This window comes from Nicotiana tabacum, chromosome 22, assembly GCF_000715075.1.
Source record: "Nicotiana tabacum cultivar K326 chromosome 22, ASM71507v2, whole genome shotgun sequence".
In the NCBI taxonomy this organism is placed as follows: domain Eukaryota; kingdom Viridiplantae; phylum Streptophyta; class Magnoliopsida; order Solanales; family Solanaceae; genus Nicotiana; species Nicotiana tabacum.
Genome location: NC_134101.1, coordinates 63,250,856 through 63,322,944, shown reverse-complemented (window position 1 = coordinate 63,322,944; position 72,089 = coordinate 63,250,856). Strand labels below are relative to the sequence as shown.

The 72,089-nt window shown below is 36.4% G+C and overlaps 2 protein-coding genes, 1 non-coding gene and 2 pseudogenes across 5 annotated transcripts in view; 1 reads left to right on the top strand and 4 right to left on the bottom strand.

Moving 5' to 3' along the window:
• The window catches only part of LOC107828002 (protein ENHANCED DISEASE RESISTANCE 2), a 10,706-nt gene extending 4,932 nt beyond the window's left edge, over nucleotides 1-5,774 (bottom strand). For all 3 annotated transcript variants that reach the window (XR_012705224.1, XR_012705225.1, XM_075244532.1), the window contains exons 1-12: nucleotides 5,457-5,774; nucleotides 2,825-2,899; nucleotides 2,647-2,700; nucleotides 2,502-2,567; nucleotides 2,375-2,424; nucleotides 2,105-2,235; nucleotides 1,764-1,810; nucleotides 1,600-1,697; nucleotides 710-805; nucleotides 570-634; nucleotides 415-486; nucleotides 9-155 (exon numbers count right to left, since the gene is read on the bottom strand). Coding sequence is in view for 1 of the 3 variants with exons in the window: in XM_075244532.1 (XP_075100633.1) it covers nucleotides 9-155; nucleotides 415-486; nucleotides 570-634; nucleotides 710-805; nucleotides 1,600-1,697; nucleotides 1,764-1,810; nucleotides 2,105-2,235; nucleotides 2,375-2,424; nucleotides 2,502-2,567; nucleotides 2,647-2,700; nucleotides 2,825-2,899; nucleotides 5,457-5,612 (1,057 nt within the window). In the remaining 2 variants the exon portion in view is untranslated. The remainder of the gene's footprint in view (nucleotides 1-8; nucleotides 156-414; nucleotides 487-569; nucleotides 635-709; nucleotides 806-1,599; nucleotides 1,698-1,763; nucleotides 1,811-2,104; nucleotides 2,236-2,374; nucleotides 2,425-2,501; nucleotides 2,568-2,646; nucleotides 2,701-2,824; nucleotides 2,900-5,456) is intronic.
• A 12,918-nt stretch (nucleotides 5,775-18,692) lies between these two features.
• LOC107762018 (uncharacterized) lies at nucleotides 18,693-26,278 on the bottom strand (annotated as a pseudogene).
• Nucleotides 26,279-37,227: 10,949 nt separating this feature from the next.
• On the top strand, nucleotides 37,228-37,334 carry LOC142176835 (small nucleolar RNA R71). Its single transcript, XR_012705642.1, has one exon. It is a non-coding gene; the product is annotated as a small nucleolar RNA R71 (small nucleolar RNA).
• Nucleotides 37,335-54,196: 16,862 nt separating this feature from the next.
• Nucleotides 54,197-59,509, bottom strand: LOC107782981 (uncharacterized; annotated as a pseudogene).
• Nucleotides 59,510-67,153: 7,644 nt separating this feature from the next.
• Nucleotides 67,154-71,945, bottom strand: LOC107782982 (uncharacterized). The gene is made up of 4 exons (XM_016603937.2): nucleotides 71,804-71,945; nucleotides 69,549-70,669; nucleotides 68,579-69,249; nucleotides 67,154-68,483 (listed from the first exon to the last, which is right to left on the bottom strand). The coding sequence occupies exons 2-4, from the start codon at nucleotides 70,169-70,171 to the stop codon at nucleotides 67,465-67,467; spliced, it is 2,313 nt and encodes a 770-aa protein (XP_016459423.2). The 5' UTR covers nucleotides 70,172-70,669; nucleotides 71,804-71,945; the 3' UTR covers nucleotides 67,154-67,464.
• Between the last annotated feature and the right edge of the window lie 144 nt (nucleotides 71,946-72,089).

Below are 72,089 nucleotides of genomic sequence, written 5' to 3'. Positions count from 1 at the left end.
AAACACACCAGCGAGTCTCTCTAGCATGTGGATTGTTATATATCTGGCTGAAGATGTTCGTAAGTAAGACTTCCAGAATCTCCAATCAATAGCAAGCATATGCTTGACTACTGACTGCTTCCTTTGATTCACAGGCGATATTACATATCCTCCACCTGCAACGATTAGCAAACTATATCCATCATGTGCAGCTTAACTAAAGGTAGTCTTGTGCAAAAAAAAGAAGGGCGGCAGAAGCATATGACTCATGTGATGTAACTATCAAATTATCAACCATGCACAATCTGCAGAAAATTAGGCATCCATGCACTATGAGAATTTCTCAGTTTTAGATCATCCATGATAAAATTGCATATACACAAGTTGTGAAAAAATCGAACTTTATACTCGGTCTACGTAGTAGGCATATATTACTTTTTAGGCAGGCACGAACATAGCCCTTCTGGCGTGGACACTTCTGATGAAACACTGAATGGTACAGAATAACTGCACGAGTAAACAGATAGGTCATACTCAGACCTAGCAGCTTTAAAAGCAGCCAAAGACCACTTAAACAAAGAAATTGGTACCATATGTTCCGTCATCCTCCCTTCTCCAATAGCGCCGCAAAAGAAGATCTCTTCTCTTCATACTCCTGCAATAACTCATGTCAATTATATACCCTTGACGAACTACAAACAGTTTGGAGAGTGAATATCATGTGCCAGACCAAGGTAGCCAATCCCGACGTAGAAGCTTGTGAACAATATCAGTGTGACCATCAAGGTGTTCAATGACACTGCCCTTGTAGTAACAGAAATCCCATCTGCAAATTAAAATACATAACAGTATAAGGATACACCGAATATATACTTTAAGTTTAAAATAACAAACAGGTGACAAATGTAACCCATTATTTCGTATTTCCAATCTCCCACAGATAAAGGCAATGAAAACTGCATTTAGATTAATTTTACAATATGTCATCTACTTGACATCTAAGCAGCCATATACCATGACAAATGGACTCACCTACGGGTGCGTAAACATTCTTTTTATAAGCATTCACATATAAACATTTTATTTATGCTAATCTTTCCATTTTTGTCCAATCAAAAAGCGTCAAATCTTGAATCAATATGATTCACAAAACTCACAATTCAATTCTCTAGTAAAATTCTGATTTAACTACTGCAGGAAAAAAACACTTTCATAGTGCTGAGAATTATATTTTTTTCTTTTGGATAAGGTAAGATTCATTGATGCGAGTCAGTGCAAAGCTGGGCATGAGTACATCCAAAAGAGACGTGTGGGCATTACATGCTGTGCAATAAACTAAGAAACTCGAGCATATTGTTGGGGTCTAAAACATTTTCCACAGCCATGTCGCACCAAAAAGTAAGCAAAAATATACATTTGAACTTAAGCTGAAGTAAAGTATCTTTTTGGTCTTAAAAAGTTCTATATGTGTTATTTCCTAGAAAGGCATATGTTTTCTGCTATTAACTTATTCAAGTCTTAGTTATACTCTATCCGTATAGAGATACTAATTTTACTAGCAGTGAAGTCTCTGCAACTGAAGCTTGTATAGAGAATTTAGTTAAAGACTTTGCAACTCACTCCGATCTTGAAGGACCAAGTGACATGAGTGTTTGAAAAATGGCCTCTGAAGTTCCATCGACTACACCAACAGCCATTATTGCAGGGTGATCATCCCACTGCACAAGTTCAGTAACATGAGCTTCTAAGTTTACTGCCATAGGAGCTGGAAACTATTAGGTTACCTTCCCTTGAGATTCCCTATCTTTAGCTTCCTTAAATAGGCGAAGACCTGCATGCCCAAGTGATTTAAGAACCATTGGAAAGGGAGTAACAAATGGAGAAGAGGCGACCATTTAGCAAAGAAAGCCAGAGAAATGAGCATCAAAATACCACAAGATAAAGCAAAGCATGTCTCCTTCCTCGCAGGAGAGCCAATTAGGAATTACAAGAATTTTAAAGAAAATGATCAAACACATTGCAACAGAAACTCTTGATGAGACCCTCAAGGACGAACTAAATCATCATAAGAGAAAATCATACATGGAATTCCAGCTTCTCAAACATATTAATCATTAGAACCTACCATTCTGACCACCAAAGATTGTCCAGGACGATGGTGCAACAACATCAGATGTCGTAGCATCTGCCACAGAGGAAGAACAGAGAGTCCAGTTAATGGAATTCAGACAATGAGACTTGCTGGAACTATTTAACCTGAGTGGCAAAAAGGAAAACGAAAAAAAAAAAAAAAATGGAGAAATCAGCAAGAAAAAAGCAACAGATATTAGTACAAAGAATAACTATCTCCAAGATCCTTGGCAAAGTAAGATATTGATACACCCAATCAATATACCTCAAAGACTGCGAGTCGCCCCTTGGACAATCAACTGCAGTTCCTTTATGCTACAATTATTCATTATCATCAGTTGCCAACAAAGGGAGACTTTAACGGCTCATATTTGGTATTTACTAGTTTATACCTGTAAAGCAGCTTCCTGAAGGGCCTGGATCCATCTTGCTGCTTCCTCAGGACTGTTTGCTCCTAACTATTGTCTTAAATTTTCTTTAGACACTCTTGGTCTCAAAAAATAAAAGCTAAAAGAGGGAGAAGTCTAATTTCCGCACCTTCAACTGATCACTATGATTTGAGGCACTGTATAGAGTGAATATGAAGACGACCTGGGAGAATGCAGAAGTAACAAAACCAGAAAGTCTTAATAAAGAAGTCAATGCAATTAATGAGAAAAGCCTAGTCTGAACAAACAATCTCTGCCATGTATCGGGACTGGGATAAAGATCTTACTTTTCTTTGAATGCTCTCTCTCCCATTGTCTGTCACCCTAATGCAGGAATTAATAACAGCACTTCTAACAGGATCCTACAGAAAAATCAACATGACATATTGCATTGAGTCCTGATAATATGGCAAATGAATAATTCCAAAGAAAGCTAGGACAGAAGAAATGGAAAAAATAAAATTTTCATCCACTTGAAGATGAACGTTGATACCTGACCATTCTAGAGAAAATTGAAGAGCAGTAAGCAAGTTATAATCCATAAAAAACCGAGTCCTCCACTTAAATACAACAAAACAATGAGGTAATCAACACTAAAGGATGAAGTATGGGAAGAGAGAACCGACTTACAAGAATATTAGTACGGACCAGCATAGAAACTTCTCCTTAGATCCTCTTTCTTTTATTAAGAAGTAAAATGTAGCTACTTGTGATGTTTAGCATTCTTTAGATGAGAAAAAATAACAAGATATTCGAGAAACAATGATTTTTATGCAAAACTTGAAGAATAAGTATTAAAATATGTAATGATGGGCATGCTACCGAAAACATTAAGTCGTTAGAATTTGTGAGGACTGTGGAGACATTTTAGAATCAGCTGGAGGTTTAAACTTCAAAGTGAAAAGTCATTATCGACATCCTTGCTATAAGTCTTCTCTAATTTCACAGAATTCTTCTGGAATCAAATTAATAATTGTGTGTTTTTAGTTAAACGAACAAAGCGATTAGCATTTAATCTTCCATAGTCGAAGGAAAATGACCGGCTGGAAAAAGTACATATAAAAAGAGCGCAAGAAGATTTTGATCAAGAGAAACCTATGACATGTTACATGTCCATCGTGCAAGGCCTGCCGAGGTCACAAGTAGTTGAAGAGACTCCAAAGGAATTTTCTATGGAACAGAAAGGAGGTGATATGAATTTGCTTCGAATGGACTTGAAGACAGTGACATCTTTGAAAAACTTGGAGGGATCGAGGTGAACGTTTTAGGTGACATAAGAAAGCTTTACAGGGAAAGTGGTTATGGAGATTTGGCAATGAGGATAAAGCCCTATGGAGGACAATGGTAGAACATATATATGTCACCAAAGAAGGGGTTAGAGATTAGAGGTCGCTATGATACCGTATGGTTGCAGATTGTGGAGGAAGATAATGAAAGGATGGGAGGAGTTCAGTGGTACATAAAATTCAAAAACGCACATGGGAACAGAGCTATAAGAAGCATATGTGGTACAAAGATGAAAGTCTGATTAGGTGCTTACATTTTGAGTCAGAAGACAAAACTTGCAGAATTGGGAGATTGATGAACACCAAAACTTGATGGAGCCACTCCATAGGCAAAACATCCACCGATGAAGCAGGATGTCTGGAAATGGTGCAGAGAGGGCAGCCCGGTACACAAAGCATCCCGCGTTCACGTAGGGTCGGGGAAAGGGACACGCCCCATGGGATGCGATGTAGCAACCTACCCTGACATAAGCGACAGTGGCTGATTCCACGGCTCGAACCCGTGACCTATAGGTTACACGGAGACAAGTTTACTGTTGCTCTAAAGCTCCCCTTCGGAAATGGTGCAGGGAGAGGAGTATTTTCTCAGTGAAGTGTTTCTACAATAGGCTATTAAAGAGAGAGGAGCGGAGTTCCGGTATTGACCTTGAGAATGGCCATCACTTCTCCAAGGAGCGGAATGATTACCGGTGTTTCGATGAGTCCATATCCATACCTGAATGTTGCCAGGTTCTGTTTACTTGTCAAACATTCTTGAAATAGTCAACCATAATCCGCACTGGTTTTGACACCCTCCTAAGCGGACGAGAAGAAAGGATTTCTCGGATCAGATGGTGCTAAAAGTGCAAACTATGGGGAGAGGATTGGAATCACTTACTGGTACACTGCCATTTATCGAGTCAGTTATGGTGGACAATGCTGAACTTATTTGGCAAACAATTGTTAATGCCAGTTATAATGAAGGATGTCATGTTCAGCTGGCATTCAGACATAGGAAACGAAGGCGCTAAGTATGGGATATAGCATCCCTGGCACTAATTATGTGGTTCTATGGACAAAGAGAGAAATATGGTAACTTTTGAAAGGTTGGAAACTACCTTCTTATACTAGCACTTTTTTCCTACATATTAATTTTAAGTTACTACTATATCAAAAAGAAAATCACCCTTGTGAACTCGGCGTTACATGCATATAGGGGCGGATGTTGAGTTGAAGGTATCGATTCGGCAGAACCCACTAGCTTTGGACTACTATTTTTCTTTAAAAATTTATTTAATATGTACAAATTATTAACTTAGAAGGTAGTTACTCAAAAGGGCTAAAATACAGAACCGAGGATCCGCCTCGGCATGCATATAAATAAATGTTTGTGGGTGTGTATTAATTAATATTAATTCCGAACACATTGTCACAAAGAATTGGGTGCAGTGTTACTTGCCTCTGATGGTTAATATCAGCACAAAGAAATAACATAACACACAGGCAAATCAGATTAGAAGTTGGCAAGAACTTTATATCAATTAAACTTCAGCCAAAAAATCTAGAACCCAGAAATTTGGCCCATTTTGCCCAAATAGTTTATCAAGAATTAGCACTATGCCAACAACAGAGAGAGAGAGAGAGAGTGATGAACCTCGTTGTTTGAAACAGGGTCTGATTTATAGCTCTTGAGAAGGTTATCGTATAGAACAAAGTAGAGTTTTCTAGAATACTGAAGTCCAAACCGATTGGAGCGAACCAGATATAACCACCCTTCCATTCTACATGCATCCTTCTCCGATACCCCCATTTGAATAACACAGTTCCACTTCAATTTTTCGGCTTATGCAACAAATTCTTCAAACAAGAACCGATGTTACAATTGTGGTTATTAAACTAAAAGAAGATTTTCTGTCTATCTCTGAAACTCAAAGAAAGTTTCAGAGGTTCAATGCGGTAAGTAGTACTCCAGTAGTCTTTATTACTATGTCTTATGTAATGATTGCTTTGGCGGTATGGGCTCTCTCTCTCTCTCAATTTCTGGAAGTATTAACAACTCTTTTTTGCGAAAAGGTTTAAAAGGCAACTGTATTTGCGCAAAGTTTGGCACCGGAAATTATTTGAATTGTGATTTCACTCTTTTACCCTTTAGTTGCTATTGGGTTGGGTTAGTCGTAAGTAAAGAATCCCTTTATAGTATTAATTTAAAGTATTGCATTTGAAGTTTTCAGTTATAACTTTTGAGAGAGAAGGGAACAAAAAAGATTCAGGCAAACAAATCAAATACAGTATATTATTAGTGACGAGGGAACTATAAGTGCTAACTAAGACGTACATTATATGCCTGCCTTTTATAGTTTATTATGACGGTTGAAGTCGAAATACATGCATTAAGAAATACCAGTTTAATTAAACATGTGATGTGATTATGGAAATTGTAATATGTCTTGAGTTCTAATTCCAATGAAATTATCTTGATTATTGTTATGCTGCAATATTTCAAAAACGTATAATGCAATGCTTTAATTACTCCTTAAATTGTCAATCTTGTGTGCTATAGAACATCTTCTTTGTCTAAAGATTCAATATTAACGTTCAGGCTTTTGCTATTTCAAATATATTTTAAAAACACAAGTCAGTATCCATTACTACAAAATACAAATTAGTGCACACAGTACAATCCTAATAATAGTCACAAATTTCTTAATGTGGATGAGTCCCAGTGTCCCCGACTCCTAATGATACTGTTAAATATTCTTTCTTTTGAAGAAAGGTGAATGACCATCATATTGAATGGATCTCTAGCAAAATGTAAAAGGTGAAATAATCTTATTTTATCTCCATGTGCACAAAGAGAGGCCATTTATACACAGCATACGAACCCATGACATTTGATCCCCTAACCAAATTACACATTTTCAAGATAATGCCACGAATACACGTTCAGACTGTCCCCTCCAAAAAATAAAGACAAAAAAGTCAAAGAAAAAGGAAAATACAACTGTGGAACTGGATATGTCTTTGTCCTTCAATTAACTTGTCGTCGTTTCAAGATGTGGACCGCTTGCAAACTTAGCTAGTACGCATGCATGTACGGCGGCGAATCCAAAAATTTCATTTAGATGTGCAAATTTGAAATAAGTAAAAAAAATCTTCGATAAAAAGTGTTCAATATATCTTATATACCATTAAAATCTAATAATTCACCTATATATACAGTGTAATTTTTTGACGAATGGTGGTCAGTTAACCACCCTTAGGGATATGTACTTTTTATCTGAAAAACGGATAGAGTTAAATTTGTACTTAGTTCTAAGGATATGTGGTATAACTCGACACAAATCGTATGGATAAATAAGAATATCTCATATTTGACTGTGAGGATGAAAGATATGAAGCTAGAAAGGATAGTTCTTCAATATGAAATGTGTGATATCTCAGTTACCATGTCTGTCCCAAAAAAACATCCCCGATTACAGAAATATCACCGTCCTTTTTATAGTGGGAGATCTTACTTTTGATATAATAAAAAATACATAATGAAAAACCCATGGTAAATCAGTTTTTCTATAACTCCTGCCAGGATTCTTTCCTCTAATGCGGTTGCAACGGCTCTTGTCTATGAGCTCGATATTGACTCGAGCTTGATATCGACTCGAGCTCTTGATCTTGTCTCGAGTTCGATTAAGATTCGGAACCTTGTATTGATTCGGGATCAGTGTTGGTCGATCTCCGCCTTATAACTTCACTTCGCATCATAGTTTGATTTGGATTCGAGCTCGATATTGATCGGTCCTTAGGGCTCGAAGCTTGATGACCTGACTTCGGACCTCAACCTGATATTATGAAGACTCTCTTCGATCTAATATATTACCATTTCGAGCAGTTCGTACGAAGGTTGAAAACGGTTTTGACCGTATACAGATAGTCCTCACGTTTCTCACGAAGGATGTGGCAAGAAACGATATGATTTACCAACTGCTCGATCAGATATACGCTGACGTTTGCATCGAGCCCGACAATGACGTACGTGGTAGTTATCCCATAGGTTCAGTTTATCAAGGCATTTAATTCGTGTCAGGCGGTGGTCGGCCACTGCTGATATTGAACCGTCGCTGCTAGTAAATAATCCCTCTTTTCACTATTTTTTTCTTTCAGATCTCCAAATCTCCTAAGTTCCTTTTCGCATCTTCTGAGTTTTTCCGTCTGCAAATCTGTGATTTTTACTGCAAATTCCTTCTTAAAACGTCAAATACTGTCGTTCTTAGTTCACTGAATTTTAGATGGCAAAAACGTCTAAAACTGTTCCGCAAAAAGAGACCGATTCTTCATTTCAACCTGTCGGTGGCGAGGATATGGAGGAGCCCCGCCATGAGGAATTCGTTCTTGTAGGGTGTTCGACTGTAGGTGATTTTAAAATTGAAAAGCCTTTTTCGGTACCGGGTCGGTGTGAGCCGATGTCGAGGTACCAGTGTTCAATTACCGAGAAAGTTTTTGAGTAAGTCATACAAGAATGCAACTGGGATAATAAACTCATAGTAATCCCATCGCCTGATGAATCAATTATTACCCACGTCGAAGGGTTCTTAAGTGTTTATACTTATCCTTTCACATTGGGTCCTCTAGACCCCGTTATCGTTGGCTTTTGTAAGAGGTACGATGTGACCCTCGGCCAGATCCACCCTTCCTTTTGGAGGATAGTGATTCTTTTTCGATTTTTTTCGAGTAAGATCGAGGGACGTATCTTCACCCTCGATCATCTTATGCGCCTTTATAGACCCCGACTTTGTTGAGGAGGGTTGATCAAGCTTGCTCGCCGAGCAACCAAAGCGTCGTTCTCGAGCATAGATGAGACTCGGGATGGGTCGTTTTGTTCGAATCAAAACCTCGGACCTTATCTCTGCCGTTGACTTTCCATTTCGCGAGAAATGGAATATGAGCCGTGAGTAAACCTTTCTCTTTGCCCCATTTTGATTTTGTGATTGCCTTTCATTTTGTTGATCCGCTTTTCTTTTCTTATCACAGTAGTAGCTCAGATGCCGGAACCGATTCCGGATCTCAAACAATGGGTCGAAGGTCAGGTGCTGCAGAGACCGTACTCCGAGCGTGCTTGGGTCGAATTATCAAAGGGTCGATGAGAGGCTCATAGTCATGGTAAATCTCTTTATCGATTTGTCTGGTAAATATCCCTTTTTCCCCTTTGTAGGAATCGAGAAAGATGTAGTCATGAGGCCCCCATCTAGTGGTGAAGAAGTTCCTTCCCTGAAGCAGGTAAAAGAAAGGAAGAGAAAAGACGTACCGAGCTCCCCGAGCTCGGAAAAGAAGAAACCGGCTAAGAGATCTCGAAAGCCGAAGGGGGGCTTTAGTGTTATGTCTTCGGAAGTGGTCCGCCATTTAAGGGACAAGCCCGAAGAAGGAGAGGAGAATTTAGCCTGTGTACGAGATAATGTTGTGATTCAACAGTCTTCCAATTTGGCGGAAGCAAATCAGGGAACCCTGGCCATAATCCCAGAACAAGAAGAAGCCGAGATTATCCTATCTCGAGCTAAGATGATTGAAGGGGATACCGAGCGTGGGTCTTCTCGGGCAGTAGAAGATATTTTAAGGGATGAGTTCGGAATAGTTGATATTAGCGGATCCCCTCAGATTTCAGATGCCATGATTCGAGAGGCCAGCATGTTGGAGGATCGATCCTATGAGGGCATTCAGGAGTCGGCCGATATCCATAGTTTTCTGGAGGGGCTTGAGTCAGGTGCCTCGGAGGAGGTTACCAGTTTTGGTGGAATGCCGGTACCCAAAAAAGCATCATGATCGGGTTCTACCGAGCCTTCATCGGTTCACAAACTGGTGGACCGATTCCCAGTCCCGAGTGTCGATCCCGACCGTAGGCGGAAGATAGTGCTCTCCATACCTGAGGATACCCAAATTTTTTCTCCCCCTATGAGGATTGCCAGTTACCTTCGGTCCTTGGTGACCGAAGAAGATCAATCAGTGATGAATGCGGTGGGGCCTGCATGTCTCTTCAACGAGGCCCAACATGCTTTGAATTGGGTAACTCTGATGGCGTTTTTGCCGCTTCTTTTACACTTAGAATTGTAGGTAATTCTAATGTTTCTCCTTCTGTTTGTAGGCTTCGGTGTTGCATCACGAGGCATTTCTTCGAATTCGGGAGGAGCATGATGCCGAGGTTCGGAGCCTCACTGAGAAGAGTGACTCATACAAGCTCCTTAGTGAAATATTTCGAGCAGATTTGACAGCAGCTCGGGAAGAGCACGAGGAGATGGCTGATCAGGTATTCTGAATGTTCCATGATAGTGAAGATGAAAAAGAGATAACCACTAACGATCCGATTCTGCAGGTTTGGCAAAGGATCGAGCATATTGGACGGCTTAACTCACAGGTAGATGTGCTAGTGGTCGAGGCAGAAGAATTTAAAAAGAGTATGGATATCCTTGCCTCGAAAAAGGAAGCCGTTCAAGCTCAGTTGGAGCTGTCTGATGCCCAACTTTGATCTGCGAAAGAAAATGCTTCGGGGTTGATCGAGAAGATGAAAGAGCTTCAATATCGGTTGGATTTGGCCACTTCAGATAAAGCAGGTTTGGCTAATGATCGTGAAGTGGCCATATCTGAGGTAATCGAGGCCAATAAAAGAGCTGATGCTAAAGTGGCTCAGTTCAGGATCGATGTTGAGGTTAACCAAGCCAAAGCTAAGAGCATGGTCGAACATGAAAAATGGCAAGCTCGGAGAGAAGCTCTAGAGGAGGTCAGAGCTCAGGGCTTCAATGTTGGGGCTGAGATTGAAGTCACCAGGGCGGAGGAGAACAAAGCTCGAAGGTTGGCCTTTCCTGAGGAGGACTCCGATGACTCGGGTGAGTCAGAAGATGAGTAAGATGCCGAGAACATGAACTCCAATGAAGATTGAGCCATTTAGGGCCTTAGGTAGTTGTTGTGTTCTTTTGATACCGCTTTCGGTCTTTGTATAAAGAACTTCCTTTTGGCTGAGTTGCCTTTGTACAAAAATTTGTAAATATAAATCTTTCTTCCTTTTGAAGCAAAATAGCCTTTTAAGCTAAATAGATAGTTTGAATTTTAATCATTGTTGACTTCGGGCTTTGTGGGTAGTCCCATTTTGCTTTATCGGGCTCGAACAACCTTCAGCCTTAAATAGTCGAGTGTTCGTTTGAACTCGAAATAATGAGTAACTTACTCGAAGTAATGTAGCAAGTAGGTATTGATTGGCCGAGTGGGTGATTCACCCTAACTCGAAATAAAAGTAGCTCGTAGGCTTAGTAGTCGAGTAAATGATTCGAACTTGAAATAATGTAGCTCGTAGGCATAATGGTCGAGTGAGTGCTTTCTCGAACTCGAAATAAAAGCAGCCCGTAGGCTTAGTAGTCGAGTGAATGATTCGAACTAGAAGTAATGTAGCCCGTAGGCGTAATGGTCGAGTGAGTGCTTGCTCGAACTCGAAATAAAGTAGCCCGTAGGCTTAGTAGTTGAGTGAATGATTCAAACTCGAAGTAATGTAGCCCATAGGCATAATAGTCTAGTGAGTACTTGATCGAACTCGAAATAAAAGTAGCCTATAGGCTTAGTGATCGAGTGAATGTTTCGAACTCGAAGTAATGTAGCTCGTAGGCGTAATAGTCAAGTGAGTGCTTGCTCGAACTCGAAATAAAAGTAGCATGTAGGCTTAGTGGTCGAGTGAATGTTTCGAACTCGGAGTAATGTAGCCCGTAGGCGTAATAGTCGAGTGAGTGCTTGCTCGAACTCGAAAATAAAAATAGCCCGTCGGCTTAGTAGTCGAGTGAATGTTTCGAACTCAAAGTAATGTAGCTCGTAGGCGTAATAGTAGAGTGAGTGCTTGCTCGAACTCGAAAATAAAAATAGCCCGTAGGCTTAGTAGATAGTCCCCGAGTGAGAATGGTTGCTCGAACTCGAGTCGGGGTAGCCCTTAGGCTTTATATAATAGATCTCGAAAATAGAGGATTTTTTCTTGGATATAAGATATCGGTAAAGAAGAATTTTACTTTGTAAGTCATTATACATGTGTTCATGTTTTGTGTCAGGGCTTGGGCTAACTACATGGGCATGGCTCGTTTGACCATTTGGCCCTTACATTTTTTCCTGTCGAGACATTGTTGCCATGAAATAACGAAGTAACTTGCTTTACACCGAACTTGATAATCATCGCAGATATGTTCAATGACAATGCCCCCCAGTATTCGAGGTTGATTGTAAGGAGTCCTCGGATACTGTTGAATTGTTCTAAATTAGCACGATCAATGGTTGCCTCGTTATAAAACCTTTCCGAAAAACCCATTTGGGATAAAAACCATGCTCACTGGCCTAAAGGCTTCGAGTTGAATAATCAGTCCATCTTTGGTCGAACACTTGCAAGGGTTAGTTTCGAAATATGATTGAACAGGGGGGTATAAAAAGGCCTTGGATACTTAGCAGTAGTATCATTTTAGGCATTACACGTTCCAATTGCTTGGTAGTTGATTGTCATTTTATTAGACCGAGCTTGTAGGATTTCCGCTATATGGTCGGTATCGGTCTCTAGTCGACCTTTGGTTGGTAGTTCTTTTAGTAACAGACCTAGAAACCAACTGGTCGTCTTCGACTCTTATTTTGGATTGATTTCGATTGTGCACATCGGCCCAAGTAATAGCTGGGTACTCGATCAGATTATGCTTCAGCTGCCGTGAAGCCATTGAGCTTCGTTCGTTTAGACCTTGATTGAAAGCTTGAACAGCCCAATCGTCTGTGACTGGTGGCAGATCCATTCGTTCCATTTAAAAACGAGATACGAACTCCCTTAGCATCTCGTTATCCTTTTGTATTACCTTGAACAGGTCCGACTTTCTGGTCTCGACCTTTATGGCCCCGGCATGCGCTTTTACGAAGCAATCTACAAGCATAGCAAAAGAATCAATAGAGTTAGATAGCAAATTATGATACCATATCATTGCCCCCTTTGACAGGGTTTCACCAAAAATTTTCAATAATACAGATTCGATCTTATCATCTTCTAGATCGTTTCCTTTAATGACACATGTCTAAGAGGTGACATGTTTGTTGGGGTCGGTCGTCCCATTATACTTAGGAATTTCGGGCATGCGAAACTTCTTTGGGATTGGTTTAGGGGCCGCGCTCGGGGGGAAAGGCTTCTGTACGAATTCTTTTGGAATCTAAGCCTTTCAATATCGGGGGTGCCCCTAGGATTTGATCAACCCTGGAGTTGTATGCTTCCACCTTTTTGTTGTTTTCTTCGATCCGTTTTGTCAGTTCTTCGAACATCTTAACAACTCCGGGATTAGTCCCCGATTCTTGCTCATTTGTCCTTGCTACAACTGGCTCTGTTCTGCGGGTGATCTCTCGGGGTGGAGTGGGCTCCGGTCTTCTTGGTACCTGTGTTTGACTCTGCAACTGAGCTATCGCTACCTGTTGAGCTTGCAATATTTCGAAAATCATACGCAAGCTGTTTTCCTCAATATTATGGGTGTCTCGAGGTGCAGATCGAGTGCCGCCATGAATGCTATTTTCAGGTTCAGAATGTAGGTTCGCCTCAATGGCCACATGTGAATTGATGTCCATCAGTACTTCGATTCGAGCTCCAACGGCGTTGACAAGCGGTCTTTCGGTACTGGGTGTCAAGTTGTTGTTCCCATCTTGAAGACCAGCTTCGTTGTCGCTAGGTAAGGCCATTTGATTGATAGTTAATCGTTGCTAATCCGAAATCCAAGATACTTTCGGAAACAAGCGCAAAACGGTGTGTTTTTGCAGATTCGTATCAAATAACCACTGTTATCGTTAGCCCCACGGTGGGAGCCAAACTGTTTACTCGAAAAACGGATAAAGTTAAATTTGTACGTAGTTCTAAGAATATGTGGTATAACTCGACACAAATCGTATGGATAAATAAGAATATCTCACATTTGACTGTGAGGATGAAAGATATGAAGCTGAAAAGGATAGTTCTTCAATATGAAATGTGTAATATCTCAATTACCATGTCTGTCCCAAAAAAAACATCCCCGATTACAGAAATATCACCGTCTCTTTTATAGTGGAGGATCTTACTTTTGATATAATATAAAATACATAATGGGAAACCCATGATAAATCAGCTTTTCCATAACTCCTGTCAGGATCCTCTCCTCTAGTGCGGTTGCAACGGCTCTTATTTATGAGCTCGATATTGACTCAAGCTTGATATCGACTCGAGCTCTCGATCTTGTCTCGAGTTCTATTCTGATTCGGAGCCTTGTATTGATTCGGGATCAGTGTTGGTCGGTCTCTGCCTCATAAGCTCGATAACTTCACTTCGCATCATAGTTTGATTTGGATTCGAGCTCGATAAGATATCGAGCTCGACATTGATCGGTCCCTAGGGCTCGAAACTTAATGACCCAACTTCGGACCTCAACCTGATATTATGAAGATTCTCTTCGATCTAATGTATTACCATTTCTAGCAGTTCGTGCGAAGGTTGAAAACGATTTTGACCGTATACATGTACCATCTCCCCTGTGTATGTATATAGAACCACCAAAATTATGGTGAAGCAGTAAATACTCTTTTATCCTGAACAAGAAGTCTTGAGTCTGAGCCCTATAAATAAAGTTATCTTTGATAATATATTTTACGTTCTAAAGTGAGATTTCATGAGACGAAGGTGAATTAGTTAAATCCCAAAGTAGGTTTCAACATCGCATAGGAAACCCAGAAAATAATATCACACTCTTATTTTGTACTTATGTCCTTATAGCTAGTTTTGAGACAATTGATGAATATGTAAATCAATTTATGTGTTAGATACAAGTGTGCTATGTGTATGAGTGGAAAGATTGATTAAAGATTGATACAGATGTCTCTAATCCCATAAATGAGGCATTTAGTTTTTATCTTTCTTCACATAGAATCAAATCCACCACATTTTATGAGATTGGAATCGTTACAAAAGTCACCTCCATTCATGATTATAGGACCGTTTGTCCATAAGAAAAAATTTCAAAATATTATTTGATTATACATTAAACTGAATTAAAGATGAATTTCAAGTTTTAAAAAGTGATTAATAAACTCTTTCCTCTCATAAAACTGCAAAAAAAAAAATCAAGTGAAATAAATGTTTAACATTTCTTACATTAGCTGGAATACGAATAAAATGCCAATTAGGATAATAAGTGGAACACTATCAGTAATGGTGACTATGAGTATAGAATGTTTCTCCTGATACCTTTTATTTTTTTGACATCCTAACGTGATCAGAAATGCCATAAGAATATTGCATTTGATATCATATTAATTTATTGCGTTAATGTGGCCATAAAAATCTTACTATAAGTCAATCCATATTATATTTTGTACACAGCCATTTTTTTTTAAAAAAAGTTTTGTTTAAGACCGTAGATACTGTAAAAGGAAAAAATATGTTTTCTTTATGTCCTACCCATATTCGTATTTGCTTTGTGACTCGATTAATCCAAATTAGTGTATAAAAATTTCACTTTGAAGATAAATGGTTTCTTTCCAAAGGCTGGTCTATTCCAAAAATCTCTAATTAAAAATAAAGGATCCTTACCATACCATGTATGACTGTATGAGTACAACGCAAGAGTGGTTGTACAATTTCTCTCAATAAAATTTGTGATTGATCACTTTGTTCCAGCATTTTTCTACTTATTCTTCGCACTTTACCCTTTTGCCAAAAATTAATTAAAACTAGATTAAGCACAAAATAAATAACAGGTGGCAGTCATATTTCTTCTTAATCATTCCTTTTGTTGTCTTGCATATAAGTACTCCTAATCAACTATTTAACGGGCAACCCCCAAAACGCTTCTTTCTTTCTCTTCAAAAAATCGTCCCACACAAAAGAAAAAGCAAAGCATCGTTAAACAGTATTGTAGTTGGAAAATGAAGTTGAAATCTGATGGATAAATTAAGGAAATGTATTTATGTATTTTATACTATTGTAGTTTATAAAAGTGCATGACGAGACGGAAGAGAAGTAAATATATTTCCTTAATTGTCACCGTCATACACTATTTGGTTTAGTTTTGCTATTGTTTTGTTTTTCTGATATTTATTTAGTAAAAATAGAATATTATTTTTATTTTATTCTACCACTTACTAATGAAATAAAAAAAATTCACACGATAAATGATATTTTAAGTGACAACATCAACATATAAATTTGTATGGTACAATAACATACAGATTAAAAATAAATTTCGTACAAATTTGATACATCTACAACAATATATAAACTAAAAATAAATTTTAAATAACTAATTATATAGTATACAACTTATCAACAACTTTTATACATTATTTCTACCTAGTTAAATATAACTACAGTATCATACACTTAAATACAATTTTCATACAAATTGTATACAATATGCCTTTTGTATGTATTTTGTATATGATTTGTATATATTTTGTAAGTGGTGTGTTCTTCTTCCTCGCTGAAATTCCAATCAAAACTTCATCTCTTAATACAATTTTGATACATATTAACAACTTTATGTAAAAAGATAGTATTGATAACTTAAATATTAATTTTATACAACGATTCATACATTATACAACTATTTTTCAACTTTCATATAACATTCAAATAAAAAAATATATAACAACAATATAATACAATTTACATACAATTATAATACAACTTTACTACAATTTCGTAAATATATTGTATGTCATGTGTTCTTCTTCCTCTTCGAGTTTCAATCTGAAATTCAACCAAAATCAAGTCTAATCTTCACCAAACACCCTTAAAATTGAGATATAAACTCCAAACAATATTCCCAATTGTTTGCAACAACACCCAATCCAAACAAATAATGGTTTTTGAAAACCCAAATTCGATTTCAAAGCTTCAAAGCTTTTTAATGGGTGTCAATGGTGGAGAGTCAAACACCTTCAAAATTTATTGATTGACAATTTCAATTTAAACACCAATTGTGCAATATGAAAGGAAATTGCTAAGTTAAAACGATTGAAATCCATTGATAAATTCCATTAAAACTCTATACAACAAGAAAGCATAAAAAAATAGTGAACATCAAATGAAGAAAAATTGGGGGGGAAAATAGAGGAGTAGAGAGACGGAGAGAGAAAGTGGGCAAGTATAAAGGGATAAGGAAATAACTGATATTCCTTATTCAATTCCTAATATAAAGAGATACTCATTAAAACTTATTTGTTTATAATTGTACTTCCTAATATAAAGGGATACTCATTAAAACTTATTTGTTTATAATTGATAAATTATATATGACCGTATAATTAAATTGAAACTTAAGTAGGAGGGGTAATAAAGTTTATAGGAAGGTTAAAATCCCTTTTATAATGGCCGGCCTTCTACAATCTGTTGTTTGTACTTGTATAATTATCCATATTCAGTGGTAGAAACGTGATTATTGAAATATTATTAGCTCGTCTCAACTCTTGTACAGAAAATATAATTTGGCGGAAAACTCGGGCATTTGCATATATACCCATTTTTGGACACCATTGAATTTATATCTGCATTGTACAAAACTTTGGAAAGAATACCTGCTCGGATCTCAATGCAACTTCAGAAATTCGAATCTTAAATAGTTCAATTTTTCAGTACAACTTCAGACTCAACATCTGAAATCTTAAATAGTTCAATATTTCAATACAATTTCATATTTAAAATCTTAAGTTTTGAAACATAAGCTTGTTATTCGAATTTCAACAATCCAACACACGATTCAATACCCAAATCTACTCAAATTTGAAACATAACTTTCAAATATCATAAAGAACAAATCTCAATCATCAAATTGTTAAAACAACAACAAATTTAACAAACCAATTTTGCAACTAAGAAGAAAAAGAAACCCTAAACACGAAGAAGAATAAAGCAACAGTGAAGAAGAAGAGAAAAATACATGCATTTGAAGTTACTAAAAAATTGGGTATCATTCCTTTTCTTTTTTTTAAATAAAAGTGAGTACAGATCCAATCGGTGGCGCAAAACTGGGCGCCACATCAAAATTTTACGGAAAACTCTACATTAACTGTTCAACTTTGCATTAGTCATATAATTTGGTTTCCGGCATAAATAAACCCCACCATAACTTTACGCGAAAATTTAAGATACGAAACAAACTATTAAAAGAGAGTACGCCTACCTATATAAGAGCAGCTAACGTGACTACATTTCCTTTAAATAAAGCGATTTGTTTGGTAAACAAAATTAAATAAATCTTTTAACAAGTGAAAATGATGATGATGATAATAATATTATATGGTAAGAAGTTTTAATAATTTTTAACTTAAAACTTGTACAAGTAGACTAACTAGTAGTAAAAATAAATCCCAACAAGCCCGCCGTTGGAGTTGCCCATGTCTATATTGTATATAATAATCAGCACTTCACTGTTATGTCATATCTTTCCCATCCCCATATTTGTTAGAGGTCACCAATTACTTCTTACGATCATATTTGACATCTTCATATAATTGCCGTGGCTCTTCTCTCAACAGATTTGGTCCTTCGTCTTCTTATCAATGTAATCGCTTAATTAGCATTTAGCACAAAATAAAGCTATATTGTACATTGATCCCCCCCCCCCCCACACTAACTAGGTTAATGTAAGATGGGAGGGATAAGATGGAATTGTGTGTGGGTGGGTGGGGTTTTGGGGGGGGGGGGGAGCTATATTATACATTCTTCTCACTCCAGTTCGAAATCTTCATTGTTTTTTGGATTTGCTGGATTCTGTAAACATTTCCCTTTTTTCTGGCAAAGGTGATGAAACCAGAATTACGTATTCAGTGGTGGTCGCTGGCACTCAAAAAATGAGAACCCAAGAGAAAAGGAAGAAGTGCACAAAGTTCATGGACTATAATAATCTCATGTATCATCTATATGCACAAGAGACCTTCCAATATCCTTCCAATATCTTACTGTTTACTGTCCACTAACTACAGAAATATGGCTGCTCTATAGTTAAAGCAAATATTTATAAAACAAATACTGGCAAAAAGAATTAGGCATACCTAAAACAGTGAAAAAGGTAAAAGAAGCAATGTACAAAACAGCTGTAGGCATACCTAAAACAGTGAAAAAGGTAAAAGAAGCAATGTACAAAACAGCTGTAGGCGGTGTTATACTCGGGGTTTTCCATGCTGTGCATAATACGCCTTATCTGCATTGGCTAACCGATCCTGAAACATAGCCCACTCGCTTCTACACCTCTCTCTTACCTATGAAAAGAAAAATCGAGGAGATTCAAAAGAAGTAATTAAGATCTGACTTAATCGCAACAACGGGAAATGGTATTCATCAAACTAGATTTGAGGTGAATCACGGATTTGCTTACCCCTTCCCAAGGAGCTTTACCATTCTCCGAGCTACCCTGCATATTTCATATAACAAGAATGGTGTGAAGAAAATACTTAAAGAATGATAACAGGTCAATACAAAATTGCATGGGAGCAATGAGCCGTCTCCTCCCTCCCCTCTCCCGCAAGAGCATAAACAGATCAGTGCAATAAGTTTACAAACAAAATAGCAGAAAACAGCTTCAGCCTTAAGGATATATATCCACATATGGAGAAGCAAACACCAGCTTTAGCCCTAAGACTTAAATTACATTGCAAGTTGCCACTCTTGTCTCTTGGTAAGCCAATAATTTCTCTTCTATTCCTACCCAGAACTCCAGAGAGACAAAAAGGAGCACTAAATTGAGTCATCCTATGAATCAGCCTTCAGAGGACCCTTCAAGCCAAAGTGGTAGAAACTTAGATCTATCAAACCTTTAACAGCCAAAAACATAGTTGCAAAGAGTTTTAGGTTGGAAACTGGAGAACAAGATAGTATTCTTAAACCAATATAGGATACCGTAGGACAAAAATTAACATCTTTATCTGTTTCTTATCCCTTCTGCAAGACACTATAGAACTAAAATACTAGGGCACTTGCCAAAACAAAACTCACATGAATTGTACTACTATAATAAAAGAGAGGAATACTGGAGTTCAACCAATTATACACAGTACTAAATTGGTCAGAATGCAGGTTATGGCAGTCAGTCAGTAAATCTCCCTTTCAGAGAGGCATCATGGATTTGAGTTCCCATTGTTGGGTAAGAAAAAGAAGTTGATTATCTATTTAAATGAGAGCAGTAGCTAATAATGAGAACTTAATTTAACAAACTAGTAGAAATTTCAGCTATTTAGTTTCTGTATATGGACTTTTACAAACCTGACTCCCAAGGGAAGGAATAACTTGATGCACAATCCATTGTGAATCCACTACACCAATTTTTTCATGTGCAGGCTGCAGAAAAAATTAAAAGATAACAAGATTTTGCTAAATCGTCCACCATATTTCAAATTAGCAAAAACTCTAGAATCCTGAAAGATGGTGGGTTTCAAGGTCCAAAATGATATCAAAGTCTAAAGGGAAGCCATCATTACCATGAGGCAAGTCCTCTTTCAATTTTATAACAGATATAAAAATGGGAACTACTGACCTCTACACATCTTCTGAGAGCGAAATCCAATCCCCATCCATGCACCAAATCATTCTATAAGAAAACATCAAATGGAAGCACAGCTGTCACTATAATAGCACATGTATATATTAATGCACTCATGACCAGTGTAAGTGCACTCTTGAAAGGATTGTAATGAATCGATATGAGTATTGCCAGTTATGCATGTGATCCCAATTGTAAGAACTACCTGAATCATATGCCAAACACATCGCCATGCTTCCCGAGAAAATACAGGAGCCATTATTTCCACAAACCTGAAAAAACAAATCAGGAAAAGGTAAGTTACAGGCCAGCTAAAAGTATCAGATGCTGCAATTCCACAAAACTGAAAAAACAAATCAGGAAAAAGTAAGTTGCAGGCCAGCTAAAAGCCTAAAAGTATCAAATGGTGCAATTGTGGACAGGCCTTCTGTGAAATCAATTTCCGGAAAGTGCTATGCATAAAAACCCAAAAACAGCACTTAGTTGACTATAAGCTTTCATGCCTGAGGGAGTAATTTACCAGAGTTCAGTTGCTCAATCATAAGATATTAGAAGAAAGCATGTACAGAAGGCATCAATTTACCATCTTGCTAGCTAAACGAGAAAACAACTAGAAGCATGTAGTTCTGCTCATAACGCGTAGATACTTCTCTCATCTTTCTTTGTCTACCAAATTGTTGTTTCGTTGCTTGAGCGGCAAGGAGAATGAGATAATGAAAAGAGAAAGGTAAAGATTTGGAGCAGGAGGCTTGCTTCTGAAAGTTTAAAGAAAGATTTCTACTGTCGTGAAATTATCAATCAACCCCGCCTCAATCCCAATTTCTGCAGTGAATAGTGATGCCCAATAATATAGGCATACATGATATAACATAGACCCTCGGATTCTTCCAGTGTCTCAGAACACCACACCCAAATTGGTAGGGCTCAATCATAAAATCCCTATGCTGAGCCTTACCATATAAGCGGAATCAACCAACAGACGGCCAGATAAGTTAATCAACTTTGTTAGGCCTGGTCTTGATGGATGAAGCCCCAACTAGCATTCAAATGTAAGCAATATATCATAGAATTTTATTAAAACACTAAATAAGTCATAGTGATATTCTTAAGCAAATTATATTGGTTCACTCTAATTTAAGGTGCATTACATATTCCTCTTTGAAGAAATAATTAAACAAGCGGGTAACAAAATGCTCAGTCATTATGGCATAGTTACTCAGATGATGGAGAAAGTTGAATGTTTGAAAGCATAGATTCTCCCAAGTACAATCACTTTAGACGTAACATGATAAATCTTATACAATAAAGACTCTTCGGACTCCGACTAACATGTATTAATCAATCAACTATGCTCAATCCAAACACAGATCACATGCATGCTTGAGTTTACTAATAATAATTAGAAGTTTTGAATCAAAGTCCAATTTTTTTAGAGTATATATCTTTAAAATTTTGATTAGTTCCAAATGTAGGATTCTGCACAGTTTAATGAATTAAAATGATGCGAGAACCAAGCTTATCATGTTGTATCCATTAATATGTACATATATGTGGTGGTATCAAGTACAGATTGCATCTAGTGCGCACATTTCTAAAATGTGTGTGTGAGTGTGTGTGTGCGTGAGAGAGAGAGAGAGAGTACGCTGCACAAGGAGGCAATCGTGGATCACTGCACCAGCCTGGTTTCTCCTCCGTATTTCTGTTTCAGTCGCACAGAATTTTGAATGTGAATGAATATAAGCTAATTTATATAGAGATTCCATCCGAACTATTTGGGATGCGGGAGAGGGGGACGAGACAACTACAAAATGGACTTACTTGTGAACTTCTTTATCACCCCTCCTCTTTGTCATTTGCCATGTTAGGCCATTGTTAGGTTCAAGACCTGGCTGAGAGATCTCTAGACCATGTTTCTTAACTAGCTGAATATACCTGTCGTCATATTCAGGTGGCCTGGATTAGTTGCAAATACAAAGTGACAAGAAAAACTTCTCTTAAGAATGAGAAGATACTGTAAAACCAGAGCAAAACACCTACTTCTCTGCATTGAAGTGTTCAACTCCTAGATCTTCGTCCCAGATAAATATATAATCATAGGCAGCTACAACATCAGGATGCAAAAACCTCTTTGCATACCACCTGTTAAAGGAGATAGAAAGACCAGCAAAATATTATGAAACTACAAAAAGAAAATAGTCTATAATTCCATTTAACACCCTTCCCCTCATCTTATCATCACAATTCAAGAAAAGGATGATATACATGCTACAGGGCTGCCTGAATTGGTAAAAGGTCTCGGGCAAGTTATTTTTGACTCTTGCATCAAATTATGGGATTTCGAATCCCAATGATTGTTCATAAACTAGAAAGTCTTACCATTTTGTCTACTTCCTAATACTGATGTGAACTGCACGCTTGGACCACTCAAATTGATCCCATTCACTCGTTCGGCCATCGTAATGAAAAAGCAAAATTTGAAAATCCTCTGAAAACTAACCAACATATATAGTATGAAATTCAGTGTACATAAAAAAACACTAAGAAATAATGATCGTGCTCCATACTGTCACATTCAATGAATCGGTTTCTTTTTATTACCTTTTTAACTACTGCATCAATGTTGTTCTTTTGATCCAAACCAACTGTAAATGTCACCAAATACTTTGGCTTCTTCCTCAGATCCTGAAAATTCCACCACATTTATAAGACTACACGTAAAGAAGGAACAGTCTTGCCGATAGTCTTGCCGATAGTATTAGTACTATTCTTGTATTTCTTATCTCTAGATATTTGTTAGTACACGTGAGTCTTTGTTTTTTTTCGTTTCTTTTTCTTGTTGTTGTTATGGTTGGTTGATTCTTTGTCACTGTTACTTGAGCCGAGGGTCTATCGGAAACAGCCTCTCTACCTTCACAAGGTAGGAATAAGGTCTGTATACGCACTACCTTCCCCAGAACTCGCTTGTGAGATTATACTGGGATTGTTGTTGTTGTTGTAAGAAGGAACAGATCTCCAAAGTACAAAGGTAAACATCTTAAGCAATGCGAGAATTTCTTTTTGGTCACATTGCTGTCCTATCAATTAATGGTTTTGCAGAGAAGGATACAAGCTATAATGATGTATTATACAATCATTCACATATCTCATTAAAATATATCAGAAATAAAACAGCTCATTGTCCCGTAAATAATACTGAGCTGGAAGCAGATGAAGTGGACATGTAACCATATGATAAATAGCAGCTCAGGAAAGGCAGAATAATTGTCTGTATCATAAACTCTACACTGACCAGACATTCGTTTTTTTGGATAACTCAGAATAATACAATAACCACAAGATATTCTTTGCACCATACCTCACTTGGCTCACCCCACAACCTTCGCAGATAGAAATCTGATTCTGAGACCACAATCCCTGGTGGTAAAGACTCTGCACCACGAGGATTTGTCGGAACATATATCTAATGAACAAAATCAATGCCATCAGTAATTGAATACGAACTTCATGATGCTCTGGGTGCAACATATATCTTAGACCCTTACTAAATGCAAAAGATCATGTAATCATGCAATTATATCTGCAATTTTTTATACTGCAAGTTGCAAGAACCACCAAATTAGAAAAGCTTGTAACAAAACAATAAATATAACAGATTTGGCAACTGAAAATCAATAAATATAACAGATTTGGCAACTTCAAAATATGAGCAGTGCATACAATTGTAACAATGTGCCACTGTTCAGTAGCGCACACGAAATTCTATGATATTATTCTTTAGCTACAATTAACGTGACAAAAAATTCACTTTGACCGTCAAAATAAATAAATGACAAACTTTTCTTAAATATTTTGGTAAAATTTGACGATCCAAGAGGTAGCATCCAAACTGTACCTTTGCATAGTTTCTTTTTCTGGTTAGTAATTTCGACACAATTTCTTATCCTCCGATTTTTTTCTACTTATTGAATTCACTAGCTCATTTTCAGTCCAAAGTTTGCCAAATTGATTCACGAAAAGCAATTTGTGTCACATATAGTTGCACGCAGTAAGCATTTTTCAGCTTGACCATCAACCAATTACTGATAAAAAAAATGAAATACCTAATGTTTCTCTGAGCATGCAGAAAATTTAGCATGTGCGTGTTCCATTTAAAAATGTATCAGAAAAAAAACAGCATGAAATGGACAAGGTGAAAAAGAAAAGGTTTTAAGTAGACACTTACTCTACCTAATGCTAATAATATACTTAAAGTAAATAGAAAATGAGCCATTTTTTTATTGGTGTTCTAAGTTTGTTTGTTTCACTAAATATTTTATTTGGCAACTGCTTAACTCAACAAAAATGTAGATGAATCCCTCCATAAGGAAAGATTTTTTTGCTGGCCAAACTGACATCATTAGTTAGTAAAATTATTTAAAAAGCTTGTTCAGCAAACAATCTTTCATAAGCATACAAGTGAATCAAAAAAGTGAAGCTGCAGGTAGGAAGACAGAATTTATAGGACTTGTAGTGATATAAATACCTTAGGTGTTAAAGGAATATTGCCTGAACCAAGATTTTCAGGAAAACTACGCCCACTATATCTCTGATGATCATCATTGAAGGCTACATCAAGAGATGATATAATGCTCGAAGGTAAAGTAATCTGCAATGAACCCCCAAGATTATACTGAATGAAAAAAGGCATATTACTTTCCATCACAAAGACCAACCAAAATTGGGCTAATATACCTTTGTTAGAGAAACAGAAGGAAACGAAATGCCAATGAAATATCCAAATACCATTCCCATGACCGTTGTTATAATAAGCCTGGCACTGTCGTTTGATCTTTTGAAAACCCCAGTGAACCTTAAAGAGCAAAGAGGGTATTTCGTAAGCTAACTGATAGAAATAAAACCAGGAGTTACGGACAACTAAAACCTGGAGAGATTTATTACAAAAAACACGTTCCTTTGTCTACAAACCTGCGGTGAGAGGTTCCCATTGTGATAAAAGTTGCTCAACTCAAGGGTCGTGCATTAGGCAGAAACCAATTCCTTGAGCAACCTCAGCAACGCATATAGCATCATCCAATTTCAAAAGAACAAACTTGGCATGCCTGAAAAGGTAAATCATATTACTTTGGGAGCAACAAGTTCACGATACCCATACCCATCCCTGCATAAATACACAAAATCTTTTATCCTCATGGTATGATGAACTGTTCCACAAATCTTACTATCAAACTTTTTTACTATTCAACTTTAGAATTGCAGTAAGTCAGGGAATTTACTGAAAACCTCTAAGAGAGACCAATTTAACAGCTCTTAAACTTCAATTTCAGTTAAAAACTGTAAGTTGGTGTCTCTTAAATGCTGTAACTTCAGGTTATGAGGTTTTTTTTTTTTTTTTTTTTGAACTTCCTAGTAAATGGGTAAACAAATCTTACTTGGATTACTGATCTGGACCATAAACTCCAGCAAAAAAATTAAGGTAAAAAGAAACTCAAAAATGCTATCTAAAGAAAAACCCTAGACCCTCCAATTAACCAATAAATAAAATGGTTAAAATTGCGAGCAGAACATCATGAATGCTGCTTGGATTCAATGTGAAAATTCATGACTCAAATAAAAGCCCAGAATTTGGAAAAAACACGAACTAAACAAGAGATTAAATTAGAAATATAAGACCCTAAATATCAATTACAGTTTCTAAGATCAGTACTTTACAATAACAAATAGCTGCAAAATTAACAGTGTTCCATTGCAAAACGCAGCATGAAAATAAGAGCAGATGAAGAAAAGCTAGGGTTTGAGAGACGTACAGGTAATCCCCGATGGTTTCACAGAGAGAAGAGATGAGAGATCGGGGTATCAAATTTCAATGTTTGGTATGTTGTGAGACGAAATGTCAAATATTGATAAATCTGAAAAATTATGTCATCCGTTGGAAAGAAAATTTGTATCAGTACTTTCTTACCATAATGTCCCTTGCCAAATGAATATAATTTTGGTTAAAGAAGATAATAATAATGATTTAATTATTGAAGATCATTTACTAATCAAAGTCCAGTTACATTCATAACTAATGTTTTAAAATGATAAAAATTCATTTTGAGGAGCCCTTTGCGTGGATGGGGAAAAAATTACTAGGTGTTTCAATTTAATCATACTTATCATCGTTAAATCATAAATTAGGATAAAAGTATGTATTATAATTAATACTAATAATTATTGAGTGATTAGGACAAAAGTATGTATTATAAAGGCTTTAGTTATGTATTTATTATAGTGATTATACACACCTTATGATAAGTAGTTGTATTATTTTTGGTAAATAACAATAGTTGCATTTATGTTGTTATAAAAGATTTTATATAGATACTTAAAATTCAAACAATATAATAAACGGTTCCAAATAATGCAAGAATTGCGAGGAAATATAATTAAAAAGCAATAGCAATCAACAAAAAAATCCTTTCAAGCTTCAATTTAAGTTAGATCCTCTCTTTCCATTGTTGAATTTGAATTTTGCCTCTTTTATCTTTTGATTAGATCAAAACTTTAATAAAGTGAATATAGCTTTAAATTTCGAATTCAAACATAACGTTATTTTAATTATTAATGTGGGTCCTATTTTGATATGTACTCTGTAACACCAACATGTGTATAATTTGATAATGCCCCCACATAGTGGCCCCAAAAATTTGCTTCTCTACTTTCCTAGGACAACCGGAATGATAACTTTATAGTCAATTGATCCTAAGATTTGAATTTTTTTAAAAAAAGTATAAAAATGAGAAAACAAATTATGGACAAATTAAGTGCTTAACATGGATGAATTAAAAATTTCTCATAAACTTTTAACTTGGATTCTAAGTATGTTATTGTAGTAATTTCATTTTCAGCATTTGACAAACCCAATTAAAAGTCGTATAATCATGAGTGTGAAGTCACCGACTTTCTAATCTAACAATGACAACAATCCTACAAAGTGTCGCAAATTAAAAATTATTTTCGATAAAAAAGATTTACTCCATAGCAACTCACGTCGCAATTTAAAGATTGCTTATACATCTTATTTTTAATTCAATGTGTTGGGATATATATTATTAATCATGAGTTTGATGTGGATAGAGTATTTATAATAAAATAATTATTTATTCAATTTTAATAAAGTTTTTAAATAGATCATATTCTAGTCAGTGTTCTTTGCTTATATAGTAGATACTTTAGTATATAGAGTTTAGCTTATACACGAAAGATTAAATCATTGGTTAATAAGTATAAAGTTTCATTCCACAATCTAATGATAGAATTGGACAACTCATCATAAACGATTACAACACAAGATTAAATCTAATTTATCTTGATTACGAGAATAGTTTAATTCTGACTTTTTGTGATAGTATATTTCGTATGTATTTGACAGACCAAGTAGAGATAAGTATTTTATACTAACTTAATAAAATAGATTATCTAGCCATTAAATGTTCTTATACCCTTAATCTTGATATATTTTTTATTAGTTGTGTATATTATTATTATTTTGATTTATTAAAAAGCAAGATTCGTTCGTGGGTCAATATATCCAGTAAATTGAATTATTATAATGGACACTAGTGAAGTAATAATTAGTTGATGGGATCCATTCTCGGTTTAGAGGTTGATGATACACAGTTATGAAAGCTTATAAGTTTTTATGTGTAAACCTGGCCGGTGAATTTTATATCCACTCATGTAATAAGATAAGATAATCAATTAATTTAATTTAATTTATTAGTATCTGAATCTTAACATGGTGAGTTAAATAAAATTTAATATGTGAATTTTAAAATTGAATAAGGAGTGCACTTACTATTGTTTAGTAGAATACTTCCTAATTTATTATGATAGGAAGCCTTGGTGTGCCCATAGTAGGTGATCACGCCCAATTATGCCTTGTAAAAAGGACTTAGCGGTCGTTGCAAATATATTTCGGTTAATAAGTCAGGAGTCGAATCCCACGGAGAATTAACCTATTAAACACAGCTGCTAGACTCGCACAAATTCACGTAATCAATCTTCAGAAATATTTAAGTAACAAATTTGATGTTTACTAACTAAATATCACATAATGAAAATGCAATAATTAATAACTAACTATGAACGGGTTGTAGACAAGAATTGGAATGATCTAAGGTTATGATTTTCCCTATTGTCGGAATTCTTTCCGCTATATTTTCTATAAATTTGCCTAAGTCTTCTCTACCGATCATGAATGCTCTGAGTGCTGTAATTCTCTCCCGAGTAACTGCAACAATTTACTAGACATATTCTCCTGAATTACTCTAGCTGGCATTAAGTACGGCTCACTCGGATCGCACCAAGGTTTTGTTATCCCTAATCCCACTTTTAAACCTTTCATATTGATCCCTCATATACGTTAGGAGTGATATTGTTCAACAATTACCTAAATATGCACTCTCTCCCGAATAATACACACTAAATATGCACAGTTGATTGAGAGGCCTTCAATCAACAACAATAATAATATAGTTGAAAAAATAGAGAAAATACTACGGCAAATCTATATTAACGTAACAGGAAAATCATCCTCCAATAGGTTCCATCAAAACCCTAGATTAGGAGTTTAGCTACTCATACTCATAGTAACAATATCCCAGATATTTTGCATAATTAAATTACAAAGTAAAGATGAAAGGATGTAGAAATCAATGATACTAACTCCCAACGGTTGTTTCACGAGCTATCCTTGCCTCCGGTTGCAAAACTGCTTCAAAAGTGGCGTTTTATGTATTTATATGTGTAGGAAAAGACCTAAACGACATAGGCCAAGTCATAGTCAAACCAGGAGACGAAATAAGCCTTCAAAGTTCGGAGTGTGCGTGCTTCAGACCTCGCTTCGCGAGGATTCACATGAGCAGGACCTCGCCCCAGTCCTGGTGTCGCCAGCCTTAATGTGATGTGGACCTCGCCCAACCAGCTCTCACGCGAGCTATTAAGCTTGCTTTGCCAGCTTTCTCATTTATCCGATGCTCACTTATTTCTTTCTTCTTTTCAATTATTTTCGAGCACGTTTTAGACTTTAATTATTCCTTTTGCTCTACTTTCATCTCCAATTCACCTACACATGAAATAGACTCCATTACGCGCAAATAAAGTGTAGTTTATCATTAAAACATACAAAATACAAGGCAAATAATATACTAAAATATGGAATTATAGCCACACATCAATACCCCACACTTAAACATTACTCGTCCTCGAACAATCAAATTACCCTTATAGACACAACCTTTTTAAGCAATTTCCTTAACTCATCACACCAAAAATCTTTAAAATAGTCTAAGCACAAAGGTGTAATATCCTCACCTCAAGATTTGACTCATAAATACCATGCCTTATTCACAAATCACTTACTTACTCTAACATGGAGGCCAATGACATTTTCTTTCCTTTATGAATCACGTGCTCTCACCCAACAAAGAGCTTAATTCCACACACAATGAATTTTAAGAACGTAGGAACTCAATATAGGAAAAATTCACCGCTCTCATAAATAACATTCATATGCCACAAATGATGCACCATAGGCTTGTCTGTAGTGTAATACTCTACTAATCGAGCTCATTAAGTCTAGGATCAAGTAGGACTTCAATTGGTTGTATTGTAGGTTGCGGGTCGGGTATGATACATTTGGATATGAGTGACTACACCTCCCTTAAACACTTTAATACATATACTTTAATACTACATCTCATACTTATGTTAAACCAGAATTCCACCTTCAATTCAATTTATATTACCCTATACTTCTTTAAGCACAAGTATATCACTAGCCACCACCATCAAGAATTATTTTTCATACAATACATCTATTTTTTTTCTCCTTCTTCTTTTTTCTCTCTTTTTTTTTCTTTCAATCCAAGTGGCTTTTATTGACATTTTCTTTTTCTTTCTTTCAAACGGTGCACCTTTCTCCTTATTTCATTTGTTCCACTCAAAAGCCAAACCACCACCCCACACTTTAACTCTTACATAATTCATTATAATTCAAGTGCTCATGAGTGGTGACAAGGTTCAAATATATGGTCGATTTAAACAAATGGGTACGGCTTGTAATGTGGTTACCAAAAAAACAGGATTATAGGCTCGAAGGGGTTAACTACGTTATATGACATTCAGGCGGGTAAACTCTATATATCTGGCTCAATAAAGAAATGCCTATATCACTTCCCAGACTGAACAAGACTACCATTTCGCTTTGCACAAACACGGGGCAAGTTCTAAACATCAAATGCAATGCACTAAATACATACAAACCTCACACAGATATGGCACATAACTCACTCGGGATTGGTTTTATCACGACACTCCAGTCAAAGCAGTCAAGCAAATTAAGAATCTACGATTTAAGGTACTTATACTAGAGTCAAAAACTGAGCCTAAGTGTCACAACCAGAGTACTAACTATTCTCAAAGCATAACAAAGTTAAGAGATATCACTACAATTCAACTCATAGCCTAGTGATTTCTACTCCTAAAAATTAAAACTAACTACACCCGATTCAAATAAAACCCTTGGAAAAGAACCGCGGCCCAAAGAAAAACCAAGGGGGAATTACTACACTACCTACAAGAAAATCTTTTTGGTTTATTTTCTTTAGACTTAATTCTCTCAAGAAAACTGGCTAGGAGATCCATCGTCGGGAAGAGTCTAATTTTTTTCTACTTTAAAAGGCTAAGACGTCATTAACTAAAAACAAATATCTAAAATAAGACTAATATTTTTGTTTTACAAGCCCCACCCCTCACTTATTTCATGCAATGTCCTCAGTGCATATACAACTGACAAAACATGAAAAAAATAAGTAGGGTGTAGGAAAAACTCCCTGATCACGTTTGTTAGCATGAGAATCAAGCAATGTCACATGGGTGCTTCTTCCACATTCGAAGCATCGGGCTACCAGTGAGCCACCCCACACTTAAGATTTTAAAGTGGTGCACAACTACGTAGCACTAGTCTTATAATCCCGGAGACTCGGGCTCCAATGGGGACAAAGAATGCCTTTGAGGCATTATAACAAACACTTAGCATACACTAGTGCCATGGGAGTGCTTGTAGGGGTGAGGGATTGCCTCACCCTCCCAAATCGGCTTGGGAGTTCTGTACTACCACTTGTTCACACAATAGCAACACCATTATTATGGGATTAATGGGGTTGGGACACACAAACACATGGTTACAATGAAGAACAATCCCAATTTTTTGTGTCCAATGTCATGCATTCACTTAACTCAAAATTGTCAAAGAATGGAGATAGAAACCATACAATAGATGTTTAAGAGAAGGGATTTGCCTTTGAATTTCTGTTGCAAGTGAAGGAAATAGAAGAATATTGTTTGTCTTCAATGGAGTTGTAAGAGGGAGGGTTTGGCAGGGTTTTGCGTGAGTGTGTGAGGGTGTGTTTTGTGCGCAGTGGGGTTTGTGTGGGAGGAGAGGAGGAAAATTGGGGCGTCCAGTGTGTTTTCTTTTAGGCATGTGTGTTTTAAGATGGGGAATTAAAGGAAAACAAAACAAAAAGAAAATAAAAGCACAAAACTAACCTGGCGACGCGAGCGACATACATGGCGACGCGAGCTTAGAGGCAGGCGACGCGAACTCAGAGGCAGGAGACGCGAACTCAGAGGAAGGCGACGCGAGGGATTCCGCGAGATGTGTCTCGCTATAACCCATGCAAGGCGAGCTCATTAGCGAGCTCAATACCTGGTGCCGCATGGCTTAAAGCCTGACCCAACTCGCTGGAGACCAGGAAGCGCGAGATACTGCGTACGACTTGCTGAAATCACCTGCAAACATGTTAGTTCCTAAAAACGAAAAGAAAAATTCTAACTGCACTAAAAATCAACTACGAATTGGGTTTCCTCCCAACGAGCGCCTTAGTTAACATCACGGCATGCCGAATACAACGTTACAATGGGTTACCTCCCATGAAGCACCTGATTTAATGTCGCAGCACGACGCATGTAATCATACTTAAGGCTCGCTCAACATTGGTGGCTCGAGCAAATGAGTCACCGACACTACTTTCGCGTCATCCATGCCCAAATAATGTTTTAACCTGTGCCCATTGACTCTGAATATGCGAGAGTCATTTTCTGCAACAATCTCTACTGCTACGGTAGGGTAAATCTCTACCACACAAAATGGTCATGACCATCTTGACTTCAATTTGCCCCGAAACAACCTCAATCTCGAATTGAATAATAATACCCTGTCTCTCGGCTTAAAATTTCACTCAAGAATATTTTTTTCGTGCACCAGTTTCATTCTTTCCTTGTATAACCTTGTACTCTCAAAAGCATGGTACCGAAACTCGTTAAGTTCATGCAACCCTGTGACTCTACTAGTTCCAGCGGCCTCCACGTCCAGATTTAATTATCGCAACTCCCAGAAGGCTTTATGTTCTAACTTCACCGCAAGTGACATGCCTTTCCAAACACCAATTTATATGGTGACATTCCAATCGGAGTTTTGAATGCAGTGCGGTAAGACCATAACGCAACATCCAATTTTCTTGCCCAATAAGTCAGAGTAGTATTTAAAGTTTTGGTCAAAACACTTTTGATTTCTCTGTTTGACACCTCGACTTGCCCACTCGTTTGTGGGTGATACGGAGTGGCAACTTTGTGGCGAACGCCATATTTCTCCAACAACTTTTCAAAGGCTCAGTTGCTGAAGTGGGTACCCCCATCACTGATGATAGCTATTGGAATGCCAAATCGGGTGAAGATGTTCTTTCTCAGGAAACCAATAATTGCCCTCGCATCATTTGTCGTAAGTGTGCCGATTTCTACCCATTTCGAGACATAGTCCACCGCTACAAGTATGTACTTGTTATTGTATGAGCTAACAAATGGTCCTATATAGTCGATTCCCCACACATCAAACACTTCTACCTCTTGGATCGGGTTCATGGGTATCTCACGTCGACGGGAAATATTCCCCATCTGTTGGCACTCATCACAATTTTTCACCCAGAAGTGTGCATCTTTAAATAGCGTCGGCCAATAAAAACTTGACTCGAACACTTTAGCCGTTGTCCTAACGCCCTCAAAATGTCCTCCATACAGTGAAGCATGAGATGCATGCAAAACAGAAAATTGATCTATCTCAGGAATGCATCTCCGAATCATGTTATCAAGACAAATCCTAAACAGATATGGTTCATCCTAGAAATATATGCGACAATCAGGAAAAAACTTTTCTTTTGCACAGAAGATAAGTCAATAGGATCAATACCGCTTGCCAGGTAATTTACAATATCTGCATACCATGGTGTAGCATCGAGGCTCGTCGCTAAGTATTGTTCATCCGGGAAAGTTTCCACAATCTCTTCCACCTCAACCTTCTTCTCGGCTCCTTCCAGCCTAGACAAGTGATCAACCACTTGGTTCTCTGTTCCCTTTCGATCACGGATTTCCAATTCAAATTCTTGTAGCAGTAGCACCCATCGAATCAGGCACGGCTTTGACTCCTTCTTCTCAATTAGGTACCTGAGAGCAGCATGGTCAGTATAAACAATTACCTTCGGGCCTATCAGGTATGACCTAAATTTGTCAAATGCGAACACCACTGCTAGCATCTCATTCTTGGTCACTGTGTAATTTAGTTGGGCACCACTCAAAGTTCTACTTGCGTAGTATATTGGATGCATGACTTTATCTTTTCGCTGCCCAAGAACTGCTCCAACAGCATAGTCGCTCGCATCACACATCAGATCAAATAGTTGCCCATAGTATGGTACAACTATGATAGGTGTTGTCACCAGCCTCTTCTTCAATTCCTCAAAATCTACCTTGCAGTCATTAGAAAACACAAAAGGGTGATCTTTTTCAAGCAATTTACCCAAGGGGTTAGCAATTTTGGAGAAGTCTTTTATAAACCGTCTATAGAAACCGGCGTGGCCAAGGAAACTTCTTATTGCTTTGACGGAAGTTGGTGGTGGAAGCTTTTCTATCACAGCAACCTTTGCACGATCTACCTCAATTCTCTTACTTGACATTAGGTGCCTCAAGACTATACCTTCATGTACCATGAAATGGCACTTTTCCCAGTTGAGCACCAGATTAGTCTCCACATATCTTTTCAGTACTCTTTTCAAATTCTGTAGGCAATCATAGAATGAGTCTCCCACCACTGAGAAATCATCCATAAAGACCTCCATTATGTACTCTACCATATCTGTGAAGATGGCCATTATGCACATTTGAAATGTGGTGGGTGCATTGCATAGGCCGAACGACATTCTCCAAAAAGCGTAGACGCCATATAGACAGGTGAATGACATTTTCTCTCTATCTTCCGGAGCAATGGAGATCTGATTATACCCCGAGTATCCATCCAGAAAGAAAAAATGAGACCTCCTGGCCAGTCTATCTAGCATTTGATCAATGAATGGCAAGGGAAAGTGGTCTTTTCGGGTGGCCTTGTTCAATGTCTGTAGTCCATACAAATTCGCCATCCCGTGACTGTTCTTGTTGATATCAACTCATTGTTATTATTTTGCACTACAGTCATCCCACCTTTCTTTGGCACACATTGGACTGGGCTGATCCTGTTTCTATTGGAGATGGGGAAAATGATCCCCGCATCTAACCACTTTATCACCTTCTTTTTCAGAACTTCCTTCATGTTGGGCTTCAGCCTTCTTTTATGTTCTCTGGAAGGTTTGTGGCCATCTTCCAGTAGAATCTTATGCATACAGAAGGTCGTGCTGATACCCTTAATGTCTGCAATGGTCCAACTAATTGCAATTTTGCACTCAATCAATACCTGCAAAAGTTGTTCTTTCTGCACATCTAACAAACCAGATGAGATAATAACATGTAAAGTTGAGTTAGGTCCTAAGAAATCATACCTGAGATGAGGTGGTAGTGGCTTTAGTTCCAACTTTGGTGGCTCTTCTATCGATGGCTTAGCTGGAGGAGTTTTTCTTTCTTCCAAGTGCAAAGGCTCAAATTCGAGCTCTCTTTTCCAAAACCCTTGGCCTTCAAGAGACAGTACCCACTCCGCCAAGTCCTCTCCATTTGCTTCATCTAAGTTCATAAGACATGCTGCTAGAGGGTCTTTAGCATTCAAGGTCTCATCTTCCTCCTCCAAAATTACATCCACAGCTTCTATTAGAGAGCAGTTAGCAAATTCACTTGGTCGCCGTATAGATTTCTACACATTGAATGTTATCTCTTCATCATTTAGTCTCATTTTTTGCTCTCTAGTTTCACAATCAATTAAAGCTCTCCTAGTGGCCAAAAATGGTCTTCCCAAAATTATAGGAATCTCCTCGTCAATCCGGCAGTCCAGAATGACAAAATCTATTGGGAACACAAACTTCTCAACCTGTACCATTATCAAGGATACCTGATGTGGGTCTTGCTCTTCCAATGCCTAACCTTTTGTAGATATCCAAGGGCATCAAGTTTATGCTTGCCCCCAAATCACACAATGCTTTAGCAAAAGCATAGATGCCTATCGTGCATGGGATTGTGAAACTCCCTGGGTCTGATAACTTCTCAGCTATGGGTCTCGCCATGACTGCACTACAAGTTTGGGTCAATATAATAGTGGACAGGTCTTGGAAGTCGAATTTGCGAGACATTAAATCTTTCATCATTTTGGCATACCCATGCATCTTTCGCAAAGCGTCAATTAGTGGAATGTTCACCTGGATTTGTTTCAACATCTCCATGAATTTCTTATACTGCTCATCCTTCTGATATTTGGCCTATCTCTGTGGGAATAGTGTTGGAGGTCGCTTCGGTCCTGTGATTTGAGTTTTATCTTGCTCAAGCACTGCTTCTACTGTCTTTTCTTGTGCTACCTTAGTCTCCTTTACAACCTCTTTTTCTTTGCTTGTGCTCTTTTATGCATGTTGTACCCTCACCTCAGTTAACCCTGTTGAATCATCTATCTCAATGGGTACTGGCACAAGGGTTTCCGTAGGTTGACTTTCGCGAGCAATTTCTTGCTTTAGATATAGGTCTCTACCATTTCTTAGACTCACTGCCATAAGATGTTTCGGGCCCTGCTATTTTGGATTGACTTGTGTGTCTGCAGGTAACGTCCCTTGGGGACGATTATTTAGAGCCTTCGAAATCTGTCCTAATTGAATCTCAATGCCCTTTATCGCTGATTCATGTGAGTCCACCCTCTCTTGCATTTTTCCATTGGACCCAATCAGTTGTTGCAACATTCCTTTAAGTTCAGCAAACCCATCATCTTGTCTCACTATCTGTTATTGTTGAGGCTGTTAATAAGCTAGCTACTGATTTTGTTGGTTGCAACCCTGTTGCCTTTGGTAAGGCACAACTTTACCATGTGATAGCATAACTCCAGGATTGTTGATGTTATTGTACTGCTACCGTGCTGGCCTATATTGTTGATTCTGTTGCCCCCAATTCTGACCAACTTGCTTGTGTCCTCCATAGTTGGACACATAGTTCATATCTTCCTGATAGTGCTGGTTGTCACCTTCCGCACTCCATGGGCATACATATGGTTGGTTAATTCATGGTGTACATATGCCCCCATTAGTTACGTCAACTATGTGTACTTGCTGCTTCTAGCCTGATTCATCGATCTTTTTGGTGAGGATACTCATTTGCGTCATTAGAGTGGCCATATTTTCAGTTATGGAGTTGTTTTGGTCCAAAGCCACTGAATGAACTACACGAGTGATCGTAGAGTATCTTGCCATCCATCCTGAGTTTTGGGCCATTTTGTCAAGTAGGATCGTGCATTCTCTGAATGTTTTGCTAAAAAATGCTCCATTTGTTGAAGCACCAACATTGGCCTTTAAGACGTCTGCCAGTCCCATGTAAAACCTCTGCCCCAACATCTGATCTGGAATGCCATGATGTGGATATTTAACCAGCATACCCTTGAACCTCTCCCACGTTTCTTGTAGTGTTTCTGTTAGTCTCTGCCTGAAGCTCAATATATCATCAATTTGTTTGACATTCTTATTGGGTGGGTAGAACTTGTTCAAAAATTGATTGACTAATTCCTCCCAAGTAGTGATGGAGTTTATAGGGAGTGAATTAAGCAAGTTTGAGCTTCTCCTATCACCGAGAATGGAAACAATAACAACTTTATTGCTTTTGGTGTCACATTAAGTTGCCTTTGCGTGACACATATTGACAGGAAATTCTTCAGATGCTGCTGAGGATCTTGAATGTATGAACTTGAGAACAGTCCCTTGTTCTGCAACATATGTAGCATGTTGTTTGTGATTTGAAATGACTCCGCTTGTATCTGAGGGACTGCAATTGCGGTTGCCAGATTTTCAGCGGTAGGTTGTGCCCAGTCATACAATGTTTCTTCTGGCACAAGAGGCACCACACCCTGATTGTTCGGGTCATTCTCATTATTTCTGTTGTTTGGATTTTCTACTCCGTCATCTATGTCTGGTTCGATTTGTTCTATTGAGTTCTGTTGCTGTTTGCCCTTCTTATTTGCACGATTCAGTGCCTTGAAAACTTTCTTAGGATTTGATAATGCTTCGAACAATTCACTAGTTCTTGAGAAGTTTCTAGGCATGCACCTGTAGCACCCAAGACTACAAACGTTAGAATTTCAATATATTTGGTTTAAAATGAAGAAAATTGGCTACACTAAGAATTCTAAAACTTCTTTTAGCTGGAGCTGCATAACACCGTTAAATCTCCGGCAATGACGTAAAAATTTGATCACACCCAACTATGCCTTGTAAAAAGGAATTAGCTGTCGTTGCAAATATATTCTGGTTAATAAGTCCAGAGTCAAATCCCGCAGGGATTTAACCTATTAAACATAACTGCTAGACTCGCACAAATTCACGCCATCAATCTTTAGAAATATTTAAGTAACAAATTTGATGTTTACTAACTAAATATCACGTAATGAAAATGCAATAATTAATAATTAACTACTAACGGGTTGTTGACAAGAATTGGAATGATCTAAGATTATGATTTCCCCTATTGTCGGAATCCTTTCCGCTACGTTTTCTATAAATTTGCCTAAGTCTTCTCTACCGATCATGAATGCTCTGAGTGTTGTAATTATCTCCTGAGTAACTACCACAATTTACTAGACATATTCTCCTGAATTACTCTAGCTGGCATTAAGTACGGCTCACTCGGATCGCACCAAGGTTTTGTTATCCCTAATCCCACTTTTAAACCTTTCGTATTGATCCCTCATATACGTTAGGAGTGATATTGTTCAACAATTACCTAAATATGCACTCTCTCCCGAGTAATACACACTAAATATGCACAGTTGATTGAGAGGCCTTCAATCAACAACAATAATAATATAGTTGAAAAAATAGAGAAAATACTACGGCAAATATATATTAACGTAACAGGAAAATCATCCTCCAATAGGTTCCATCAAAACCCTAGATTAGGAGTTTAGCTACTCATACTCATAGTAAGAATATCACAGATGTTTTGCATAATTAAATTACAAAGTAAAGATGAAAGACTGTAGAAATCAATTATTCTAACTCCCAACAGTTGTTTCACGAGCTATCTTTGCCTTCGGTTGCAAAACTGCTTCAAAAGTGGCATTTTATGTCTATTTATATGTGTAGGAAAAGACCTAAACGACATAGGCCAAGTCCTAGTCAAACCAGGAGACGAAGTAAGCCTTCAAAGTTCGGAGTGTGCGCGCCTCAGACCTCGTCTCGCGAGGCTTCACGCGAGCAGGACCTCGCCCCAGACCTGGCGTCGCCAGCCTTAACACGAGGTGGACCTTGCCTCCTGCCTCACCTAGCCTGCTCCCACACAAGCTAAAAGGCTCGCCCAACCAGCTCCCACGCGAGCTATTAAGCTTGCTTCGCCAGCTTTCTCATTTATCCGCTGCTCACTTCTTTCTTTCTTTTTTTCAACTGTTATCGAGCACGCTTTAGACTTCAATTATTCCTTTTGCTCTACTTTCATCTCAAATTCACCTATACATAAAATAGATTCGATTACGTGTAAATAAAGTATAGTTTATCATTAAAGCATACAAAATACTACTAAAAATCTGCTAAAAACCGAGCAAATATTTCCAACCAACGTTGGTCGGTCAAAAAAAGCGACCAAAAACCGTCCAGCTTGGACGAAAACTGGATTATTTTTTTTTACTTTTTTTTAAACTAAATGCCGACCAACGTTGGTCGGTAAATTGGTCAACAAATTGACCCAACTGGTCAGACAAGAAAATTTTGGATTACCGAGCAACGTTGGTTGGTAATCTGGATCCAATTTTTTAAATTTTAATAATTATTTTATTATTTAAAATGTTTTATAATATTTAAGAATTTATATTTAAAATTACCGACCAACGTTGGTCGGTTAATGTAGGGGAAGCATTTACCGACCAACTTTGGTCGGTAATTGTTATTTTCTGCAAAATAACCGACCAAAGTTGGTCGGTTATTACGTCAACATTGGTCAAACTTTCGAATTACTTTTATATTTACTATCTAAATAATATAAATGTAATTCGTTAACACTTTTGTAATACAAATAATGAATACACTAACATATACTATATATAACATGCTATTTGTAAATTGATTCATCGACTTATAACTTACTTAGATGCATCGATGAATATTAAAAACAAAACGTTTGACCTATATCGACTAATAGTAAAAACAAAACGTCTCGACTTATATCGATTAATCTAGCTATGAAGTGTGTGTGTGTGTGTGTGTGTGTGTGTATATATATATATATATATATATATATATATATATATATATATATATATATATATAGGTATAGCCGTATATATATAAGAACATGAAGCGCTAGGACCCACGAGGTCAGGTTCTTTAATTTTAGGGATAGACTTGTGTAGATCCTAATTAGTATATATAATTTATCATCAAATATATCTATTTGTAAATTGATTCATCGACTTATAACTTAGATGCATCGATGAATATTAAAAATAAAATGTTTGACCTATATCGACTAATAGTAAAAACAAAAAGTCTCGACCTATATCGATTAATCTATGTCATGCATTATTAGTGATGAATGAATGAAAAATAGAAGAATTAATACTAAACATCTTTGACACACACACACACACACACACACACACACACACACACACACTTTGACATATATATATATATATATGGATCACAAATTAAATAAACGAAAGAAGTTATTAGTATTAAGTAAACGAGTTAAATTAATAGGTCAAACATGGTCAAACTTTAACAAGCTATATATATATACACACTAACATATACTATAACAAGCTATATATATAGTTAAAGTATTACAGTGAAGTGTGTTTGTGTGTGTGTGTGTGTATATATATATACACACACATAGGTATAGCCGTATATATATAAGAACACGAAGCGCTAGGACCACAGGGTCGGGTTCTTTTAGGGATAGACTTGATTCATCGACTTATAACTTACTTGGATGTATCGATGAATATTAATCGATGATTCATCAAAACGTCTCGACCTATATATCGATTAATCTATGTCATGCATTATTAGTGATGAACGAATGAAAAAAGAAGTTATTAGCATCAATTACAATATAATGTATGTGTGAGAGAGAGAAATTACTCACATACTTAATTATAACTTAGAAAAATTAATTAGATAGATGCTATTATAATTTATTAAAATTAAATAGTAATATAATTATTTATAAAAATTATACTTATAGTTTATAATTATTTATAATAATTGCATAGTTAAATAAAATAAATGCTTGTAGTTTATAATATATTTTTTATAGTTTATAATATTTTAAGAAAAAAACACAAAAAACGGTCAACACTTAATGTACCGACCAAAATTACCGACCAACTTTGGTCGGTAATTCTGAAATCAGAATTGAAAAGCGGGGGAACCCCCATTTCTCTTTTATCTTCCCCTCTCCTTCTCTATTTCCCTCACTTAAAACCTTCCCCTCTCCTTCTCTATTTCCCTCACATAAATCCCATTCCCCACCCCGCGTCGCCACCGCCCAACCGACGCCGTCGCCGCTGCCATTACCACTGCCACCCCTCTCCTTCTCCATCTCCTAAAAATTCTAGGTTTGAATTACAACCCATTTATTTATTATTTTTAGGTTTTGTTAATTAGTTATGAATTAGTTTCAATTGATTAGTATTTCAATTATTTTAACATTGCATTTTATTGAGGATTAGGGTTTAGGTCTTGTGTTAATTAGTTTTGTTAATTAGTTTTATTAACTAATTAGTTTTGTTAATTAGTCAATTAGTTATGAATTAGTTTTAATTGATGAGTGTTTCAATTTTGAGTTTGTATTGTCTTGAATAGTTTAGTTAGAATTGAATTATTAACTTTGTATTCTCTTGAATAGTTTAGTTAGAATCTAGGGTTTACGATTTATTCTTGTGAATCGAATTTTTAGGGTATGGGTTGAATTTCTTTAGTTTAGTTAGTTTATGTCTAAACCCGTAGGATATGAATTGAAATTTTAGTTTTTTGGATTTGTTCTTGTGAATTGAACTTTTAGGATATGAATTGAACTTTTAAGATATGAATGGACCTTTTGGATATGAATTGAACTTTTAGGATATAAATTGGTGTAATTAAAAAAAAAATTATTATCTTGAATTAACTAAAAAAGATATAATTAATTTATAATTGTAGAATTAATTAATTTGTTATTGTGAATTAAACTTTTAGGGTATGGGTTGAATTTCTTTAGTTAAGTTCGTTTATGTTTAAAATCGTAGGATATAAATTGAAATTTTAGTTTTTAGAATTTGTTCTTGTGAATTGAACTTTTAGGATATGAATTGAACTTTTAAGATATGAATTGGACCTTTTGGATATGAATTGAACTTTTAGGATATAAATTGGTGTAATTAGGAAAAAATAATTATCTTGAATTAACTAAAAAAGATATAATTAATTTATAATTATAGAATAAATAAATTTATTCTTGTGAATCGAACTTTTAGGGTATGGGTTGAATTTCTTTAGTTTAGTTATTTTATGTTTAAACTCATAGGATATGAATTGAAATTTTAGTTTTTAGGATTTGTTCTTGTGAATTGAAATTTTAGGATATGAATTGAACTTTTAAGATATGAATTGGACCTTTTGGATATGAATTGAACTTTTAGGATATAAATTGGTATAATTAGGAAAAAATTATTATCTTGAATTAACTAAAAAAGATATAATTAATTTATAATTGTAGAATAAATTAATTTGTTCTTGTTTTATTTATATAGATGGAACATCGTACTTGGATGTACAATAGGAATTATCCTAATCGGCGGGGATTGCGGGAGGATTTTGTAGAAAGGGTTGATGACTTTATTAGATATGCAATGTCACTTCCACCATACCAAAGTGAAGGAGTAATTAGGTGCCCTTGTGTCAGGTGCGATTGTATGAAGTTTAAAAAACCGGAGGAAGTTAAGCTTCATCTTTATAGGAAGGGTTTTATAGAAAATTACTCTGTGTGGACTAATCATGGAGAGATCGATGGTAGCCGTGGGATATTTCATAACATGGTTGTTGGTGAAAGTAGTAGGTCGGTGGAGAATACAAATCTTGATTCTAGAATTCAGGATATGGTTACGGATGCTTTTGGGATGTACTTCGGGGGTGAGCCCAATGAAAATGTTGAACAAACTCCTAATGATGACGCAAAACATTTTTATGAACAGTTAGAGGAAGCTAGTCGTCCACTACGCGAAGGAAGTCCGCACTCTGAGTTGTCTGTTACAGTTAGATTACTAAGTATCAAATTTAATTGAAATATTCCTCAACCAGCCATGGACTCTTTCATTGACCTTATGAGTGAACTAGTTGACCCTAATATCAACTTACCTGGTGATTTCTATAAGGCAAAGAGATTGGTTTAAAAGTTAGAACTTTCGTCAATGAGAATTGATTGTTGTGAAGATGGTTGCATGTTATATTATAAAGATGATGCAACTTTAGACAATTGTAAATTTTGTGAAAAGCCTCGTTTCAAGAGGCTTTCCAGCGGGAATATGGCCGATGTCAAGGCGATGCATTATTTACCTCTTATACCTAGGTTAAAGAGGTTATATGCGTCGATGATTTCTGCTCCTCATATGAGATGGCACTTTGAAAATAGAAGACCACCTGGTGTTATATGTCATCCTTCAGATGGAGAAGCTTGGAAGCACTTTGATAGGACATATCCAGATTTTTTTAGTGAACCAAGGAACATTTGGTTAGGTCTGTGTGCGGATGGCTTCATGCCTTTTTCTATATCTGCGACACCATATTCATGTTGGCCTGTCTTTTTTACACCTTATAATCTACCACCTGAGTTATGTATGACTAGTCCATATATATTCTTAAATTGTATTATCCCCGGTCCACGTAATCCGAAAAGTTTGATTGATGTATATTTGCAACCTTTGATTGATGAGCTAAAATAATTGTGGTATGATGGTGTTGAAACATATGACATATCAACCAAGCAGAATATCAATTTGCGTGCTAATTTAATGTGGACTTTAACGATTTTCCTGCGTATGGAATATTGTCTGGGTGGATGACTGCTGGGAAGCTAGCTTGTCCTTACTGCATGGAAAATAGTAAAACGTTCACTTTGAAACATGGCCGAAAAGCAATCATCGTTTGATTGTCACCGTCAATTCTTGCATGATGATCATGAGTTTAGAAGGATAAAAAATGCATTCAAAAAGAATAAAGTGGAATATGATTCTCCACCTCCGATACTTTCAGGTGAGGAAATTTGGGAGAGGGTCCAGAACTTCAGTAAAGTTACTGAGGCTCCACCTTATAGATTCCCTGGATATGGTGTTAATCATAATTGGACGAAACAGAGTATATTTTGGGAGTTGCCTTATTGGAAGGATAATCTTCTCCGACACAACCTTGATGTCATGCATATTGAGAAGAATTATTTTGACAATTTGTTCAACACAGTGATGGATGTTAAAGGTAAGACAAAAGATAACCCGAAGGCTAGAATGGACTTACAAGAATATTGCAGGCGGCCTGAATTATACTTGCAGACAACAAACAATGGTAAGGTGTTCAAGCCCAAAGCAAGTTACACATTCACTTTGGAGGAAAGACGACAAATTTATGATTGGGTTACGAAATTGAAGATGCCTGAGGGTTATGGGTCGAATCATGGAAAAAAAGTAGATATGGAGGTAGGGAAGTTGAGCCATTTGAAAAGTCATGACTACCATGTTTTCATGGAGATCTTAGTACCTATTGCATTTTGTGGTTTGCCTGAAAGAATCTGGAAACCCATCACAGAGATTAGTTTGTTTTTCAAAGACTTGTGTTCTACTACATTAAGGGAAGAAAACCTACTTCGGATGGACCAGATCATCCATGTAATTTCTAGTAAGATGGAAAAAATATTCCCATGTGGTTTCTTTGATGTGATGGAACACCTTCCAATACACCTTGTACATGAGGCACGACTTGGAGTGCATGTTCAATGCAGATGGATGTATCCTTTTGAGAGGTAATATTATAAGTTTGATGTAATATTCTATTTTATTTAAATGTTCTTGGCTAACATGACATTATGTAGGACAATTGGCAAATGCAAACAATTTGTTAAGCAGAGGAATGGGATTGAAGGATTTATATGCGAAGCCTATTTTGCAAAGGAAACTACACATTTTTGTTCTTATTATTTTGAGAGTAACGTGTCATGTTCTAGGAATAGGACCAATAGGCACACGGTCGAATGTGTGAATGATCCATTATATCCACCAATGTCTATATTCAATCAACCAGGCCGATGTTCTAAGGATGTTAGAAAGAGAAGTTTGAGTGATATGGAGTACAAGTCAGCTACACTTCATGTGTTGCTAAATTGTCCCGAAGTTGTACCATTTCTCAAGTAAGTATTGACTTATTAGTTATCAAAATATAAAATTTACCGTGACTACATATTGATGCAACTACTAAAAATATTTGATATGTCACAGTCACTTCGTGGGTCAATTTGGCCATGATGTTGTATATACGAGATTTGATACGTGGTTCAAACAGTTTGTAAGTGTGTGTGTATATATTTCTTCTGATGTTCCCACTATAAAAATTGATTCATAAGTTGTGCTAACTTATGAATTTTTTTAACACTATATAGGTAAATAATCCAAATAATGGTGTAAATCAATTTTTGAAAGATATATCTTGGGGACCTGGGCTTCAGGTCACAACAATGTCTAAGTACGTAGTGAATGGTTATAAGTTTCATACAGAGGATTGCTCTAAAAATAAAAATAGCAACAACAGCGGGGTGTGGGTTCAAGGTGGTGATGGCAACCGAGTTGGAGATATTAATTATTATGGTGTGGTCAAAGAAATATTACAACTAGAATATACAGGTTGGCCATATAAGAAATTGATATTCTTTAGATGCAAGTGGTTTGACCCAAATCCAACAAGAGGTACAAGAGTACACAACTAATACAACATAATTGAGGTTAATCATACGAGGGAGTATGATCGCTATGAGCCTTTCATAATTGCACATAACGTTAGGCAAGTGTATTATGCTCCTTATCCATTGCGGTGGAATAAGTCCGATTGGTGGGTTGTAATAAAAACTAAGCCTGTTGGTAGGGTGGAAGTCGAGAATGTGTTAGATGTTGCATATCAAAACGATATCTCCAATGTTCACCAAATAGTGGACGATCAGTTAGAAAATGATTTGGAACATCCTGAACGCATATTGGAAGAAGTTGATATAAATAAAGTAACAATTATAGAAAATGAGGACGAAGAATTCTCGGACGAGGAACAATACGTCGATGAGGATTAAAAAGTTAGTTTTTTAAAGCACTCTCGTTTTATAGCTAGTTTCTTATATGTTTCAATCTAAATGTGTATTATATTATGCAGATGGCAGGCAAGGGTCATGGTAACAATGACCCTACTAGTTCTCGGGGTCGAGAAAAGGGTACGAAGGGAAAGATGAGGGTAGAAAATAATACTCCATCTTGTCCACCATTTTTAGAGATGCCTATGTATTATCCTCCACCACACGACTATACTGAGCTGCCACATCATCACGAGCCGTACACCTTCATTTAGACACTAGGTCTTCCATCACAGGGCCATAGGACTATACGTCCGACATACAGTCCGGCTGCCTCACAACCATCTACATCACATCCACATGGATCATATCCCTACATGTCACAGCCACATGGATCGCATCCATCCATGTCACATCCACTCGGGTCACAACCATCGGTATCATATCCACTTGGGTCGCATCCAGCTATGTCGCAGTCATAGGGATCACAACCATCTTCATCATCGACTCCATCTATTACAGGCCTTCACCTGCGAGGAAGTAGCTCTGACCCGCCTACACCGTCTTCACATGCCTATGATACACATGCTTCGGATGGTGATGACGGGGTAGTGCATTATGATCGATAAGGCAGGATCATCATAGTCCTTGAGGGTGATGGGTACGTGTTATTCATTATTTTTGCGTCTATTGATTTGTAACATTTTTACTAAGATATTAATGTATTTTTATTATTAAATTGCAGGTTCAGGCAGGGTAATAAGACTACAAAGATAATCACCAATGCCATCAGAAAGCTTTATGATGGCCCTTATGCGACTTGGACTGATTTTCCATTCTCACTAAAGGAGCAAATTTTCAATCAATTTAAGGTATAAATGTTCTTTTAAACAGTTTAATAATTTATATTTATGATGTTTCCATCTAATATTTAAATTTTGAAATACAGAGCAAGTGTGTATGGGAAGACCGCTATAGCACGGAAGTGGCTGCAAATTTTCATCATAAAGCTCGCAAGAGATTGGCGGATGCTTTCTCGGATGCTAGAAAGAAGAATAAGAGGCCTGTCTGGTTACTTGAGAATTTGTGGAATGATTTGCAAAGGCAATGGCTTACCGCAAAGTTCTTAGAGAGGAGCGAAAAAGGAAAGAAAGCTCGCGCATCCGAGAAGAGAGGCTCCTTGCACACTGGAGGTGCAATCAGCCTAGGGACAATAAAAAGAAGATTGGTACGTAATTGCTTAAATTATTTTACTTTTCTACGTATATCTATTCTATTTATTAACTAAATTAATTTGTTTTCAGGAAAAGAAGTATGGGAGTCCAATGAGTCATGATGAGCTATTCAAGGGGACGCATATTGTGAAGAAGAAGAAAGAGGGGGATCAAGATAGGTGGGTCGAGAACCGGGCCTCGACTGCATATGTAAGCTTTTAATTTTCTTTAAGTATTATAATTTACTTTTATAAAAATTTTGAAATACTGATTTAATTTAAAATAATATAGGGTCGCTACCAAAGTAACGTGGATGAATTCATCCGTAGTCATCCAGCTGGTGAATCGGGTGAGCCAACCCAACCTTCGGACGAGGATGCTGAAAGAATATGGTTGGAGTCTGTTGGCGGTCCAAAATGGGGGAAGGTATACGAGCTTCCTACTAAAAACTTCCATCGCTATAAGTGTGGAATGCGAGGAATAGGGACTTCCTCGCAAGGCGAGCAACTTAATAGGGAGAGCCTCTCCGCTATGCAGGAGACAGTGACAAAGCTCACATCTGAGCTAGAAGCGACCAAGGAAAGAGAAAGGCTTAGAGATGCTCAATTCCTTGGCATGCAAGCTCAGATCAGAACTCTCCTATCTAGTGGAGATTTTCCGTTGCCCCGATCTCATGAGTCATCTCCAGAGAGTCGACCTCCACGTGATCGTTCTTCCCGTCCTGATCGTTCCTCCCGTCCTCCCCGTGATCGTTCTTCCCGTCCTCCACAAGACTGTTCTCTATATCGTCTTGTAAATGAAAGTTCATTAGACGGTGATGATGATATTGTAGAAAACACCCCTTGACTTTTATATACTTTGAACTAGACAAATAGAACCATTTTGAACTAGTTGTAATTAGTTTTAACTTGATTTTGGATTTTTATGTTCAATTGAACTTTAATTTATTAGTTTTAAAGTATTTATTGAATGTTTTGGTTGTTGTAGTATTGTTGTTGTTGTTGTTATTGTTGTGTTATTGTTATTAGGTGTATTGATATGCTGGCAGGTGGTGTAGCTGTCAAAACAAGCATTTTATGCCAAAATTAAACCCAGAACCGACCAAAGTTGGTCGATTTTTAATAAAATAAAACATGAGTAGGAAATAAAACCTTTAAAACTTGTGTTATAAATACCTAAGTCTTTCCACCTAGAGAGGGGTAGATGGTGGGGGAATTTTAGGGCCCCTTTTTTTAGAATTTCTAACATAGTACAAGACCGTGGAACGTTCCGTGATTGTGATAGTACGGGTGGCGGAAATTCCATTAAAACGATGTGGTGACTGATGAGCTGTTCATGCTTTAAGAAATAACTCATAAAACTCCGTATATACTAGTTGTCTAATTTACTTGTTATTTTGATACTTGCATTACTTTATATAATTCACAACCAAAGTAAATACGTTGTTGACAAAGCAAAATGAACTACAACTTTGCATTAAATTGGCACTAGTCTGTTCTCACTCTATAATCTTATGGGTCACCGGGAAACATGTGGGAGTTGGCAGTCAATGATGGTCACCGTCGACGACATCCTCATCAAGATCCTGCTATGACTCCCGACAAAGTAACTGGTACAACTGAAAACCGTTTGCCAACGCTGGCGTTTTGCAGCCACCACTTCTCTCTGCTCCACACTCACTTATTGGAACAATGTCATTCATTGGAATTATGGGTTGATGGGTGCTTTAATGTACTTTGAAATTGATAAGGGTATGATTGGTGAAGGTTCAGAAGTTCTCGTCATGAAGTTTAGCCTTTCACGCATTTGCTTGTGGAATCTGGTGGCTGTTTGCATTTCATTATCAGTCGTTCGTGGTATTTCATGTTCAAAGAAATTTTATGGCTTATAGGGTGTGTCTAGTACGAAGGAAAATATTTTTAAAAAAATAAATGATTTTATCATTTATTTTTACTTGTTTAGTTGGTGGGTGAAAAATATTTTTTAGTGTTTGGTTAGGCCCCCCCGATCCCTCGTCCCCCTCCGGAACTCTATTTTCTTCAAGAATTTAATTATTTTTTTCAAAATTCACACAAACTCAAAGGAACTAATGTACTAATTTACTTTTTTACACAAGAACAACGTTACAATTTGAGCTCGATAACTAAAAAGAAAATATTTTTTTGCTAAAAAAGAAAATATCTTTTCTAGAACATGAAAAGAAATTACTCATTTTGTTGAATGAAAGAAAATACTTTTTCTACATCATGAAAAGAAAATACTCCATTTGTTGAAATGAAAGAAAATACTTTTTCTTCATCATGAAAAGGAAAAGAAAATACTTTTTCTACATCATAAAAATAAAGTACTCATTTTGTTAAAATGAAAAAAAATATTTTTTCTACATCATGAAAAAAAAATGCTTAGTTTGTTGAAATGAAAGAAAATACTTTTTTTACATCATGAAAAGAAAATACTTATTTTGTTGAAATGAAAGAAAATATTTTCTACATCATGAAAAGAAAGTACTCGTTTTGTTGGAAAAAAAATATTTTTTCTATTTCAGGAAAAAAAAAACTTAGTTTGTTGAAATGAAAGAAAATACTTTTTCTACGTCATGAAAAAAAATACTCGTTTTGTTGAAATAAAAGAAAATATTTTTTCTACATCATGAAAAGTTTATACTCATTTTGTTGAAAAAAAAATACTATATTTACAATATGAAAAGAATGTACTCTTAATAATATTTCTATTTATTATGGGTGGTATGCACGGCTGGGGTGGGAGTGGTGTAGATGGGTATGGATTGGGGTGGGTGGAGTAGGTGGTGGTTTGGGGGCGGGATGGATGGGTTGTGTTAGAGGAGATGGGGATGGGAATGGGAAATAGGGTGGAGAATGTTGAAAAAGAGTTTTGAAAAATATTTTCTTTTCTTTTGACAGGGAAAATATTTTCCTCTAATTGGAGGATAATATTTTTCAAAATATTTAAGCCAATAAAACATGAAAAAATTGAAAAATATTTTCCTTCAATACGAAACACACCCATAATCTTGTAGATAAAAGTTTTTTTTGATTTTTAGAAGAGAATAACTTTATAGGGAAAATGTAACGACCCGACCGGTCGTTTTGATCTCTAGTGCGTCGTTCGGCGGTTTGAGGCTGTGAGTAGTTTCACTTCATATTTTACGACTTGTACGTGTGGTCGGAATTGAATTTCGGTAAGTTCGGAGTTGATTCAGATAGAAAATTCTCATTTTAGAAGCTTAAAAGTTGGAAGAGTTGACTAAGATTTGACTTTTGAGTAAATAACCTCAGAATTGGGATTTGAAGGTTCCAATAGGTTCGTATGATTATTTCAGACTTGGGCGTATGTTCGGGTTGAGAATCGGACCGCTCAGGAGTATTTCAGCGCTTGTGGTAGAAAGTTGGCATTTGAAGGTTTTTGAATTTCATAAGTTTGGTTTGAAGTGGATTATGATGTTATCGATGTCTGTTTGGGGTTTCAAGCCTTGGAATAGATTCGTATCGTGATTTGTGACTTGCACGTAAAGTTTGGCGTCGTTCCGGAATGTTTAAGTATAATTCGGATGCGTTCGACGAAGTTTAAAAGTTTAACGAAGGGTTTTGATCGCCGATTCATAGTTTTGATGTTGTTTGATGTGATTTGAGGCCTCAAGCAACGTTGTGTCATGTTTTGGGACTGGTTGGTATGATTGGACAGCGTCCCGTGGGCCTCGGGTGTGTTTCAGACCAAATTTGGCTGAGTTGTTGCTGGTTTTGTTCATCGCAAACGCAAAAGGTCTCACGCGTTCGCGAAGAAGGAATTTAGGTCTGGGTCTTTTTGTTCTACGCGTTCGCAATGGGGAAGCCGCGTTCGCGATGTGTTGGTCAGTGTTACTCCGCGTTCGCGATAGGCATGTCGCATTCGCGTAAGAGAAGTTGGCCTGATCATGGAATTTTGAATTTGCTTTCGCGATTGGGCAACCGCGTTCGTGAAGGGCAGGATGGTATAGCTTCGCGTTCGCGGGCCCTGTCTCGCGTTCGCGTAGAGGAGCTGCCGCGTGTGCGTAGAGGAGTTGCCGCGTCCGCAAAGAAGGAAGTGCTGGACAATGTCATTTTAAACGATGAAGTAAGTGATTTCTTCTCATTGTGAGTTAAATACATGAATTATATATGGATTGGAACATGAAAATTGGTGGAAATTGTGAGATTTTGAAAAAAAACTAGAATTTAGTATTTTTGGAGTTTTACCACGAAATTGGATAGGGAATTAGGAATAAATCGTATATTTGAGTTTGTATTATTATGGGTAATGATTATCTTCAAGAACTTTCGAAATTCGGGCATGTGGGTCCGAGGGTTGACTTTTCAAATAGAGTTGAGAATTATTATAAATTGTTAAATTGTACGCATTGGAGGTTATTTTGATTGATTTGCACATTGTTTGACTAGTTTTGGATCGTTTGGATTTGAATTGAAGAGTTGGAAAGGCATTGGAGTCGGTATGGACCTTCAGAGCGACGTAAGTCTTCTGTCTAACCTTGTGAAGGGGAAACTGCCCATAGGTGATGTAATTGTTATGTGCTACTAGTTGTGGGTGCTACGTACGCATGAGGTGATGAGAGTTCGTATATAGCTAAAACATGTTTATGTCCGTGTAGGCTTAGGACTTTATCATATAATATTTGAGTTATTTGAACTAATTTTGCTGGCTTAATTAATTGAATTTTATATATATATATATATATATTAGTCCAAGCCTTAACACCTTGAGTTGTTGGTAAGTTACTTAAGGAACGGTAAATGTAATATTCACTTTGTGTTCATGTACTGCATTGTAAGCACGTGTCTCGTAATTTGATAATTTTTTGCCTTTCTTGTGGTTGTGGAGCGGGCCGAACGCCTCGAGAGTATAAAAGATGCATCTATAGTTCGTGCCGCTCGACCCTCGGTAGTGTACACATTATTCGGGATCGGGCCGTATGACCTCGGCATAATCGTGTGTTATATCGCTGATGTCTGGCATTTTATCTGGTATTCCTAATTCCTTTGATATTGGCACTTGATATTTTCCGAGCTGTTGAGATAGGATACGAGATTGAGAAGTTTATATCGTTAAAAAGAATTTTGAAAGAATATGTTGGTTACCGTTTTATCCCATTATTATGTGGGGCATCATATCTGTTTACGATTTATCATATTGCTTTATTGGACTACTAGTAAGTGTCGATGTCGACCTCTCGTCACTACTTCTCCAGAGTTGGGCTAGATACTTACTAGGTATGCGTTGATTTATGTACTTATGCTGTATTTCTGCACTAAATAATGTGCAGGATCTGACATGTTCATTTGATAGTTATCTGGGCATGTAGGCACAACTGGTGAGGAGACTTTATGGTGAGCTGCATTCCAGGCTACGTATCGCAGCCCACAGAGTCTCCGTCGTACTATTTACTTGGTCCTGTCTTATTTACATTCTAGACAAATATTGTATTATTATTGTACTCCTTAGTAAATGCTCATGTACTTGTGACACCGAGTTTTGGGGATACTCTAGTTGATGCTTACGGATTCGCATATTATTATCATCTTTTATTTTTATGCAATACTAATTATATATGTACCCGTGATTTTAAGGGCGTAAATTTTTTTTACTTAATAATTTTTTTGATTTCGTAAGTAATAAAATGAACAATTAACGTGATAGTTCTTGGCTTGCTTAACGGCGACGTTGGACGCCATCACGGCCTGTAGTGAGTTTTGGGTCGTGACAGAAAACTCATTGCAATTTGGATCTTATGATTTTTACCAGTTTGTTGAGAATCTGGCTCCGGTTTGATCAAGTCTGTCTCATATCTATCTGCACAGTTAACTGATTGGTTTGTCCTAGTTATTTCTACTTGTTTGATGTAATGTTTCTCTATTGTAAGAACTTGAAATTTTAGTACGCATTTAACTTGAAGTAGTACACCCTCCTCTGATTACATTTTTTTCATTCTGATTCTGGAAATGCATAAATCCTGTGCTAATGTTAAGTAGAATTTCACTAATGCCGAACATATGTCTTATATATCAGTTTAAGGAATAGAAGGCTGCATCAGGCTGTGATTCCAAGTCTAGTTGCTATATAGTTTATTGGAATAATGCTATAAACGACTATCAGGTCAAAATGCGCTTCTTTCTTCTTTGATTGACATCAGAACTTTTATTCACTTTGTTAGGATCGGGAACTCGGGTAGTGCGGAATTTAGTCAAACAACGGTATAATGATAATAACAAAGACAATGGAAGTTGATAATAACGGCAATTAAAGAATATAAAGAAGATACAAATTTAACGTGGTTCGATCAAGGTGACCTACGTCCACAAGCGGAGAGGAGCAATTTCACTATATCAACAAGAGTACAAAAGAGAATATAAAATTAGAGTAAATACTCTAATTAATTCCAAATACCCCAAGAGAATAACCTCACAAGATCACTCCAAAGAAAGGGTTCACACAAGTGTTTCCCAACACTCACTCTCTTACAAAATACTCAATAATAAAATAAAGGAGGAGAAAGAAAGACAAGAGTGAAAAACTGATGAATTGATGTGTTTTTAAACGAGGAGAAACTCCTCCATTTATAGCAAGAAATATTTGGCCTAATAATGGATATTATGTCATGGCAAATGTCATGATCCACAAATTTGTAATAATGGATATTATGTCATGGCAAATGTCATGATCCATAAATTTGTTATAATGGATATTATGTCATGGCAAATGTCATGAACCACAAATTTATTATAATGGATATTATGTCATGGCAAATATCATAAAAATTTGGCCATATTACATACTTCCCAGAACCAAATGAGTGGTATGCATAATATATAAAAGTACAAATAAAGAGGTCCCTATTTATCTCTGTTACCAAAATGACAAAAGATATATATAGGCAGATAGAAAAGAGGAGGATACAAAGGGTAACTATACAAGTCTCAGTTCTGTCATCAAGAAATCCTTATTCCCCTTCCTTAAATGCGGAAAACAAGGATTAGTATTTATCGGTGCATTCAACTTGCTCTCACCCCAATTTCTTACTATCACTTTACATCAAGTGCGAATAAAACTTTTGTGAGTTGAAGTTAAAAAAGGAATTGGATAAAGTGAGGAATTCTCAGAATCTTGCACAATTTGAAGGTAGACCTGTCTCATGGTTAACTACTACTACCTCTGTTGGATTGTATCTAAGAATATCTTGCCCCAGTTTTGCTCCAGCCGCCTTTAAGCCCTTGAGAGAAATAGGCTGATTGAAGAGGTTTAATGAAGGCAATTTTGAAGCTGCAGGCATTTTTCCATTTGGCCAAAAGTTTCTGAAGTCTTCCTTCAGCAATGGCACCAAAAAATCAACCTTGTTATGCTTAATCACATTTTCCTTAGCAGCGATATGAGCTCCTGGTTTCATATGATTGGTTGAAAAGCTTGTTTGATTTGGAAAGTTCGGATAAAGGGTAACATACCCTCTTAAGTACATCATGTCTATTAAAAACTTCTTCCAAGAAGCTTGCCAACCATTTGTTCTTGATCTTGAGATTTGAACAGGATTTTGCTTGGCGTCTTCTGTGAATCTCATGTTCATGTAAACGTAGAATTCCCGCCATTGTTTGGGAAAGAAAACTGCACCCCAACTGCAAGGCAACTGGTGGAGATAAGGTGTGTTAGGATGAATGTGTTTGAAGAAATCTATTGCATTCCATTTAGGCCTTTCTTTTACCACTTCCACCAATCTAGGAATATAAAGAGAGATGGCCGAGAGCTCAGGAAGTGATATTTCAGGGTCATAGTGATAGGTCAAGAGAGCATATTTAATCCAAAGGTAAAAGTAAGGGAATACTTCAATATCATCTTCAAGTAAGAGTCCAAAATCATCATCGGAGGAGGGGTACCAACTATCGCTCACAGCTCGAATGAGGCCTCATTGAATGATTCTTCTTCGAATAATTTTGGGTCCATGAGGCCAATTAAATGAGTTGACAAGCTTTAGCGTTGCTTCATCCACCTTGCTGTCCATGTTGAAAGTAATAGAAACTTCATCACCAATATAGTGTGCATCACTGAGAGATTTGAGAAGCCTTGCTAGTGAATTAGCTCTGTTCTGTGTGATGATATTTACAGAAATCCTCATCCTATTCCAATCTGAAGTAACAAATGCATTGGTCAAAAATCTCAAATCAACTTTAGACAAAAGGGAAGGGAAACATTAGGCGTAAAATCACAGTATAATTTCTTACTTGGCAATGTTGTGGAACGAAGATCAGTCATCCACAAAACCTTTGGCACCGATGATCTAGGTAGAAAAACGAACGTTGAACTGTTAGTATTAGCCTCTGTAGCCATATTTAGAGCTTTCTTCACATTAGAGTCTGCATCAGCTACTGTAATCACCAGGCTAGGATTATGAATTTTGATAAGTCCTTTCATGCTATCATACACTGCTTGAACAACAGGCACCTCCAAATTTGAAGTTCCTAATAAAGCACCAACTCCTATATCCATAATCTTGAATACTCTTTCTTTGCATACTGCCTTAGGCCATTTCAAAGCTGTAGCAACATCTTCACAAGGGCAAAAATTGCCTCCTAAGAAAATGATATAGGCCTTCTTTCCGACAGTTGATCTGAACTTTTCAAGAAGAGGCGCAAGAGCCTTAACTTCATCGACAGAATGGGCATAGAAGAGTGCATCGATTTTTTCAGGATACATTGCTGCCCATTGTGTCACATAACCAGTAGAGAGTGCTCCCCACCATTGATCATCTCGGACTTGAACGACATCCTTGAAAATTACAGTTGTTTCGGATACGTAGGCAAGTCTATGCTCACTGTCACCCCAAGTGTCTTTATCATTTGGATCAACTGGTAGCACAAATGAACCAACATTTCTGTACTTCTGAAGCTGATAGCTGCATTGTTTTTTCCAGGATATTGAAGTCATTAGAAATTTTAAGAAAAATGACAGTGGTTATAAAGAAAATTTTCCCTGCTTATAAACTAGTCTCTGTATGATTTTTAAGGCCTAGCATAACCATGCATCATCTGATACATTTGTTCACTGTATATTCTTCTCATGCACAAATCTTTAATTTGGATTTCAAAATGACTAGTTATAGTACCTTGTCAATATTAGAAATTCTTTTAAATTTCCAATACTTTCATGAAGCAAATTAAAAGATAAAAAGATGATTACTTAATGATCAAAATGAGTTAATGAATATGGGAAAAGATCTATTATACAAGTGAGAAATATGCAGGATTCCAATAGTATAATACTTTAGGCCAGAAAGTTGACCAGTTATCGCTAAGTGAAGAAGATTCTTTTTTGAAGTACGTCGAAAAGAACAGAGAAATTCAAATCATCAATTTGCAAAAATGTTAATCTGAATCAGATAACAGACTCATCTTCAATTAAAATTTGATCTTCATGCTATTATATTTAATACACCTCATTAACTCAAAAAACTAAAGGTACACTCTGTATTATCAAGTGGAGCAGTCCTAGAATGTTTCACATCTTTTATATTTATATAGAAACAAGGTTGTATAACTTTGGGTAATATACTACACCTATTTTTTAAAAAAAGAATATTGGGGGTAAGGGGAAGGGGAAATGGAGTAGGGGATTATTAGGTAGAGAATCGAACCCTCAAAAACAAGGTGAATGTTCAAGCCAACCAAAGGTGAAAGTTCAGTAAGTCAGCCAACCGATATGACTAACTCGAAAATTTTATTATCCTCCCTTAGATGAACCGATCAATGAACTTGCTGAAAGCATAATGGAGTATGATTTACTAGTAATTCTTACTTAAATAGAAAATACTTGTTTATGTGAAACTTTTTGGGCACAAAAAACAAGAATCTGTTAAAGTACATACCTTAAGTGCAAGTCTTCCCAGTCATGAAAGTGAATGGTGTCTCAATGAAAAGTGTCTTGACAAGTTCAGCAGACATAAACCAAGAACTTGAGAGGAAATCCACCTGAACAATTTTGTCCACAGTAATATTATAAGCATGATTAGGCAAATAAAGCCCTGCTTCCTTCGATCGAAACTTCTTGTAGCTTGAAAAACTAGAATCCTTCTGTCTAAAAGGCAAAATCCTACTAATGCTCCCCAAAACAGAATTCTTATACTTGTCTGTCCCTGCCACATGTGCTAGAATTTGCAGCATCTTCTTCCCTGGAATCATGTCATCATCTAGGATATATACAAGGTTAGCTTCTGTTTGTAAAGCGAGTTGGAATCTTCCATAGTACTTGAAATCATATCTTGAACTGATAAAGCTTATTCTTGAACCATTATATCTGTCCATAATTTTCTTTAATGATTGCTAATTTGGACTTCCAAATGAAAGTACCCAAACATGATGAAATGGGAGAGTCTGGTCTAGTAAAGAGTCAAGTTGCGCACAAAGCATTTTCCTCTTGAAATGATTCAAGAATACTGTAATTTTTGGCTTGTTTGGACCGCGTAAATCCCACTTGGACTTCATTGACATTAGCTCAAAAAGAGTCTCAGCACCAAGGTACTTGCTTTGAAAATCTAGCACTTCTTGATAAAGCTCAGTCTTCAACTTGATCGTGACAACATTGTTCGACTTCTTCTGTACAAAATCAATCTTCTCATGTTCACAAACTTCAGAGGGATTAACTATTGTTTGAGTTTCAGCTCTAACAACTGAATTAGCTTCCTGATTATAACGAGTAACGACGTGGGGAGGGATAATGAATTACTTCCATTGCTGAGCAATTCTTGTTGTCCAACTGAAGTCTGGTGTAGTCCTTAAATCTAGAGAGGTGCTCATGTAATATAGAAGAAATGCTGCATAAACAACAAATGAGAATTGTAAACAAGTTAAAACAGTAACAAGCCTTGTGCAACTGCTCTTTTGTTGTCTCATTTTAGCCTTTCCTCCCATAGATTCACTCCCCATTCCATCTAAAGAATCCACACTTCTCATATCAGCATTTCTAGCTAATCCCATTCAGAGTGCAACCTGATGGAATGTAAAATGCAGTAAAGAATAAATCTTGAAAAGAAAATACACAGTTTGTAGGCTTATTTGAAGAGGGGAGAGAGGGAGGTTATTGAAAAAATAGTATATGTAGCATACACAATAAGTGTATGTGTAAAGCAATAAAGTGGAGATGAAGGATGCCATAAGAAATGCAGCTAAAGGTTACGTTAACTAATAATATAAGAACGTGTTACGTTAACTAAGTACACGTACAATTTCCTACTAAGGACACTAATTAAAGGCCGGTTTAGCTGCCTGAAAAGAAGGCTTTCCCTTAGTTTTTGACACTCTAATCCTTGTATTTTGAGTCTAGCGAAAACAATATTTATTTGGCTATTTTTAGACCAAATCAAAGATATTTTTAGACCAAATCAAAGATATTTTTAGACCAAATGCATACATCAGGTGCGGGTAAGGTTTTTCATCTGACCACCCCCAAGCCGGCCTCCAACAAAAAAAAAAAAGAAAAAGGAAAAAGAAGCAGCAAGAATAATTGGAAGGGGGTTAAGGTTGCATTAGAACTCAGAGGTTTATATTGTCATAAAAAAAACTACAGAAAAGTGAAAATCCATTAAACTTATTAGAAAAAAATAAAAAACTAGCATTAATAGAATGAACAAGAAAACAAAAAACAAGTATTTTCAGGAAAAATGTGGAACCGTTTAAAATACTGAAAATATAAGATACCCACTTGAAAACATTAATCTTAGAAACACCATGATGAGATAAATTCTCTTCCATTAAACTCAAAGATCCATATATATTCCCTCATTTGCAAATATTAAAACTAATCTGAATCTCACATTATCAAACCCAAAAATAGGAGAAACCAGAATAACAAAGATTCCACATTTCATTTTCATAACTTAATAAAAGTAATATTAAGTTACAGAATATGCAAAAGAGTACTTACTGGGTAGAGTACTAGTATACATTACCTTGAAAATAAAGAAAGCAAGAATGTCTGAAAAAAATATGACAAAGATGTCACTTTTCTTCTTAAGCAAATTAAGTTAAAGCAAAGCCTCAAGATTACACCAAATGCACCAGAAAAGATAGTATGAAGAGATTTATGCAGGGAATAATGGGTTGGTTAAGGGTTGACTTTATCATAATTTGTGTTGAGTACATGAAAATTGCAATATATAATATATGTGCTATTGCTTTATTGCCAAACTTGGTCTAAGTTGAACGCTAGAAACTTTTGGCTATGGACTGATTTTGCTTGCATGAGGGACAATTTTAGTAACGTCTATTTTTTTTTCTTTGTTGAGAAATTACAGTGAAAAAGGGTTGAATTATTTTTTTAAGTTAGGTGGGAATAGACAGTGGAGCCTTGAAGAATTTGATTTGAAGTACATAATTAACAACATTCCTTGATTAGAGAAAATTAGGACCCTTAATCCAATTCTAAGTATGCTAAAGAAAATTCTCTTTAACTGCCCAATTAGTTCTCTAGTACAGATAATAATTATATTAGCGCAAGAAATATTAACTGAAAAAAGACAAAAAGGGGACATTTCATGTAGAAAATAATTCATTTAGCATATCCATCAGAAATTAGCTAGGTTTAATTTCAATTCCAAGATTTCTTAATTCGAAAAATGGTACTGTATAATATTTTTTTAATTCATCTTACTGCAAATGAGGCTTCTTGTTTCTTATATTTCAGAGATTATGAGCACCTGAAACAAACATTGAAGAATGGTCGAAGAAATCAAAGTATAAAAAAGGAGGAGATCGAAGAGCTGTCTTTTATTGCATAGTTGAAAGTCGACGTAAATATCTAAGATAACACTAATTAAATAAGAATAGAGTCTCATCTCATACCTTCAGAGGTATATACGGGAAAGCTCATTTTCCTCTACATCAAGATCAAGGGGCAAATAAAGTAATCAACGAATTATTCTAATATTTTAACTTCCATGTAATTTTGTTTACTTTAACAGAACTTCACTTTCACTCACTTTGACTTTGTCCTTTACCTTATAAATATTGAGCATAATCCGTGGTTCAATATGAATATTGTGATTTTTTTAATTTCCTCGTAAATAGAATCTATGAAAAGTCATAATTATTTAGTATATTATGGTAAGAATTTATCCACGCTAAGTGTTTATATCACATCATATCATTTTATCACGATTAAGTGAAAATATTTTATATACTGAAATATATTATGCTTTTAGTGGCTTGGTATAAATATCGGATCCAAATATATTATAAGCAGTTGTTCTTTGAAAATTGAAAAGGAAGAAGAGAGCAACAATGTAATTAGTTCGATATAATGACTTCCCTTAGAGTCTGTGCTTTAATGGGGCATTGGGGTGTTAGATTGAGTATTAGTGGAAAATTTGATCACGCCCAACTATACCTTATAAAAAGGACTAAGCGGTCGTTGCAAATATAAATCGGTTTACAAGTCCGGAGTCGAATTCCATAGAGAACTAAGGCTTAGCTACAACTGTTCAATATTGCAAAGAAACACAAGTTCGAATAATTTTTTAGTTATAAAGATTTGGTTTTTATTTCTACTAATTAACTAGCAAATATTATAAAGCAGTAAAATTATCAACTAACATGGATGAAATTCTAGACAAGACTAAGGAGATCTAGAGTTATGATTTCCCCAATTGTCGGAATCCTTTCCGTTACGTTTCCTATAAATTTGCCCAAGTCGTCTCTATCGACCATGAGCACTCTATCTGTCGTAACTCTCTCCCGAGTAATTACCACAATTTACTAGACATATTCTCCCAAATTACGCTAGCTGGCATTAAGTACAACTCACTCAGATCGCACCAAGGTTTCGTTATCCCTAATCCCACCTTTAAACTTCCGTATTGATCCCTCATATACGTTTAGGAGTGATGTTGTTCAACAACTACCTAAATATGCACTCTCTCCCGGGTAATACATACTAAATAGGCACAGCTAATTGAGGGCCCTTCAATCAACCACAAGAATAATATAGTTGAACAAATAGAGAAAATACTACGGCAAATCTATATTAACATAACAAGAAAATCATCCTTCAATAGGTTCCATCAAAACCCTAGATTAGAAAGTTAGCTACTCATACTCATAGTAGCAATATCCCAAATATTTTGCATAATTAAAATATAGAGTAAAGATGAAAAGATGTAAAAATAGATGATTCTAACTCCCAAGAGGTGATTCCACCAACTCTCCTTGCCTCTAGCTGCCCAAAAACGTGGCTGCTGATAGAACCCCCCTCCAAGTGGTATTTTAGGTCTATTTATATGTGTAGAAGAAATCCTAAACGTGTGGGCCGGGTCCTAGTCAAACCCGGAACGAATTAAGTCTTCAAAACTCGGATTGGACCTGGCGTTAGGCCTGGCGTCGCCAGCCTAACGCCTGGAATTTAGCTGGCCTCGCCAGGCTAAAGCCTGGTCCAGCCTGGCTTTAGGCTGGCCTCGCCAGGCTAAAGCCTAGTCTCTCCTTTTCACTGTTCTCGAGCATACTTTCAACGTTTGAGTATCCCTTTTGCTCTACTTTCATCTCCAATTCACCTACACATAAAATAGACTACATTATGCACAAATAAAGTGTAATTTATTATTAAAGCATGTAAAATGCAAGGCACATAATGTACGAAACTATGGAATTATAGCCACACATCAATACCCCACACTTAAACATTGCTCGTTCTCGAGCAATCAAACTACACTTATAGATACAGCCTTTTTAAGCAATTCTCCTAACTCATTACACCAAGAATTTTTAAAATAGTTTAAGCACACAAGTGTGACATCCTCGCCTCAAGATTCGACTCACAAATACCATGCCTTATTCACAATTCACTTACTTACTCTAACATGGATGTCAACAACATTACCTTTTCTTTATGAATCATGTGCCCTCACCCAATCAAAGAGATTAGTTCCACACACAATGAATTTTAAGACCGTAGGAACTCAATATAGGAAGAATTCACTCGCTCTCAGAAATAACATTCATATGCTACAAAAGATGCACCATAGGCTTGCCCGTAGTGTAATACTCTACTAATCGAGTTCATTCAGTCTAAGATCAAGTAGGACTTTCATTGGTTGTAATGTAGGCTGCGGGTCGGGTAGCATACATTTGGATATGAGTGACTACACCTCCCTTAAGCACTTTAATACATATACTTTAACACACATCCTATACTTATGTCAAACCATAACTCCACCTTCACCTCAATATATATTAACTCCATATTTCTTTAAGCAAAATTACATCGAGAGTCACCACTATCAAGGGATATTTTTCACAGCAAAACAACTAATTTTTATTTTCTTTCTTTTTTTCAATTCAAGTGGCTCTTACTTTTTCAAAACAATGCACCTTTCTCCTTATTTCATTAGTTTCACGCCAAAGCCGAACCAACCACCTCACACTTTAACTTTTACAAAGTTCATAACAATTCAAGTGCTCATGAGAGGTGAAAAGGTTCAAATATATGGTTGATTAAAATAAAGGGGTACGACTTGTAATGTGGTTATCAAAGAAATAAGATTATAGGCTCAACGGGGTTAACTACGGTACATAACATTTAGGTGGGTAAACTTTATATATCTGGCTTAACAAAGAAACGCCTATATCACTTCCTAGATTGAACAATACTACTATTTCGCTTTGCAAACACACGGGAAAAGTTCTAGACATCAAATGCAATGCATAGAATACATACAAAACCTCACACAGACATGGCACATAACTCACTCAAAATTGGTTTCATCGTGACGCTTTAGTCAAAACCCGAGCCTAAGCATCACAACCATAGTACTAACTATTCTCAAGGCATAACAAAGCTTAGAGATATTGCTTCAATTCAATTCATGGCACAATAGTTCCTATTCCTAAAAACAAATAAAACTAACTACACCCGGTTCAAACAAAACCCTTGAAAAAGAACCGCGGTACAAAGAAAAATCAAGGGGGAATTGCTACACTACCTAACTAAAGAAAATCTTTTTGTCTTTTTCCTTTTGACTTAAATCCGTCAAGAAAATTGTCTAATAGATCCATCATCAGGAAAAGTCCAATCTTTTCTATTTCTGTTCTCTAAAAAAAAAAAATATCAATTAAACTAACATAATTAAAATAGCATAGAAAGTCACCTAGACAATCTCCTCACCCCACACTTAAAATTGTGCATTGTCCCCAATGCACACCATAACTAATAAGAGGGTAAAAGAGACTCCCTGGTAGGCTAAAGGCCGAAGCACTAGCAACTCATGGGGTACTCAGACTTCTCCCAGGCTTGGTCCTTCGTGCGGGTACCTCACACTTACCATCTGGTTTGTTGTTGCATCCTTCCAATAGCTTTGCTTTCCATGCTCCTAGAAAAGCAAAAAATCGACACTACAAAAATAATAAATAAAAATAAAAAATAAAATAAAGAAGTAAAGCTGGGTTTCCTCCCAACAAACGCTTGATTTAACGTCACGGCACGACACGAATCACTTTCTTCCTCCACTTTGAACATATGAATTGAACCCCAAGTTTTGATTCTGCTCTATGATCATGCTCCTGGGGTGGTGGAATGAATCTGACTGGCCCAATAAAATAATGTAGTATTCTGTACTTCTTGGCCTTTAGATGAGATGTGTATTCCCGACATTCTGGAAAGAAGTATTTCAGAATGTAGGCGCCTTGTTCCTCATTCCTTGACTCCTCAAGTGGCTCGGATGACTCTATTTCTATATCATCATCTAAACACAATGTGAAAAAATGCTTGGAGTGTGGTACAATATGTTCAACTACATGAGCATTGGGACTGTCTACATCCTCAACACTAATGACACTAGAGTCAACTAAATATGTATCTTCAATATCCTTGCTTGACTCTAGTATCTCTTCTACAACATCGGCATCATCAAATTCTAGTTGGTTGGTTTGGTCAAATTCTACTCTCAACTCCTCCATTATAATTGCAATTTCTACAGCCCATTCATGCTCTTCTTGGCTATTATCCACAATATAAGCTTGTTGCACTTTACAAGGTTCAATTAGTTTATTAGCTTGAACCTCCAAGTTGTGAATAGTTGCCTCTTGCTTTTGTATCTGTAGTAATTTCTTATCATATTGTTCCATGAGGCCCTTTAACATATCTTTGATCTCCTTCAGGCCAGCTTCCCAAGATTCTTTGTTCTTATTCACTTCACATAAAAATGTAGAACCATCAAAGAAAGGGGTTGGGGGAGGATAAGACATATAAGCACAACCATGAAAGTGACCATCTTGACCACCACATATATCACACACATTTCACACATAAGATTGAGTTGGTGCACATAACTCGCTCTCTGGAATATTTTGATAATTTTGCCATGGGTAGTTTTCTCCACAATATGCATAAGGAGGATCAAAAGTAGAATTACAAACATCAAAACTGTTATAATTCTAAGATGCCATGTTTCTAAAATCAACAAGTAAAACAAAAATAAAAAAAAAATCAAATACAAGAAAACAAAATAAAAGTTCAAACTTGCAACCTAGCAATATGTACACCTACATCTATACTGTTAGTTCCCCGGCAACGGCGCCAAAATTTGATCACGCCCAACTATGCCTTATAAAAAGGACTAAGCGGTCATTATAAATATAATCCGGTTTACAAGTCTGGAGTCGAATCCCACAGGGAATTAACCTACTAATCACAACTGCTAGTTTCGCAAGAAACACAAGTTCGAATAATTTTCTACTTATAAAGATTTGATTTTTATTTCTACTAATTAACTAGCAAATATTATAAAGCAGTAAAATTATAAACTAACATGGATGAAATTCTAGACAAGACTAAGGAGGTCTAGAGTTATGATTTTCCCAATTGTCGGAATTCTTTCCGCTACGTTTCCTACAAATTTGCCTAAGTCTTCTCTATCGACCATGAGCACTCTAACTGTCGTAACTCTCTCCCGAGTAATTACCACAATTTACTAGACATATTATCCCGAATTACGCTAGCTGGCATTAAGTACAGCTCACACAGATCGCACCAAGGTTTCGTTATCCCTAATCCCACTTTTAAACCTCCGTATTGATCCCTCATATACGTTTAGGAGTGATGTTGTTCAACAACTACCTAAATATACACTCTCTCCTGAGTAATACATACTAAATAGGCACAACTAATTAAGGGCCCTTCAATCAACCACAAGAATAATATAGTTGAACAAATAGAGAAAATACTACGGCAAATCTATATTAACATAACAAGAAAATCATCCTTCAATAGGTTCCATCAAAACCCTAGATTAGAAAGTTAGCTACTCATACTCATAGTAACAATATCCCAAATATTTTGCATAATTAAAATACAGAGTAAAGATGAAAAGATGTAGAAATAGATGATTCTAACTCACCAAGAGGTCATTCTACCAGCTCTCCTTGCCTCTAGCTGCCCAAAAACGTGGCTGCTAATAGAACCCCCCCTCCAAGTGGTGTTTTAGGTCTATTTATATGTGTATAAGAAATCCTAAATGTGTGGGCCGGGTCCTAGTCAAACTCGGAATGAATTAAGTCTTCAAAACTCGGATTGGACCTGGCGTTAGGCCTGACGTCGCCAGCCTAACGCCTGGAATTTGGCTGGCCTTGCCAGGCTAAAGTCTGGTCTCTCCTTTTCACTGTTCTCGAGCATACTTTCAACGTTTAAGTATCCCTTTTGCTCTACTTTCATCTCCAATTCACCTACACATAAAATAGACTCTATTATGCACAAATAAAGTATAATTTAGCATTAAAGCATGTAAAATGCAAGGCATATAATGTACGAAACAATGAAATTATAGCCACACCTCACGGAGCAATACCTAAATTAAGGGATTGCCTCGAGGCATTCCACTTGGTTTACGTACTTCTCTGCTCTCTAAATTTTTGCATTGCTCAACTTCCTAATCTAAGATTGATGAAAATTAATCAAGAGTCTCGTAAACCTTTTTAACGTACTTTATCCCCTTTTTCCTTTTTTTCTTTTTAATTTTGAGGTTAGGTAATTAATTGCTTGTATACCCACCTTTTATATTACTCCATCTTTTAGTTTATATCTCTTACTTTTCTTTTTAAATTATTTTAATAGGAATTCCGTTTTAATTTTGTATATTTAGCAAATTTAATTTCAAATATTTTTATTTTACTATTAATGACATTCTCTTAAAAGGAATAAGTAATAAGATGTTATATGAAGACACACAAGATTCAAAAGTTTTTTTCATATTCTTAATTGGTGTGCAATCAAACTAAGATACATAAAATAAAACGAGAAGATAAGTAGTTAATAGTGAGATTAAAACAAATATAAATCATCATAATTATTAATAGTGAGAGTCTGGCTCCGGTTTGATCAAGTCTGTCTCATATCTATCTGCACAGTTAACTGATTAGTTTGTCCTAGTTATTTCTACTTGTTTGATGTAATGTTTCTCAACTGTAAGAACTTGAAATTTTAGTACGCATTTAACTTGAAGTAGTGCACCCTCCTCTGATTACGTTTTTTTCATTCTGATTCTGGAAATGCATAAATCCTGTGCTAATGTTAAGCAGAATTTTGCTAATGCCGAACATATGTCTTATATATCAGTTTAAGGAATAGAAGGCTGCATCGAGCTGTGATTCCAAGTCTAGTTGCTATATAGTTTATTGGAATAATGCTATTAACGACTATCAGGTCAAAATGTGCTTCTTTCTTCTTTGATTAACATCAGAAGTTTTATTCACTTCCCAGAACCAAATGAGTGGTATGCATAATATATAAAAGTACAAATAAAGAGGTCCCTATTTATCTCTGTTACCAAAATGACAAAAGATATATATAGGCAGATAGAAAAGAGGAGGATACAAAGGGTAACTATACAAGTCTCAGTTCTGTCATCAAGAAATCCTTATTCCCCTTCCTTAAATGCGGAAAACAAGGATTAGTATTTATCGGTGCATTCAACTTGCTCTCACCCCAATTTCTTACTATCACTTTACATCAAGTGCGAATAAAACTTTTGTGAGTTGAAGTTAAAAAAGGAATTGGATAAAGTGAGGAATTCTCAGAATCTTGCACAATTTGAAGGTAGACCTGTCTCATGGTTAACTACTACTACCTCTGTTGGATTGTATCTAAGAATATCTTGCCCCAGTTTTGCTCCAGCCGCCTTTAAGCCCTTGAGAGAAATAGGCTGATTGAAGAGGTTTAATGAAGGCAATTTTGAAGCTGCAGGCATTTTTCCATTTGGCCAAAAGTTTCTGAAGTCTTCCTTCAGCAATGGCACCTCGAAATCAACCTTGTTATGCTTAATCACATTTTCCTTAGCAGCGATATGAGCTCCTGGTTCCATATGATTGGTTGAAAAGCTTGTTTGATTTGGAAAGTTCGGATAAAGGGTAACATACCCTCTTAAATACATCATGTCTATTAAAAACTTCTTCCAAGAAGCTTGCCAACCATTTGTTCTTGATCTTGGGATTTGAACAGGATTTTGCTTGGCATCTTTTGTGAATCTCATGTTCATGTAAACGTAGAATTCCCGCCATTGCTTGGGAAAGAAAACTGCACCCCAACTGCAAGGCAACTGGTGGAGATAAGGTGTGTTAGGATGAATGTGTTTGAAGAAATCTGTTGCATTCCATTTAGGCCTTTCTTTTACCACTTCCACCAATCTAGGAGTATAAAGAGAGATGGCCGAGAGCTCAGGAAGTAATATTTCAGGGTCATAGTGATAGGTCAAGAGAGCATATTTAATCCAAAGGTAAAAGTAAGGGGATACTTCAATGTCATCTTCAAGTAAGAGCCCAAAATCATCATCGGAGGAGGGGTACCAACTCTCGCTCACAGCTCGAATGAGGCCTCCTTGAATGATTCTTCTTCGAATAATTTTGGGTCCATGAGGCCAATTAAATGAGTTGACAAGCTTTAGCGTTGCTTCATCCACCTTGCTATCCATGTTGAAAGTAATATAAACTTCATCACCAATATAGTGTGCATCACTAAGAGATTTGAGAAGCCTTGCTAGTGAATTAACTCTGTTCTGTGTGATGATATTTACAGAAATCCTCATCCTATTCCAATCTGAAGTAACAAATGCATTGGTCAAAAATCTCAGATCAACTTTAGACAAAAGGGAAGGGAAATATTAGGCGTAAAATCACAGTATAATCTCTTACTTGGCAATGCTGTGGAACGAAGATCAGCCATCCACAGAACCTTTGGCACCGATGATCTAGGTAGAAGAACGAGCGTTGAACTGTTAGTATTAGCCTCTGTAGCCATATTTAGAGCTTTCTTCACATTAGAGTCTGCATCAGCTACTGTAATCACCAGGCTAGGATTATGAATTTTGATAAGTCCTTTCATGCTAGCATACACTGCTTGAACAACAGGCACCTCCGAATTTGAAGTTCCTAATAAAGCACCAACTCCTATATCCATAATCTTGAATCTTCTTTCTTTGCATACTGCCTTAGGCCATTTCAAAGCTGTAGCAGCATCTTCACAAGGGCAAAAATTGCCTCCTGAGATAATGATATAGGCCTTCTTTCCAACAGTTGATCTGAACTTTTCAAGAAGAGGCGCTAGAGCTTTAACTTCATTGATAGAGTGGGCATAGAAGAGTGCATCGATTTTTTCAGGATACATTGCTGCCCATTGTGTAATATAACCAGTAGAGAGTGCTCTCCACCATTGATCATCTCGAACTTGAACAACATCCTTGAAAATTACAGTTGTTTCGGATACGTAGGCAAGTCTATGCTCACTATCACCCCAAGTTTCTTTATCATTTGGATCTACTGGTAGCACAAATGAACCAGTATTTCTGTACTTCTGAAGCTGATAGCTGCATTATTTTTTCCAGAAAATTGAAGTCAGTAGAAATAACATATGAAACAAAGTTGAATAATATTTGACATCTTTTATATTCATATAGAATCATAGTTGTATAACTTTGTGCAATATACTATATAACATACGACTAACTCAAAAACTTTATTATCCTCCCTTAGTTAAACAGATCAAATGAACTTTATGAAAGCGTACATATGATTTACTAGTAATTTTCACTCTAGTAGAAAATACTTGCTATGTGAAACTTTTTTGGCAAATAATAATAATATTGGAATCTGTTAAAGTACATACCTTAAGTGCAAGTCTTCCCCTGTCATGAAAGTGAATGGTGTCTCAATGAAAAGTGTCTTGACAAGTTCAGCAGACATAAACCAAGAACTGGAGAGGAAATCCACCTGAACAATTTTGTCCACAGTAATATTATAAGCAGGATCAGGCAAATAAAGCCCTGCTTCCTTCGATCGAAACTTCCTATAGCTTGGAAAACTAGAATCCTTCTGTCTAAAAGGCAAAATCCTACCAATGCTCCCCAAAACAGAATTTTTATACTTGTCTGTCCCTGCCACATGTGCTAGAATTTGCAGCATTTTCTTCCCTGGAATCATGTCATCATCTAGGATATATACAAGGTCAGCTTCTGTTTGTAAAGCGAGTTGGAATCTTCCATAGTACTTGAAATCATATCTTGAACTGATAAAGCTTATTCTTGAATCATTATATCTGTCCACAATTTTCTTTAATGATTGCTCATTTGGACTTCCAAATGAAAGTACCCAAACATGATGAAATGGGAGAGTCTGGTCTAGCAAAGAGTCAAGTTGCGCACAAAGCGTTTTCCTCTTGAAATGATTCAAGATTACTGTAATTTTTGGTTTGTTTGGACCGCGCAAATCCCACTTGGACTTCATTGACATTAGCTCAGAAAGAGTCTCAGCACCAAGGGACTTGCTTTGAAAATCTAGCACTTCTTGATAAAGCTCAGTCTTCAACTTGATCGTGCCAGCATCGTTCGACTTCTTCTGTACAAAATCAATCTTCTCATATTCACAGACTTCAGAGGGATTAACTATTGTTTGAGTTTCAGCTCTAACAACTGAATTAGCTTCCTGATTATAACGAGTAACGACGTGGGGAGGGATAATGAATTACTTCCATTGCTGAGCAATTCTTGTTGTCCAACTGAAGTCTGGTGTAGTCCTTAAATCTAGAGAGGTGCTCATGTAATATAGAAGAAATGCTGCATAAACAACAAATGAGAATTGTAAACAAGTTAAAACAGTAACAAGCCTTGTGCAACTGCTCTTTTGTTGTCTCATTTTAGCCTTTCCTCCCATAGATTCACTCCCCATTCCATCTAAAGAATCCACACTTCTCATATCAGCATTTCTAGCTAATCCCATTCAGAGTGCAACCTGATGGAATGTAAAATGCAGTAAAGAACAAATCTTGAAAAGAAAATACACAGTTTGTAGGCTTATTTGAAGAGGGTAGAAAGGGGAGTTATTAAAAAAATAGTATATGTAGCATACACAATAAGTGTATGGGCAAAGCAATAAAGTGGAGATGAAGGATACCATAAGAAATGCAGCTAAAAGGTTACGTTAACTAATAATATAAGAACGTTTTACGTTAACTAAGTACACGTACAATTTCCTACTAAGGACACTAATTAAAGGCCGGTTTAGCTGCCTGAAAAGAAGGCTTTCCCTTAGTTTTTGACACTCTAATCCTTGTATTTTGAGTCTAGCGAAAACAATATTTACTTGGATATTTTTAGACCAAATCAAAGATATTTTTAGACCAAATGCATACATCAGGTGCGGGTAAGGTTTTTCATCTGACCACCCCCAAGCCGGCCTCCAACAAAAAAATAAAGAAAAAGGAAAAAGAAGCAGCAAGAATAATTGGAAGGGGGTTAAGGTTGCATTAGAATTCAGAGGTTTATATTGTCATAAAAAAAACTACAGAAAAGTGAAAATCCATTAAACTTATTAGAAAAAAATAACAAACTAGCATTAATAGAATGGACAAGAAAACAAAAAACAAGTATTTTCAGGAAAAATGTGGAACCGTTTAAAATACTGAAAATATAAGATACCCACTGGAAGGGGGTTAAGGTTGCATTAGAATTCAGAGGTTTATATTGTCATAAAAAAATTACAGAAAAGTAAAAATCCATTAAACTTATTAGAAAAAAAATAAAAAATTAGCATTAATAGAATGGACAAGAAAACAAAAACCAAGTATTTTCAGGAAAAGTGTGGAACCATTTAAAATACTGAAAATATAAGATACCCACTTGAAAACATTAATTTTAGAAACACCATGATGAGATAAATTCTCTTCCAGAATATTCAAAGATCCATATATATTCCCTCATTTGCAAATATTAAAACTAATCTGAATCTCACATTATCAAACCCAAGAATAGGAGAAACCAGAATAACAAAGATTCCACTTTTCATTTTCATAACTTAATAAAAGTAATATTAAGTTACAGAATATGCAAAAGAGTACTTACTGGGTAGAATACTTGTATACATTACCTTGAAAATAAAGAAAGCAAGAATGTCTGAAAAAAATATGACAAAGATGTCACTTTTCTTCTTAAGCAAATTAAGTTAAAGCAAAGCCTCAAGATTACACCAAATGCACCAGAAAAGATAGTATGAAGAGATTTATGCAGGGAATAATGGGTTGGTTAAGGGTTGACTTTATCATAATTTGTGTTGAGTACATGAAAATTGCAATATATAATATATGTGCTATTGCTTTATTGCCAAACTTGGTCTAAGTTGAACGCTAGAAACTTTTGGCTATGGACTGATTTTG

Bases quoted from the DNA above. Each gene is read 5' to 3' on its own strand.
- LOC107782982 (XM_016603937.2), bottom strand. From the start codon at position 70,171: ATGTCAATGAAGTCCAAGTGGGATTTGCGCGGTCCAAACAAACCAAAA. The intron at 69,250-69,548 runs GTATGTACTTTA...AAAATAATGCAG, and splicing joins GGGGAAGACTTGCACTTAAG to CTATCAGCTTCAGAAGTACA. The intron at 68,484-68,578 runs GTAAGAGATTAT...TTGTTACTTCAG, and splicing joins TCGTTCCACAGCATTGCCAA to ATTGGAATAGGATGAGGATT.